Consider the following 72089-nt stretch of genomic DNA (forward strand, 5'->3'; position numbering starts at 1 on the left):
TGTTGTTGTTGAAGTTGTGATACAATTGAACTTTGACGCTGTGTAATGATACTATGACACTGTATAACAATGATTGAGAACTATTGTTTTCTTGTTGTTATAGATACGGATTTTCAACAACGATGATGCTAAACTTACAACCTTTGGGATCATTGGAGTACTTGGAAGTGACGAAGATTTCGAGTAATGTTGAAGATTAGGCATGTGGAATAGGAGCTACAAAAGTTAATTTATTTATTTTTTGTATTCCATATGTATTAATTGTTTTGTCACTAAAATTGACAAAGGGGGAGATTGTTAGAGCATTGCTCGGTCGCACTCGCATGTGTTGCTATCTCAAGCATGTTTGTCAATGTTAGTGATCAAAACTATAAGTCTTGATTTCTAGCCTATATAGCTAAAGGTCTCGGACTAGGATAGGAAGTATAGTTGAGATCAAGACTCCATGGCAATCATCATACAAGACGAAGGACTACTCAAGGAACTTGTGGATCTTCATCGACTAAAAGGTATGTGGAGACTTGAACTTATCTATCACTCAAAAGTATATTTACTCTATCTCCTATTCTTGAGTCAAAAGTCGTTTAGCTATATAGACTTTGATTATACACATTTGGTATTTCGGTCCGGGTTTATCTCGCCTATCTATTTCTCGAAATGTGTGTTGGTAAGCTTTCGCTTTAGCCAAATTCATCTTTGCCTAGTGACGAAAGTCATGTAATGTTTCAATCACTTTGGAAATTGCTTTGACGAAAAATGGTCTGTGAATAACGGCTATATAAGTTCTCTGAGAATGTTTCAAATGATTGAAATGAGAGTTTAGATTAATAACCATTGGTAGGATATAAGCATTGTTGTGGAAACACATATATGTATAAGTCCTTATTCCTTGAACCAAAGTTTGCGAATTTTGTTGATCAAGAGAAATGGAAGTGGCGTGAGCCAAGTCCGCCAACTCATTCCGCGAACTGGCGAAGTTCTCAAACCCAAGAATTTCTGCTTGAGTTTGTGTACTCCTTCCATGAGGTTAAGTCCGCGAACCCAGTCCGCGAACTTGAGCGGTTATATCTAAAACCAGTTGTTCTTGAACTCAAGTTTAAAATAAACTAAGGAATGATTTTGCAAACCGTGGATATAAAGTTCATGAACCTATTCGAGTGAATCAAACTTATTTTGCTTCGATTGTGTCTTGTGTAGTTACATAAGATTTCCTTGCAATTAAACAACTCTCTAACTAGTTCATTTGAGTCATTTGGACTAGTTATGGTGAAGAAGAATATGGTTGATATGAAAGTGATCATATGGCTAACCTTTGGTTAACTATTGTTGAATCAACAAATGTTAATGTTTGGGTACGGTTCATAAACCCAAAATTGGACATTTCATTTGTGTGTAACAAGCTAAGTTTTCGATCCAACGATTGAGAAATAGTAGCTTGAATCTAATCAGGTTTTATCTAACGGTGAATATTGAATGCTTTGTTACCAAGCTAACATTGATTGCAAACCCTGATTTGAAAGACTATATAAGGGAGAGCTCTAGAAACTGGGAAACCTAATCCCCACACCTTACGTGTGATACTAGTTGTGCTAAGCTAGAGTCGATTCTCCTTTAACCTTTGGTTTCTTCTTCTAAACCAGGTTAACGACTTAAAGAATTCATTGGGATTGTGAAGCCAGACCGATATTACTTTTATCGTAGTTTTGTGATCTGATCTTGCTGTTTCTATCGTTACGAGTACAATTGAAATAATTGGCTCGAGATTTATATCTCCGATAGGCAAGATAAAAAAGAAGTCACAAACATCTTCGTCTCATCGTTTGTGATTCCGCGATATTTTTTTTCGATGCGTCAATTAAGATTATTGTGAGGTGATCAATAATACTAGGTTGTTCTTCGGGAATATAAGTCCGGGTTATTGATTTGTTCATATTCACCTTGATTTATCAAAAGACGGAACAAAAACTCGTAGGTATATTCGTGGGAGACGAATTTATCTATTATCGTAGACTTTTCCGTGTGATACATATTTGTTTATTAAATTCTTCGACTTTGGGTCGTAGAAACTCTTAGTTGTGGGTGAGATTAGCTAACGGAATCAAGTACATAGCATCCTGCTGGGATCAGAGGCGTAGGAGCATAACTGTACCTTGGATAAGTGTGAGATTGATTGGGAAACTACAGTCTAGACCGAAGTAAGTTTGGAGTAGGTTAGTGTCTGTAGCGGCTTAATACATTGTCTGTTCAATCTGGACTAAGTCCCGGGGGTTTTCTGCATTTGCGGTTTCCTCGTTAACAAAATTATGGTATCTGTGTTATTTCTATTCCACATTATATTTGTTTATATAATTGAAATATCACAGGTTGTGCGTTGTTCAATCAATTAGAATATCCGACCTTTTGGTTGTTGATTTAAATTGATTGACACTTGGATATTGGTCTTTGGTACCATCCAAGTTATCTCTCTAGTATTTGATAAAGACTCGCAGATTTCTATTTGCTTGAATATATATCAAATCGAGAGATTGAGATATAAACTCTTTGATATAATTTTCTCTAGATTGAGTATGATTCTCTAGTTGATTCTCTAGAAAGTATATCAGAGTTCGTCCATACAGATTGCTAATCAAATTTTTGGGTGTGGTTGTTTTACCCCCGCTTTTTCAATCCCTAAGAAAAACTCTTTACAGGAAAAACCGTTCACGTACACAAACGGTTCTTGAATAAAAATTGAAGAGAAACAAACATAAACAGAGTCAGACAAGGTATTTAACAGAAATATACAACCCTCTTGAAGTTTATGATTCTTGTCTATGAGAGAAAGACAAGAATCATCTGAAAACAAAATTACAGATTGTAATCCTTCCAATCCCAAAAAGGACTGGGTGACTTCTTACGATGGGGCGACAAATTTGTTTTTCCTTGTTTCCGTTTTGCGTTCAAGAAAGAAGAGTTACTCACATCATTCTTTTTCCTTTTTAGCACAGTTTTGAATACCTTGTTTGTTGATTTTCGAAAACTATGAATAGCTTTGGAAATCCTTTTTGATACGAATGAAGACTTCATGGGAAATTTCCTTTTCACCTTCTGAAAACAAGGTTTAACAGAGGAGAAATATTCTTGATTTTTAGTGCATACAATATCTAGATGACCCTACTTTTCACACAAAGAGACCAAACTTTTTGGTAAGTCCTTATAGTTCTCCACATCATACTTTTCAGAAGGATTTGAGAATGACAAAGAATCAAGAGTAATTTGCTGGTCATACTTAACAGAATTAATCGAAGAAGTTCGATATTTCTTATTAGTATCACAATTATGAGTGATAGCAACTTCATGTCTTAAATTCAACAGTTGACATTCCAGATCTTCAATTCTTTTCCAGTTGAAACTCTTCTGGAGAAGTAAGAATGTGCATCATGGGATAATCAAGACTGTTAGGAGGACAAGTATGATTATCAGCAAAGAGGTAAAGAGAACTTTCACATATATCATCCTCAGGACAGTAGTCGAGAGTAGCCATCCATGCTTTAGTTAGCTCACTTAAATTTCCATCAGAAATTTTGGAAGTATCATGAATACTTCTATAGCACTTAGAGCAAGTTCCATGATCATTGTTTTTCTGAACTTTTCTGTTCCTTTTCCTGACTGACTTGGCCGTCTTTTGAGACTTTCTTTTATTCCGTGTAAGAGTTTTCTTAAGTTGTTGTATAACCAGTGACAGAGTTGAATTAAAGCAGTTCTCATCCCTTGTATCAATCAATTTAGGATGTCGAGACCTTTTATCAGATGTAGCAACATGGTTGCTTAACAAGTGACGTTTTTCTCTTTGACAGAGTTCACGATCCAAAATCTTAAGCTTTCCAACAAGAGTATTTCTGGAAAGTGTATCAAGCTTATTTCCCTCAACAATGGCATGATTCTTAGAATCGTATCTAGATTGCAGCGATCTGAGAATTTTCATCACAATGTCCTTTTCAGGAATATGTCTTACCCAATGTAAAGGATGCATTAACAATTTCAGACACTTTGTGATTAAACTCATCAAATGAATCTTCATCTGTCGTACGAAGGTTTACCCAATCGGAATTAAGGTTTTGAAGCCTACCTTCCTTTTCAATGGTATTCCCTTCGTATACGGTTTCTAAGATATCCCAAGTATCTTTAGACCAAGTGCACGTAGTCAAGCATCTGGGGTAATAGCATGTATGATGGCATTCATACCGTCGGAGTTTTGCTTTGCAGCAAGTATCTCAGCAGCGTCATATGCAGCAATATCCTTAGGAACTGTCGCATTCCCTACTGCCACAACAGGAGCATCATAGCCATTAACTACATAAACCCATGATTGAAATCACGCGCTTTAAGAAAGGCACGCATAGAAATTTTCCACCACAAGTAATTTGAGCCATTGAAGACTGGTGGTACGTTTATAAAGATAGCACCTCTGTCCATATCAGATCGCTACAGACACAGACTTATGAGGTATTTAATGTGTTTTCCTGCTCTGATACCAATTGAAAATGCGGGGGCCTAACAACCACACCCAACAATTCGTTTGGCGATCTGAGAGGACTTACTCCAATACACTTTCTAAAGAATCAACTAGAAAGTCAGATTGAATCTAGAGTAAAGTATATCAAAGATTTTAATATCTCTAACTCTTAATTCAACCCGCAATCAGCAAATAGAAATCTGCGAGCCCGATTTAAAATAAGAGGAGTTACTTGAGTGGTACCAAAGACCGATGTTCAAGTGTCAATCAATGTAAATCAACAACCAAAGGTTGTATATTCTAATTGATTGATCTTAACGTACAACCTGTGATATTTCAATTATATAACAAAATATAATGCGGAAAAGAAATAACACAGACACCATAATTTTATTAACGAGGAAAACGCAAATACAGATAAACCCTGGGACCTAGTCCAGATTGAACACCACACAGTATTAAGCCGCTACAGACTCTAGCCTACTACTACCAATTAACTTCGGACTGGACTGTAGTTGAACCCTAATCAATCTCACACTGATTCAAGGTACAGTTGCGTTTCTTATGTCTCTGATCCCAGCAGGATACTATGCACTTGATTCCCTTAGTTGATCTCACCCACAACCAAAAGTTGCTACGACCCAAAGTCGAAGACTTGATAAACAAATCTGTCTCACACAGAAAAGTCTACAGATTGAACAAATCTGTCTCCCACAGAAATACCCAAGAGTTTTTGTTCCGTCTTTTGACAAATCAAGGTGAAGATGAACCAATTGATAAACCGGACTTATATTCCCAAAGAGTAGCCTAGTATTATCAATCACCTCACAATAATCTTAATCGACTAGCGAAACAAGATATTGTGGAATCACAAACGATGAGACGAAGATGTCGTGATTATTTTTATCTTGCATATCGGAGAAATTAATCTTGAGTCAATTATTTCAATTGTACTCAATAGGATAAAATCGGGCAAGATCAGAACATGCAACTACAAAGAAAATAGTTGGGTCTGGCTTCACAATTCCAATGAAGTCTTTGAAGTCGTTAACCTACGGGGTCTCGAAGAAACCTAAGGTTAAAGGAGAATCGTCTCTAGTTATGCAACTAGTAACACACATGAGGTGTGGGGATTAGGTTTCCCAGTTGCTAGAGTTCTCCTTTATATAGTTTTCAAATCAGGGTTTGCAATCCAAGTTACCTTGGTAATAAAGCATTCAATATTCACCGTTAGATGAAAAACCTGATTCAACCAAGCTAATATCTTTCAAAAGTTAGATCGAACTTAGCTTGTTACACATAAATGAAATGTACCCTCATTTAGGTTTATGTAACCATATCCAAACGTGTACACCATGTTGGTTCACAAATAGTTAACCGAGGTTAGCCATATGATTACTCTCATATCAACCTTATTCATCTTAGCCATAACTAGTTCAAATGACTCAAATGAAACTAGTTAAAGAGTTGTTCAATAGCTATATTCTCATAGAATTATACAAGAACACAATTGAAGCAAAATCGGTTTGATTCACTCGAATCAATCATGAACATTATAGACACGGTTTGTAAAGATTGCATTCCTTATTATATAAATGCTTATGTTCATGTTTAAAACCGATTTTAGAACTTTAACCTTCAAGTATGAAAACGGGTACGCATACTTGAAATACCCGGACTAAGATTGAGTTATGCCAGTATGCAAACGGGTACGCGAACTTCAAATCCCATCATAAATTCTTGGAAATGAACTTGTACGCCAGTACGCAAACGGGTACATATACTTAGGTTCCCGGATTTTTCAAACCAACAGGTACGCAAACGGGTGCGCATACTATGGTTCCCGGACATGGATTACATATGTGCAAGAGTGCACAACATGACATATCCAATAATGGTTAAGTGTTCTAAACTCTTATTTCAATCATTGAAACTTTCTTAGAGGATGACAATAGCCGTTTTCACACATTATTAACATCAAAGCAATTTTCAAGTTATTGAAATAGTCATTACGAAACATTCCAAGATAACACCAAATAATTGTATCACACAATCCATATAAGATGTTACTCGGCAATTTTCACATGATATAAGATGAACTTGGTCGAAACGAAAGCTTGCCAACACATGTTTCGATAAATATGTAAGCGAGATAAACTCAGCTCGAAATCTCAAATGTGTATATAGAAAACTATATCGTAATACGACTTATGTCTCAATATAGGAGATAGAGTAGAAACAGACTTTCCAAGTGATAGATGAGTTTAAGTCTCCACATACCTTTTGTCGATGAAGTTCCACAAGCTCCCCTTAGTAGTTCTTCGTCTTCAAATGATGAACACCGTGAAAACTAAGCTCAACTACACAATTTATGTCCTAGTACGAGACATCTATAAATAGGCTATAAATCAAGACTTATAGTTTTGATCACTAACATTGACAAACATGCTTGAGATAGAAACGCATGCGAGTTCGACCGAGCAGTGCTCTAACAAACACAAAGTTCGGTTCTACCTTCAAGTGGCTACTAATGTCGGTTACACTAGTTTCCATAAAATGGCTAACTAAGTACCAGGATCGGTTACCATTATCTCATGGTATTACTTGTGATCGGTTGCACAAGTTATAGGATTGGTTACACCAATTACTAAAACTTGTTAACCTACTACAAGGATCGATTACACATCTTGTGATTAGACCCACCAAGTACTAGGATCGACTACCCAATGACTAGGAATGGACACACCAATTACAAATATCTATCATACCATCTCAGGTGATTACTTAAGATTGGTTTCATTAATAAAAGTCATATCGATACATAAGTAAGGCATTGTGAATAGTTTTACCGAGATCATAAACACATTATGAGCGATTATACTAAACACACATATTGGTAATCCAAATATTTGCAATGAATAACAATACCAATAAGCCTAGCGATTTCCCTTTCGTTGCACAAAACAAGTTTATGAATTGTACTTCCTTTAAACGAATGTAAAACATTGTTTCCTAGGACGAAATCTTCACTCATACCCATACATAAACACAATAGAATTCATAAGATTATGTCGATATCTTATATACGAAGTTCAAAAGATAGCCGTTATACTTCGTATTATAATTCCTTAATACTACGTCTAACTATTATACTACGTCAAAAGATAGTCATTCATAGCTTCGCAGTTATGTTTTCAATATAGCACGACTTGAAAGATACGCTAGAAATGAAACAGTTCAGTCAAAATATTACTAAGCTCAAGAGGAAGGATGATGTCGTCGATGTAGCTCTTTACTTCTTCGCATTCTTTAAGTCTTTGAGTAATACTTGTAAGTCTCATATCCTAATAACTTTCTAGCTAACCTATACGAAGTTGACTCTAATAAATAATCAGCCGAATCTTTAAATGAGTTTTGTTTCACTAAAATATGACAACCAAACTTGACATACCAACGCTTGGTGGGTTCAACCGAGCAGTGCTCTAACATGACCCTTCTCCACCTTGAATTTATGCAAAAACTCTCAAAACTCTCACAAACTTTCAACCTCTATTGTTGTAATAAAAAAAGAAGAAAAATGGCTTCCCGATACACTATCGAAGAAGATATTTTAATCGTAAGAGCGTCGCTCACGGTGAGAAAGCATGACGAAAATCAACGCATTAACTTGGGTGAAAGTGATGATTCTCAATCGCGTATTTATGGTCTTTGTTTCCATATATGGTAATGCAAATGGAAGATCCATGAACCAAATAAATGAAAGGTTCAAGGAGATCTACCTAGAAATGAAAGTTTTAAGGGTGCAAATGGAACGGGTGAAGGCGATGAGTCCCGAATGTCCTTTTTCTATAGAGTGAGTATGTGCAAAAAAAATTCATCAAGTAAGTTTTGAATAATATACTAACTTAATCTTGATTTTTTTTTAGGAAGCCTGGGTACTTTCCAGATACAAAGTTATTCGTCGCAAAGAATTTGAGCATGAGAAATGTTATTGGATCGCGAAAGAGTTTATTGAGATTTTCAACAAAGCTTGACTATTTAGTTGTAGTACTCTATCTTTTCCTTTTTCAATTTGGATATAACTATTGAATGTAAGGAGACCTGATTACGTAATGAATATTAAGAATTGATGAATGGAAAGTGAAATTTGACGGTATACAAAACTAACCAAAATTACGGTTAGGTAAACCAGCCATAATTATGGGAATCGCCACAAACGACCAAAATATTCTGCCGTTACCTGTTAAAATCCCAGTCGAAAAAACAATTTCCAAACTGATATTTAATTTACAGTTTGTAAACTATAAGAACCCAGCCGATATTAAGTTTACGGTTTGGTCGTGGTCCTTTATCCAAACCGTGAATCAGAATTTTTTCAGTTTTTCTAGTCAAAACGGCTAGGTCATTTGTGATTAAAAACCTGGCCGAAAATACTTAAAAATTTTAAAACTATTCGTTTTTTCTTTTAATAAATTGAACAAACATAAAACTCAATCAACCAAAATGGTTTTTCATTCATTGAATCAGAAAAGCATACATCTTTCATTATATTGATAGGATAAATCATAACATTTGAAATAAACCCTTATTCGTATCGGTCAAAATATAATATTTTCCAAGATGTGATAGCTATCATTTTGTTCAAACTATTTCCCATGAACTGCCTCATATTGGCGGTGAGCCCTCGACCACTATAGAAACAAATATGTTATGTTAGATAGTGTTATTCAAAACGATTTCTAATGAAACGACTTATTAAAAAACTTACTCTTATAGCACTCGACATAGTGGGATTGGATTCCTTTTGGGATTTTATTTCCTTTTTGAAAGCTTCGCATTCTTCAAGGACTTTCTCCAATTTTTCCTTAACGATTGTTAAAGTTCTTTCATTGCGATTTCCATTTAGTGTCACAAAACTATGAAAACACGGTTCCAAAAAAAAAGAGATGTTTGATCTACGTCAATGTCAAGATCTTCATCATGTTGTCTGACCATCGCCCATGCTCTAACAATCGCAGAATCTTCAAAATAAGGGTAGGGAGTCACCATAGCGTATTTTTTTTCTTTTTTTGGATGGGAAATAGATGAGAATGAAAATATGAGCTTTGTTTGTATCAAAAATTACTTTTAGGCACTAAAAACGATTGATTTGATGATGATTAAATAAATTAGGTTTTGAAAACGATAAATAAAGAAAGGAGACAAAAAATTTACGTGGTTCGGCGAGTCATCCACGAATGGAATGGAGAGATATTTTATTGATATATTTGATACAAGGGATTTTCTTCAGGGTTATCTAACCTAAAATTCCATATCCTCTTAGGGTTTATGATACATGTGTTTATATAGTTTATGTAACCGTAATTCTGATACAAACTTGATATGCAAGCAACTTGGGCAACAAGATTTCTGGAAACTTCTTGAATCTTCCTTCGCGGGCTTGATTTGCGGGTCTCCCGTCTATGAAATAGACGGTACATAAAATAGACGAACATCGTCCCCTCTTAAAGAAGTTTGTTTTTCCTTATGCTTACACCGTTGATGACGTAACTCGCCCCCAAGCGTTTGTAGAGATATTACAAAGATGCCCCCAACTGTGATAACCTGCAATGAAATTTCCTCACGTGCTAGGCGAGTCTTTTTGCCACGTGGTGGACTTGATGCTCGAGACCTAGTCGAGTCTTGAGAGAAATGTAGTGTGTGTGCTTGCGACTGTGGCAAGACTTTTTGCTTGCAACGTAACAAGGTTGTAGCGCTCGCTGCTCAGGCAGACTGGCTGTTGCTTGTGTTGAGTATGAGTCTTTGGACCAATATTGGGCGTTTGGCTCTTGGTCGAGACAAGACTTTATGCTTTCCAAGGTGCAAGTCTTTCATACTCGCGTGCAAGGTGAGATTTTATACTTGCGAAAAGAGCAAGACTTATGTGCTCACGTGCAAGGTGAGGATTTAGGTGCTTGCGATGTGATGCAAGACTAAATATTGAAGGGTCTAAGCAATCCTCATCTCGAACTCGATCATGTTGCTATCCACGTACCTCAAACTCGATCATGTTGCTTCCCCAACTGCATATCAAAGTTTCTCGAACACAAAACTTTTTGCTTCCATCCTGTGGGGAATTGAAAAACGATTCTAACGATCCAAAAATCACTCAATTCGAACTTAAAACGAAGAAGTTATTGATGAAACAAGTTTTTCAGGAAGCGCGCGTAGTGCTGCAGACGTGGCAGACAATGCTGACGTGGAAGATAACAATTGACGTGGTGTTGGTGATAGGACAAGAATTGTTGACGTGGAAGTCACTGATATGATAAGGGTGCTGAAGTGGTAACAAACGTGCTGACGTGATAAAGCGTCATATGCCGATTCCAAGTGATGACGTGGCAACGCCTATTGATATGGCAGTCATGTTGACTGGATCTTATCGATGACGTGGCAGTTCTTTCGCTGAGGTGTCAGATGCTAGTTACTTCTTCATACCTGATGTGGAACTGGTCAGAGCTGAACGTTCTGGACCGAGTTGGACTAGCAGTTGGATCGGTTAGACTAGAGTTGAACCAGATAGGTGAACTGGTTTGGATTAGTTGGCTTACAGAGGCTTGGCTCGGCTGGATCTGACGGACAAGATCGTCTGGATGAGGAGCCGTACATGAGGCTGGACCTATGTGTCTCCACAAGAGAGATGCTTAGGTAACGGTTTCTGCAACACCTTCCGTTGTTACTATTTCTGTAGATTTCACAACATCTTTGTAATTGTGTTTGCCACACTTTTTCCACTTGCAACACTGTTTCGTCTTTTTCTTCTAAACCCTTTTTTCTTTCTTTTTTTCTTCTTCTTACAGAATTTTGCATGAAATCCGTGAATGATTTTTGCTGGTTTTTGTACCACACTTTTCTCAATAGAAAGAACACGATTCTTTCACTCGAATCCCCTTAGTCGGCGCCAATGTTTGTACTCAAATTACTTTCAGGCACTAAACATGATTGATTTGATGATGATTAAATAAATTAGGGTTTGAAAATGATAAATAAAGAGAGGAGACATTGAATTTACGTGGTTCGACGAGTGATGCCTATATCCACGGATGGAATGGAGAGATATTTCATTGATGTATTTCATACAAGGGATTTTCTCCGGGTTAGCTAACCTAAAATTCCATATCCTCTTAGGATTTAGGATACAAGTATTTATATAGTTTATGTAACCCTAATTTTGATACAAACTTGATATGCAAGCAACTTGGGCAACAAGATTTTTGGAAACTTCTGGAATCTTTCTTCGCGTGCTTGATTTGCGGGCCTCCATTCTATAAAATAGACGGTACAAACAAGCTTATAACTAGAATTTGGGTGAGGAAGAGATGATAGAATGATCTCCTTTTATAGGGTTTAATGGCCTAACAGCTACTTTTTTTGGAAACTAGTCGTTAAGGTCACCAACCATATTGGTAAAAGCTAAAAATGCAATAAATGCATCGGTTGAGAGTGTTCAGACCATTTACAGCTGGGTTTGCAGCCGTGATTTTGGTAATTCTGGATAATTATTCTTCCAGGAGTTCATCTTAACCCATCTGTAAATATTGATTACGTCCAGGAGTTCTTAAATGTTGAATCGTAAATCCTTATAATGGCTTGGAAAAGATATTTTCCGGGTCGGTATTACGTATTACTAATGGGGCGACAACATTTTCCCAGCCGTAACCTGTAAAAAAACTCAGATTTTTTCCAGTTTCTAATGGATTTGAATCAACCAAAATTTCTAATGGGGTTGATTACAAGGTTAATTTTCTAGACTAGTTTCAGGATAAGTTTCATCAATTTTTGTTCGAAGTTTTCAAAAAAAAATCATCAAAATCATCCTTCTTCTTCTTCTAAATCAAAAACAAAGGAAAAAAAAGTTTTGATTCTCAAGAAATTAATCATTAGATTAGTCGAATCAATCGGCTAATCGAGAATAGTTTACTTAATATCATAATTATCACTAATCAAATCGAGGATACATTAGGTGTTATTGAAAATAATAGGATAACAGGTTATAAGAAGTACTGTTTAATGATCCATTAAGTCCCAAAAACCCCTAGACTGCTCAGCCCTAGTAATAGGATACTTAAATTAGAACCCTATTATTGGGGCTTAAAAAGGCTGATTTTTTGGGATTAATGGGGTCATGAAATAGTAACCCATAGAACTCCTTATCTATCCTTTTTTGTAATGCCTAACTTACCCTTAATTTGATTAGTGTTAATTAAATTGATTAAGCTAACTAATCAATATTGGTGAATGGATTAGACTAATCAAATCACTTAGGTTTTGCAAATCAAAACTTAATTTTTTTTTAGTTTTGAAGAAGGAAAAATGGTGATTTTGGTGAAATTTTTTTGAAAAAAATTCAAGAAAAATGATGAAACCCTTCATCACAAAACTCGGGATAACCTTATAATCAACTTATAATCAAAACTCGGGATAAACTTCGATTCAAATCCATCAAAAATCAGAGCAAACTCTGAAAATATTTGTTGTTACGGCTGGGAAAATATGTCGAGCCAGCCGTAAACACATCACCACGGTTGGGATATTACGAACACCCAGCTGTGAACAGATAAATCGGATAGGAAATGAAGAACTCCTAGCCGTTGTGTTTCCTAGAATAACCTGAGTCTGTATCACGGCTGGGTTAACATACTTTTCCCGTCTGTAACTTGATTTGAAAGTTGACAAATTTTTAGTTTCAATACTACGATTCAAAATTACTAATACTTTCATTAACTAGACCACAATAAAACTCATTACATGCATAATAAATCCTCATTACAAAGTTGGTTTTAATAACATCCCTTTCGATGTATCAAGAAGTCTTTGATGATGGCGAATTGAGCTTCGGAGTTGAAATTATAACCTTTCCATTTTTTCCATTCCTTCTTAGCTTGATCTACGACTTCTTCATCAGTCTCACCTCTAAATCGAAGTTGCTTGCACATACGAAGTAAAACCATATATTCTCCACTTTTTTGCGTATGTCTGAAGATCGAAGATACAATTCAATCTCATCGCAGTTGTTAGTGTTACCTATTTCACTACAAAATTTTTCAAAACTCTTACTCCAATAAGATTGACTTGGTAAACCACCATTCCTTCGTTCTTCTCCCTTCTTTGGATAGCATAGCACAAAATTTTGGCAAAGAGATAAGTCTTCATCCAAAGTAAAGTTGGGTTTATCCTTTGAGTACATTGCATTGAGTTTGTATGAGTTTTAGTGGAGATTATTAATGTAGAAGGTGTGATTTTCATTTGGAATGGGTGGCTATATGGAGATGGAGTTATTTCAAGTTTAAATAGGTGTTGGACAACTAGAACCTTCTATAGATTAGTCTTCAAACGGATCTATTTTTCAAAATCCAAAAAACTAGACAATTTGATGTGATATAAAAGAAAATTATAGGTATTTACGGCTAGGAAATCGCTAGTTCGACCAAGACGTAATTCTGTATAAACCTGATGGATTTTTGGTCTTTCAGATTTACGGCTGATATTTCTGGCTGTAATTACTTTTGTCAGAATTACAGCATGGATATGTAGCCGTAACCAGGAGCCATTTTTTTTCTGGGTTACCAGAGTAATATACGACTAGGAAGTTATCAACCGTAACAAATTTATGGATGGGGCTCCTAACCTTTTCGGAATTATGGTCAAGAACTAGAAAGGTCGACCAAGCCGTAAACAAAGGATGCAAAGTTATGTCAAATTTACGGTTTGGTGTCCTAACCGTAAGCATGATACACGACCTAGATATGTAGTCGTAAACAAGATACTTTCTTTTTTTTTGTTACTAGAGTAAAACACGGCTAGGTATTTCCTAACCGTAAAGAAATTACAGATGTTTTTCCCAACCGTTTCCTGTTTACGGTCGGGAGTTTCTAACCGTTTTGTTGTTTACGGATGTGTAAGTTTATTTGACAACAATTATAGGTACTTTAGGCTAGGTTATTGAAGCATCGACCTAGCCGAAAGTACACAAAAAATTCAATAATGTTGATTTTTTCCTCATTTTTCTTAGATTAGACAAATGGGAAGACTAACATTCATTCGTACATGAAAAGTTATAAAATTCATCCATCCAAATCCATAACCAAACAACGAAAATAGTAAATGGAAAAATTCTTAGAAATATAAAATCCATGAAGTAAAATCCTAAAAAGCGAGTAAATAGTCGTTCAATCACTTGATTCCTCCTCCTCCGAAGACGTGCGCAAAAAAGTATCCAAATCATCGTCCTCTTTCTCCTGTTCCACAACTTCTTCTACAACTCTAGCCTTTTTACCTCCTTTTCCCTTGCCAACTTGAATTGGAGTCTTTTTACCTCCACCACATCCACCTCGAGCACTTGTTCCAGCACGGACACCTTTTTCACCTCGACCACAACCACCTTTTTCACCTCCACTTCGACTGCCTCGACCACCTTTTCCTTGCTTTGATTGAGCTTGCTCACCGGAGGGAGTATCTGAGTCGTCGCTAGAAGAAGGAGACCTAGCCCTCTTACTTATCCTTGATCGGTCCTCTTCATAAGCATATAAACCTGCTTTCTCAGGGATTATTATGCCTTTAACTCGATTCCGGAGTAATCTTTGTTCAGGGACCGTTAACTTCTCACCCGAATTAATCATACGGTCATGTCCTTGACCACCCAATTAACTCGTTCAACCTATTTTTTCATATCAAATACACATACTGTAATTATTAATATATAATTAAAAAAATATATACAAACATAATTAGTAGTATATGTACCACCATCTTCTCCCAATCATCTTCTTTATTCATTGATTCCTTTGATTTTGAACTCTCTCTCTGCCTTCTTCAAATATCTTTGCGCCTCCGGAACCAAATTTCCCACATAAGGATGAGCCCACTCTTGATATCATTCCATGTAATTTCCATCCGCTTCGGAAGTCCCATGAGAAGCTTCAAGCGCTCTTCTACGCATTTGGTTTACTTCTTCAGAACAAGCATTCCAATGCTCGATCAACGGTGCTGGTTCATAGGTCAATTTGACATCTTTGTCCTTAAATTGGGAGTTGGATACGCTCAGTATAAAACAGGAGTCTTCAGGTACAATTTTATGGACAATACCAATTTGGCGGAGCATTCTACGAGGATCCAAAATGACGAACCCAGTTGAATGAAATAAAGGTCCCACATAGGTCGCCACATTAGAAAATTCTCTATCACCAACTTCTTCTTGTGATTCCTCATCAAGTTTCAAATATGGATCAAACACCACATCATCAATTGTCAAATCATCCAAATTTTTCCTCATTCGACCATTTCCGTCTCTTTAGCCTTGTGTTGGGTCCCTCGAAAGGGGCATCTTCCTCTTGTGGGTTTCTCTAGAGGCCATATTGTATCCCGAGAAGGCCTCAAGCTTTTAAAATGGTCGTAAGCCCATGCCTACGAAAAAAAATCAATTATAAATAAGATATTACACACAAACCAACATATAAAAGTAAAATAAATAAACATTTGTTAAATTAAAACGAAAAGATACCTGGATAAGAGCAACACATCCCGTAATTTGTGTTTAGTTCCACCCAGAAGCTTTGTAAAGACTTTCCATCACACTAGCAAAGAGGGCGGTGGCCCACGAGTACCTAGGTACCTCGTTTGTTTCCGGATCGATACTGAGAGTCTCCAACCACTGCAAATAACAAGCATTTACCTTATTTCCTGAGAAATCGGGAAAGAAGACGGTCCCAAGAGCGTGCAACAAGTAAGCTATAGCCGTATGTCTATCTCTTTATGCGTCCATCACGATCTTGCGGTTAGAATCCTCAAACTTCTCCTCGGACGAACAAGGTTAATCTTCCTTGACATATTAATTGTTTCACGACGTTCACCCGATAGACTAAATGGCCTTTTAGCTCTGGGAGTGGCTCCATACCTTATCTCAAACTCTTCTTCCTCTTCATCTTTGCCCCACCCAAGACAATCTTTATCCAAAGCTCATCAAAAGGAAGAAAATTTTTGAACCCTCAAACACAGCCTTTCCTTCCAAAACAAGACCGGTGATTTGCTGTGCATCATCCAGAGTCATAGTCGAACCGGAGTAGAAAAGTCATTGTTTCGGGATAATATCTTTCTCTAAAACCGCAAACTGTCACAACATCATACGTCTTCTGCAAAGTCTCGATTCCAGAAAATAACCCCGAAGCTTTTACCAAAGCTACCACATCTGGATGTTCTTTCTCCAACGGGATTTTTTTTTCTTATTGGTGCTTTAGTTTAGGGACCGCTTTATCGGGAAACTACAAATAATATAAAATTTTGGTTGTTACAATTAAATTTCCATAATAAAATAAAAATAACATATATTAAGTTTGATTTATTACCTTTGCGGCACAGACCCTAGCAGACCATGATAACTGGTAACTAATCAAGACGGAATGATCTCTTGGCGCACCCCAAGGTCTCCCATTCTTCTTGGGAGGTAAAAACACCATAGCATCAATGATTTGTCTTGCATTTTCTTTTGGTGGATACTTCTTCTTTCCTCCTTCTTTTCCTCCTCAACTACGGATTTACCTTTATCAATAGCATCACCACTATAAGTGCCATCTTCAGTTCCTCCACTAACAAGTACACATTCACTTCCTCCAGCAACTCCAACTTCAGTTCCTCCAGTAACAACAAGTACACCTTCACTTCCTCCAACACTTTCAGCTCCAACTCCATTTCCTCCACCTTCACTTTCTCCATCAGTCACAACTCCACTTGCATTCCTTGCATTTGCACCCAATGGTTTTGTATGACGAGGTTGCGGAGTCGGATCACTACAAGGTGTTACTTCGTGTAATTTTTTTTTTCTTCTTTTCTTTTGCTCTGTTCACAAACAAGACCAAAAACCAAAAGTAGATAAGTAAAAACGGCTGGGAAATACATACATAACCAAGCCGAGACAATGAATACGACTAGGAAATATGGACAGTCCTAGACGCAAACAAAATTACGGATGGGATATTTAGTAATCGACCTAGACGTAAAACAAATAACGTCTTGGAAACATAATTTGTGGCTTGGTTACTCATACTACGGATAGGAAAACCTAGCCGTTATATGAAATCGGCTAGATTACTAACCTATATGGTTAGGAAAATGAATTACGGGTAGGAAATACCTAGGCGTAAACACCACCGCTGAATAATAATTCGAACACATGGTAATATACGGCTAGGAATAATCCAGTCGTAAATAACTTGTTGCGGATATAATTTCTTAATCTCGTATGCATCGACTATTTTACGGCTGGGAGTTCTTATATATCCCAACTGTCACACTAACTTACGGCTGGGATTTCTTAGATATCTTAACCGTAAAACTTATACACGGCCGGGAAAGCAATAGAACCCAACCGTGAGACCTATTTACGGCTGGGAATACAAGAACTAACAGCCGTAAGCATTTTCAGAAACAGTTTTTTCAGACCTAAAATTTTCGAAACCAACTGAATAATCACTAAAATGCTTAAATAAAGAGTAGGGTTTTCAATTCATACCTTATTGATGTCATCATATCAGGAGTCTCGGCGGCTGGTGCATCTCCTTCATTCACTTCTTCTTGATCTTCACTTTCTACTTCATTTGATGAAGTTGGTTTCTCTGCTTCAGGAGGAGGTCGATTCGACGAAGATTGGTCTAGATTTTCCTTAGGTTTCATGGTTTTATAGAATGAATTTAATCGACGACGATTTTTGTTTAATCGACGATTAATCGTTGGAAAACGAAGAATGGAAGAAGAAAAGAAGAAGAAAGAAAACAGAAAGAAGAAGAATATGAGAAGAAGGAGTGGAAGAAAAATGTATAGGGGGTGCGACTTTTTTTTTTCACTTTTAATGATTTCTCTGTTTTTTTTTATTAGATTAGGTAGTTAATTAGAGGGTAGAAAAGGAATAAATTAAAATTATATAACGTATTTTTGAACTTTTATATAAATCTGATCTCCCTTATAACATTTAGCTTCCACTTAGAATTTTAAGCCTCAAATCCCATCCCCAATAATAGACTTCTTAAATTATTCCTCTCTTCCCCGTACCTTAAGAATGCGTAAACTTAAACTAGTTAGGCCAAGCATTATGGTGCTTGGCACCCCTTCCCTATCCCTCATATGTAGGGAAGGGATAACACAAGGAAGGCAACCTCATTATGGCGCCCTGTTTTTCCTTCCCTACACGATACAGCTACTTAGTAGCCGTATGAATAGTGCCAAACGGCTACTCAGTAGCATATTATTTTTCAAGTTTCTTTTCAATGGAAATATATTTGTCTAGGTAAAAAAAGATATTTTAGAGTAAAAAAAAAGATATATTATAAGTAAAAAGGAGATATAATAGGTAAAAAAAAAATTTTAGTAAAACAAAAGAGTGGAAAAGAAAAGTTTTAAGGTAAAACTTTAAAAACCAGAAACGGTTACTCAGTAGCCGTGTAAAATGCTACGGCAACTGAGTAGTTGTAAAGTGTAAATGAATATGGCAACTGAGTAGGCATGTGATTTCCCTTCCCTACAAGGGGATCAGATGTGATCCTCTTTGTAGGGAAAGTGGGGGATATCCCTACACATGTAGGGATATGGGAGACCATAGTGAATGGTTTTTTGTTTTTTCCCTACATATGAGGGATAGGGAAGAGATAAAAGGTACCATAGTGCTTGGTCTTATAGAGGGAGCATCATTTAGTTCTTACTCTCTACCAAATCAATGGGATAAAGCTGCTCTTGCTGAACTGTTTACCACTGAACAAATACAACAAATTCAGTTGACTCGAATCCCCTACTCTGGGGATGACTGTATTAGGTGGTCTCTTACCAGATTTGGTGCCTTTTCTACCAAATCTGTGTACAAAATGTTGTTAGGTACACAATGTTCAACTACTAGTTCACAACAAAAATACTGGCTCAGGTTATGGCACATGGTTAGATTGTTTCTTTGGAAGTGTCTACAAAATATTTTGCCTCTAAAAACGTATCTGTTTGGATTTAATATTGTGGAGAATGATCTGTGTCCTCTTTGTGGTTTATATTCAGAAAATTTTGATCACTTATTTCTGCATTGTGATTTTTCTAGAACCATATGGTTTCAGTTAAGTCCTCAAGTTTTTGCAATGGTTCATCAGTTTCAATCTCTCAACGATTGGATTTGGAGTTGGTTTGCTACTAATATTACTTCACATGCTCAGAAAACTCTTACTATTTACATTGTTATTATATGGAAAATATGGAAAGCTCATTGCAGTGCTAGTATGGAAAACAAGCGACAATGTCCTGTAGTCACTATCCGTCAAGTTAATACTCTCCTAGAGTCCTTAACTCAAAAATGTCCAAAAATGTCTTTGCTGCTGCAACACCATTTAATAAGTATCAGTTTAATGTTTCATTGTGGAATCAACACCCTAACACTTGTTTAATGTTTGTGGATGCTTCCTTGGGAAAATATCCATATTCAGCAGGTTGCGGCATTGTGTTCTATAGAGACGATGGTGGATTGCAGCAGCCAGATGTTGGCCAACAGTTGCAGAATCAATCTTAGAAGCTGAAGCTCAGGCACTCTTGATGACTATTAAATGGGCTCAAGACCTACATGTTCAAAACATCTTCTTCATTTCTGACAATCTTGACTCGTTACTGCTATCAGTATCCCTTGGACGATTTTTTTTTATGTCCAAGACTGTAAAAACGGATTTGCTCTGTTAGGTAGTCCAGTCTGTAAATATGTTCCACGTAAGTTCAATGGTGCAACAGATGGTTCGGCTAAGTTAGCTAGGAAATCCCGTGTCAATAGTGTTTGGGATAACACGTCTCATGTATGTATTTTGGATAAATTGTATGGTTGAATGTAATTTTCTGTACTCGTTTCTCTTTTGGGTTTAATTCAATGTTTCCTTAGAAGAAGAAGAAAAAAAAAAATCTGTGAAGATTTGTCTTTTTCTGTGTGCAAACAGTATAAAATAACTGTGACCAAATTCAAACAATAATTGTTTATTTATATTAAGCTTCTTGTCATCAATCAATAGTACCAGTACGACTTCGTAGTAAGAAAGAAGATCTTACAGTTAGGTAACAAACACTCTCCTCTAGGGCCTAGACCATGCCACCATGGCCCATGATTCAAACCATTCTTGAGACTTAATCTCCATCCCATCCCATCCCATCCCATCCCATGATTCAAACCATTCTTGAGACTTAATCCAAATCATATTCCCAATCCCATTCTTGAAATAGTCCAGTGTCTTCATGACCCATGTTACCAGTAAGTTAAAAAAAGTGCCATTCTTTTGAAATTGGATACACATCCATTACCTTTAATACTACCTCGAGAACAACAGAAAAACTGAAGACACTGGTGAGTGGTAAATCAACCCACCGCACCACCACTAAACTAAAAGTACCAAGAGCCAAAAACCCACCTACGGAGAGAGGGAGAGGTTACGAGTTACCACTCACAATATGTTCCTGCAATTTCTCGTTGCAGACAACAGAGAAGAAAAAAAAATGGGGTTTATTTTTCTAGTTGTTGTACTAGTATTGTTCCAGGGGTTTCTTATTTCTCCGATTTCTTGTCTCCTCAACTCCGATGGTTTGTCACTTCTTGCCTTAAAAGCATCTATCTCGACTGACCCATATCATACTCTAAAATCCTGGTTAGAATCTGATGAAACTCCATGTAAGTGGTATGGTATAACTTGTAATATCCAAAACAGAGTTACACAAGTTTACCTTCCTAACAAAGGTTTTAATGGTTACATACCTTCTGAACTAGGAGCTTTAACATCTCTACAAAACCTATCTCTCTCTACTAATAACTTCACTAACATAATCCCTCCTCGTTTATTCAGTGCAACTTCACTTGTTTCTCTAGATCTCTCTCACAACTCATTTTCTGGAACTATTAATCCAAATGATATCAAAAACTTAACATTACTTTCTCATCTTGATCTTTCCTCAAATCTACTAAATGGGTCACTCCCTAACACGCTTACCCTGCTTCCACAAATCTCAGGAACCTTAAATCTATCTTACAATCGCTTCTCAGGTGAAGTTCCGCCGTCGTATGGGGAGTTCCCTGTGACGGTGAGTTTGGATCTCAGACATAATAATCTCAGTGGAAAAATCCCTCAAGTTGGATCACTATTGAATCAGGGTCCCACAGCTTTCTCTGGAAACCCTAATCTCTGTGGGTTTCCGTTATCTATTCAATGTCCTGAAGCTGCTGGAGAAGATCCTAGAGTCCCATTAAGCCCTGATCAAAACCCAAACCCTAATTATTCTTCAACTGGATCAAATATCTCGGGAAAGCCTAGAGGGATTTCAGCAACAGTTCCTATAATTTCTGCAATTTCTGTTCTTCTCGGAGTGTTCTCAATTTCAGTATGGCTGTTGAGGAAAAAATGTGTCAAAGTGGAGGGCAAAATGGGGAAAGAGAAATGTGATAAAGAGGAGGAGGAAGAAGAAGATGAAGAAGGTCAAAAGGGAAAATTCGTAGTGATCGATGAAGGGTTTAGTTTGGAATTAGAAGATTTGTTGAGGGCCTCAGCTTATGTAGTAGGAAAAAGTAGGAGCGGAATTGTGTATAAAGTGGTGGCTGGGAGGTTTTCTGGTGTTACAGGAGTCGTTGTTGCAGTGAGACGCTTGAGTGAAGGTGGTGGATTTTGGAGGTTTAAGGAGTTCATATCAGAGGTTGAGATGATTGGAAAGATTAAACACCCTAATATCGTACGGCTGAGAGCTTATTATTTTGCTAGTGATGAGAAATTATTGGTCTCTGATTTCATCTCGAATGGTAGCTTGTACTCAGCATTGCATGGTAACATTTTCTTCTCTTTATTTATTTATTCTTTCGAATAACCATTTTCTGTGAGTCTACTCTAAATCAACGTACAAGAATGGCACTTTAATGAACGAACTAATTATTCAAATGTTATAACTGTCAGATTGGGAGAGAAATATGGATATCATAAACATGATGATGAATATATATTTTGAATTCTCCACGCATAATAAATTTAGATCTGAGCAACCTGATAAATAATAAGTGCGGGATTTGGTTACCAATTATTGGCATTATACTGTACAGCTTACGAAATGCTTGTCTCAAATGGAAGCTGCAAACTGAGGGTTTGCAAAATGGCCTCCTAGACAATGCTGAAAATATATACTACACCCATAATTCACCTGCATAAGTAAAAAAGTTGGCTTCATGGGTGATTTTAAGTATAATATTATAGTCCTATTGGGGGTTGTAGTGCATATCTTACTTTCTTTTTTGTACTTAGCTGTAAGCCTGTAGTCATGGATTGGAACCTTAGATTGAATTCATATATGTTACAAAAATGATTCCTTGCTGACTCATTTTTTGTCTTTGTATATCCATGTGTATCTGTGTGGTGGTGATGGGTCTTATCTTATATGAAAATGTTGTTGGTTGATGCTACTTAAAGCTTTGTAACTTTTGTGCTTTGTTGGTTTATTTGCTGCAACTCATTTGTGAGGTTTTTGCTTGTATGTATTGAATCCATTTACTTGCATTTTGGTCCCCTACAGGGCCTGCACTACTTCCTTATCTTATAACAACATTAAAATTCAGCTTTGCTTTTTCACACGTTTGCTTGTGATAAAACTTTCGAGTTACTTCAGCAAGGAACTCGTAGCTTCCTTTGTCTTGCTTCATGAGTTGTGTTTATTTTTGTCATTAGCATCATAAGCGTAATTAGATTCGTAAGATCAATGGAATGAGTCTTGATAATATTTTTTGCAGGAGGACCTTCAAGTTCCTTGCCGCCGTTATCATGGTCTGCACGTTTGAAGATCATCCAAGGTTCTGCTCGTGGTCTTGCATACATTCATGAGTGCAGCCCTCGAAAGTACGTCCACGGGAACATTAAATCATCAAAAATCCTTCTTGATGAAGATCTCCATCCATACATTTCTGGTTTTGGACTCACCCGGCTCATTTCAAGCACCAACAAAACCGCAGACCTCAATGCCGAGAAGAAAAACTTGGCCCAGAAAGTAGTCATCTCAGGATTTGGCTCAAAATCTCTGTCATCTCCAACATCAGTATACTTGGCTCCTGAAGCTCAGGTTTCCAGCAGCAAAATGTCTCAGAAATGTGATGTTTACTCTTTCGGGGTTGCGGTTTTGGAAACACTAACCGGTCGCCTTCCGGATGTTGGTCCCGAAAATGATGAGAAGGGATTGGAAAGTTTTGTGAGGAGAGCATTCCAAGAGGAACGCCCATTATCGGAGATTATAGATCCGGCACTCATTCACGAAGTTTATGCAAAGAAACAAGTACTTGCAGCATTTCATATTGCTCTCAGTTGCACAGAATTGGATCCGGAGATCCGACCAAGGATGAGATCTGTTTCAGAGAGTCTTGATAGAATTGGATCTCCTCATTGAAACCTTAGTTGGAGAAGTAATATGTTGCTCATTTTGTTCCAGTAATGTACAAACTGACTTGGTAGATTGTTACTATATTTATTCAAATTTTCGATATTTACGCCTCGACTCTACTGTGCCTGTAATCACTAAGTTGTTGTATATTTTGGTCGAAAAAAATATCATTTAAAAATTAATCTGCTGGTGTTTCATGACATTCTCAGACCATCGTCATGCTCTTGATAAATGAGTCGTGAAACTATTGTGACCAGTATCCAGCATCCGTGTTTCAGGGAGTACGCTGTATGAAATATGCCTCTTATTTTGGATCCAGTTAAAGGCTTGTCTAAAAAGGAAAAAGAAAACAAAGAAATAGTTAAAAGGCTTGTCCACTTCCGGAACTCCTAATCATTCTCTTGAAGCTCATCCTCTTTATGATAAATGATACGCTTGTCCTGAAATGACCTGGCCCAATAGGGAAATCCCAATTCATTGGACCTTTCGGTACAATCAAATAGATTGCCACAAGGGCGCCATATTCTAGGAGCCCAAACTATGTTATTGAATACTACAAGCGTCAGCCTCAAGAGTCGAGGATAGACATGTCAACCATCTATCTTCATCACGATGGGTGCAAGCAGACCTTGCAAGATCATGGGAGCATCTATTTGCCTCCTGAACTGCGCGAGTGAACTCAATGAGATAAGAGTTCTCTAGAGAAATGAAGGCAGTCGCTTTCTTTTAGTGCAGTTGGATAAGGAGAGGACAGATGCCCGCTTGATAGTTACCAGACACGCCTGGGTTTCTGCAATCCAAGGATTAGACTGCTGTAGAATAATTGTTTTACTGCCGAAATGTTCCCCCAAGTCACCGCTGCGCTAGCCGAGATGAAAGAATCTAGAGCTCCATCAATGTTGATCTTTACCATGGGTGGATCAAGAGGAATCCAAGCCACTTGGTCAATGTTCAGAGAGTGGTTTCAGTAAGGGCTTTTTTACCCGAGTCAAAATGTTGCATAGATGAGTCGACTCCGATTCTCCCGCTCCCCTGATCCGAATTCCCCCTCCCAGGACATTGAACGAAGCCGCAGTTAAAACGCTTTGAATTTTAAAACTTCTGATTTTTACTGTGAAATAAAAACTGGTGTAAGATTTTGCTTATAACATTATTATATTCCTCGAGATCTTCTGTGTGATTCTTCAAATACATCAATGTTATCGTTTTGATACTTCAGTTCAGCTCAGCTCATCTCATCTCAGTTACTCAAATTCTACCAGGAAACCACCATGAACACATTATTGAATCCAAACCCTAATTTATCATCCCCAAATTTTTCAATCCGAGCAAAAAAGCTCAGACTTTTAACAAATTCTGGCCAGCAAATCTCACTTGTCGCACCAGCAAACAAAACTCATACTTCAATTCGTTCTAAGAGAGCAGATTCAATTGTAAGATGTGTGCTAGATTCATCAATTATTGATCAACTAGGGCTGTCTGAATCTGGCCTTCATAATCCTTCGATATCTACTTCATATCGTAGTCTGGATATCCCTAATCCTAATCAAACTTTATTGGATGCTCAAGCAAGGGTTTGTACTGGTCCTACACAGACTAAACCCCTGACTGAAGAACAAACTTTGAAAGTCTTGGATACCATTTTGAGATCAGGTAATTTACCCCTCTCATTGAAATTTGTTATTTTTATGGTAAAACCCGAATTTTGTTGTCATTTTTTTATGTTAATATATCATGTTTTTTATTGATATTGTTTGTGCTACAGCGAGTGGAAAATTGGGAGTTGGTGAGGAAGAGGTTTCAAGAGCACAACTTGGGGCATTTTTTGCTGGAATGACAATTCGAGCGAATTGTTTTTCAGAAGCTACTCAATGGAGTGAAGGAGAAACACGTGCAATGAACGTGTTGTGGCCACGACTAATTCGAGAACTACCAGCTGATATCATTTTTATTGCTGATCCTGAAGGTTCAATTATGGGAGTTGGTACTTCAATTGGACCTCAGTTTGTTGGGAATGGTCCTAATGAGATGAGACTTGTTGGTGCTCTGAGAGAAGTTTTGGCAGGTGGGCATCTTGGATTTGAAGAAGTTCAAGGTGTATTACGAGATGTTCTTCCTTTAGAGACTGGGATGCAAGGAAATGTGAGTGAGTCGTTGTTTTCGGCGTTCTTGATAGGTCAAAGGATGAATCGAGAAACTGATCGCGAGCTTAAAGCCTACTGTCTTGCCTTCGATCAAGAACATGGTAAGTATTATTAGCATTAGATATGTTTTCCACTTCGTTCGGCATAAAAAAATTCTGATGTGACATATTTGATACTAGTGGTGTTTGTATGGGTTACTGTTTTACCAGGTCCTCCACCAGTTGCCGATGTTAAGTCACTGACCCATTACGGTGAACCCTATGATGGAAATACCCGTTTCTTCAGAAGCACATTGTTTGTCGCTGCTGTAAGAGCATGCTACGGGGAAGCAAGTTTGCTTCATGGTGTGGAATATATGTCACCTAAGGTCAGCATTCTGTACACACGCATACAAAATGCTTCTGAGAAACCCTTATTTTTTTAATTGTCTAAAACTCTTTTTACAGAGATGCATCCTTATCATGAACCCTACTGTTATACCATTTGTGCTTGCCAGATTAGTTTTTTATGGAATTTCCTCTGAAATGTTGAGTTGTTAAGGTTTCCAGGGGGGAATAACAGAAGAACAAATGCTGAAGTTCATCGGAGCGAACACTCATTTATCCCCTCTTCAGACAAAAGGACTTCTTGAGGTGCAATAATAATCATCAGAAATATCTTGGCCACAGCCACCTCCATCCGTATATCCTTCTTTCTTCTTTCGTTTCTAATTAAAAAAATTATGGATATGTTATGTTTTGTTTCAGGATGAGGACGTCGGTTTCGGATATTTAAGTCAACGTGAAGCTCGTCCATCTCTGTATGCTCCTCTCTATTCTCTTTATTTTTTTAGCTCCTTGATGAAGTGAATTGGCATTGCTTCTGTTAGTGAATAGTTTCTAACCATTTATTTCCAACTGATACTTACTTCATATCTGCAAGTTATATGCATTCCGTGGAAGTAAATTTTAAATAAGAATCCAACAGAATTCACAGCTGTAAATGTGGTATCCTATATATAGCTTTCAGTGTGGTGAAGTGGTACATACTATTCATATCATACTGATAGGAGAATGAAAACCAATAGCTTCCCAATGATTATAAGTTAGCTGACGTCAATATATCCAGTATTCTGTAGTGCCATTTATGTACAGTCGTAGGCTTATACTGTATAGTTGTATTATGAGGGTAAATCAAAACTGGGATTACCACTAACATCAGATGTTGCTTTTGTAGATACTCGTTACGTGGACTGAGGGAGCACATAAAAAAACGTCCACCTATTGCAACTTCTGAGAAAGTCCAGCAGTTTGTGAGGGTAAGTGCTATAGTGTCGTCTAGCTAAAGTTTAAAAATTGATACAGACTCTTAGGTCATAAAATATATGCATCTACTGCTAAGGCCGCAGTCCGCAAGGATCTAGATGTCTTGTGGGCAGCTAAAGTTGTATTTGACATTATTTATTGGTCCTCTTTCATATGGTATATGATATATAGGTAACAAAGTTGAAGTGTGTAGCATGCATGCATTTACATTGTGCATCATGCCCAAGAAGTTTATGTGCTGCTTATTGGATGCAAAAGTGTGGACAACTATGTCTCTGTATCTCTTTTTTTTTTTTTGCATTTGCATTTGCATTTGCACAGATTAGATGGACATCATTTGTGTCTGTTTTACACAATGACTTGAATGTGTAAAACAGGAGGACTACATAGTTGACTTTAGAGTGCTTTGGTTTTCTTAACAGGCACGTGGAAAGGAAGCTATTGTTGCTGGGTTCTATCATGAAGGCTATGAGGATCCGTTGCTAATGCTTATGAGAAGAAGAGGTGTCCATTCTGGTTTGGTTGTGAAGGTATGCAAATTGATGTATACATTCCTGATCCTAATTGCATGCAGGCATTGAATAAGTGCCTTGATGAAGGTTGCCTTTTATTGTTATATTGTTCTATTTCTCTTTCAAATTGTGTGATTCTTCTAAATCGTAACAACCGGGGTTTAAAAAAATACGTTGAAGCAACGCGATGCTTTTTCCTTTAGCGAGGTGATGCGCAGCTTTGATGCTTTGCCTCACATTGCAAAAGGGAAATGCTAGAAAAATAAGTAAATGATAAACATAACTCATGTGAAATTTATAATTCATTATAGTCATCAACCTATTATGCGTATATAAAACCTTATAGATACCATGTTACAATCTGCATGCTACAGCCTCCACCTTTTCTTTTTAAAGTTCGATACTTGTCTTCTTTAAGTGGTATTTATTCCTAGGGCTTTAAGAAGAAGAAAAAAGAAAGAAAAAAACGCCTCAAGGCCCATGTTTTGGCCTTTTTATGCTCAAAAGGTGTATGCCTCGAACCAAATGCACAAGCATCAGTATGAAAAAAAAATGAAGCACAGGAAGGCAAGCCTTGGAATGTTTTTTTGAAACAGTGTTAATAACAATTAGCTACCTAAGTTGTAGCCTACGAAAAACTTCGATGGTTTGACCTTTTCTTTTATCATTCATGGTTGGTGTAGGGAGAAGAAGGAGCGCTTTCAATGACAACAAGAGTACGATCTGCACAGGCAACAAAAGGCCCCCCAGTAAACTACTGTGCAGGTTTTCGGTCATTGAGCTATCCATTTGTATCTGAATTGGATGGTAAGAAACTTTTCTTGTGCTTGGTATCTTAGTATTTCTTCAAGTCATCAGTTTATAAGAGCTTGGTACGACTATCATACTTCATCTTGAACGCCCCTTCTTTTCCAGGATCGTAAGAACTTATCTTTGAGGTTCAATTTTGAATACAGGAGTCTCACGTGAGAGTTTCAGTGTTGAGGTTAATGCTAAAGATTATGGTTTTGAACCCACAGATACTCCCAGAACTGATAGATCGGTATGTCTCCTCTTTCTCTTTATGATGGTTAGTATAAATGCAATCTGGCTCGACCAGACAGCAATCATATTACACCAGCACCACCCTCCCTCTCTTTGTCGTTGACAATTCCGTCTTCTCTTATGTTATTAGGTTTTGAGGAACATAGAACTGGGTCTAGCAGCACTAAGTGGTGAAAAGGGGCCAGCTTATGATAGGATAGTGTTGAATGCTGGAATGGTAGACCATTTGCTTGGTTGTGATGGTGCAGAAGACGTTTCCGCAGCATTAGATAGAGCAAGAGAGGCCATCGATAGTGGTAAAGCATTAAGCAGATTGTTGAATTACGTAAAGGCATCCCACAGAATTTAAGTTAATGAGCTTCTAGTCGCTCTCATTTGTTTGTTTTTTCTTTTGTTTATTCAGTTAAATGTAACTTGATGCTCAATAAAGGAGGTTGCTGAGTGAAAGCAAAACACCAAGTAATCTCGAATTTTGGTTTTGTTCTATAATGCATTTTTTTCGTTTATTAGTGGACAATTTGTCACACGCTTCCTGTACAAAAAATCACCGACGGTTTATGTTCCATGTGATCAGCACACCAATTTCCATGCATCTTAGCGGGAGTTTGGTAAAAATTTGGACATGGAAAATATTTTGGTTTCTTATTTAGGTAAAGAGTATTACATAGACTAGTTGGAAGACTAACAAGCTAAACACCAACAACGTACTACGGGGATGACCGGCCTGTTTTTGTGTCTTATTTAGGTTAACCAGTAAATTATAATTATACGTCGTTCTATAGTAAATTGTATCGATTTAATTTTATGTTCATGTTTGAGATGTATTTTTTGAAACAAACATCTAGTTTCAAACCTAGTTAGCAAGGGATGCGTCAAAATTTTGGACCGACAAAAATGCATTAATCGGGTAAGTAAAATATGCGGTCAAACATGCATAATAAGGGAAAAGTTCGGAACTTGTCAATTCACATTTAATACGTTTCACATATAAAGTGCTTGACGTAAAAAAATTAGGACAAGTAGAGATGGAATATAGAAAAAGACAGACATGAAAGAAAAAGGAAGATTTATTCACTAGATATGAAATACATATTTCATATGTTTAAACCTCTCTCTATATATAGCTACTAGGTATTACCGGGATCTTACGGTTCCCGGCTCAACCTCTGATGAGTATCATGTGTCACATAATTACAATGCACTATGTACATTGTGGAGATTTTGATTTTCGACTTTCTCTATTATTATTATATCTACATTGTAAAATTTATACGAATTATTTCGACCTTTTCACAATTATACACAAATGTTTATATTCTTTCTAGGACCACAACTTTTCAGGATCCAACACATGTCAGTATCTTTGCCTCAATTTTGTTGCATGCAACTCTCTCAGTGAGACCATGGCAAATATATTGGATTTTATGAGATTTGAAAGTCTATTACCTTCGTAGCCATCTAGTTGAATGTATGGTATATAAAGTTAAGTAAAATATTCATCTATCACCAAGACTAAATCTTATGGGTTAGATTGAGCTGCTAGATTAGTTACACCATAGAATTTAGAAAGTTGTCCTTGCTGACGTGGATTAATTTAGTTGCTAGATTAGCACACCATAAGACTTAACCTAAGTAAATTGATAGTGAAATGAAATGACATCCACAGACAACCAATGTTAGTCAATATGCAACGAAAATTAGTGGTAGTAAATAACCCGTCAAAGTGTAGTGACCAACGCCTTTAGGAGGGACCGGTACAACAACAGTAGGATTTTTGACAACTTCAATACGTGCTTTCTTTACTCCGGGGTAGACTTTTCTGCCATGGCACACTTCACCTTCCTTTCCATTCACTATATACCCTGTGACGATTATGATTCTTTCTCTATCTAGTAAATTTACATTTTCTTTTGAGGAGTCCATGTTTTCATTGGAGCTTGGATGATTAATTAGGATATGAGCAATCAATTAACAAAGTGATTTATTTACGGAATTTTTTTGACACACTTGATCATAAACTATCAGATATGTAGATTGGATTTTTTTCCTTTGATGATTGGAATTACACCATTGATGTCTCTTTTTTTAGACGTTCCCTGCAAAACCGATAAATTTATCTTTCTTGTCAATGTAAAATCTACGATGTGTACCTCATATTTACTAAATAAAATAGATAAACTGTAATAATGCATACTGTTGATACATGAAAATAATTACCCTCTAATAGGACTTGGGAGCCCCCGAAGAGAGGGCATCCCATTAGGAAAATGGTGATTTGGGAACTAAAGCCCTAGTCCAATAAGATATATCCATGAAGTAGCAAGGATAAGGAGGGAATTAATGAGGAACTAGAGGTCATAGTAAGGGGAATGACAACAATAGTAAATAAAATGGTTCCAATGACATGAGAGATGTTATGAGAAGAAGGGATTTTGTGAAAAGTCTATAAAAGAAGGACATAGTACAATGGAAAGTAAGCTCTCTCTCATACTATTATAGGAAAAGGTGTAGTCATTGTTGTGACCAGGACGTGCAAGACTTATATCATCTTTACCTCTCAATATTTGGCGACCACAACCAGAGGCTCGTCTCTCGTCCACCATGACACACCAGCAGACACCAGCGCAAGCGCATCAGAAAATCAGTTAACCGATCGAACGATCAATCTTGAAGAAGTAATAATAGGAGATGAGCACGAAGAGAGCGAGGAAGAAACACTAACGCGAGGCCTAGTCACAAACCCCATGACACAAAAGGCCCAGGTAGAAAAGACGAAAGGGGCACAAGAAAAAGACAAACGGCGGACAACCGACGACACGCGCTCAATGCCACTGACTTTATGAGATATGCACAAAGAGTTGGAGACCCATATCCGAAGAAAACAAGAGAAGAAAAATTTAATAGAACATGTAACGGTAGGGGAGCACGATATTATCGAAGAAGCGGCAGAAAACGATGGGAGTAGGGAAAATGCACTCGCGACTATGTCGCAGGAAACGATAGCAGAGTACCTAGAGACAAACTAACGCGTAATAAAATAAGATAATTACGACTTCATGAATAGCCCATATGTCCCTGAAGTCGCCGAGTATCAGTACCCGGAGGATTACACATCACCCAAGTTCAAAATATATGGCAGACAGGGGAATGCGCGTGAACACCTTAGCCGGTTCCTGACAACTATGAGCGATCATGCCTCTGATGGAAGGTTATGTTTAAGAGAGTTACCCAAATCACTCACGGGTATGGTATTCACTTGGTACGATAATCTGAAACCGGGAAGCATCGACTCATAAGCATTCATGTCCATTCTTTTCCTTAGAAAATTTTATTCATCCAAGAGGAGGATTATATCGAAAGATCTGAGCAGACCAAGCAGCGGATATCAGAAGAAATAGGAGGGTACATCACTCGTTTCTGTCATTTCGCGCTGGGTTACCACGAGGATATCAAGGAAGGAGCACTGGTGGAGATCTGCATACGCGGAATGACGCCCGCTTTCAGGAGAAGTTTAGTTAATTTCAGGCTCCAAAAGTTCGTCGAGTTTGAAGAAGAAACCGAAAGGATCTCCAACCACGTTGGTGATTCAAATATACCATGCTTGGTACTACAAGGTTAATACGACATGAATGGCTCCGAGAAACATGTGCCCAAATAACAATTCGAATGGGTGGAATGCGCCTGCATTTCAAAATCCTAAAGGAAACCAAGGGGGCACCAGAGGACCAAGGCGAGACTTCGACCAGCCACCCCCTTTGTCATGCAGTCGGGAACAAATTGTCGGATTATTGGAGCAGTGGATAGCAAATAAGGAGATCGAGTTACCGCGGAGGGTAGTAGACATCAACAAGATGAGCAAAAACACTGCCAATATCATCCATGTTTAGGCCGCCCAACAAATTCTAAGGTCAATCTTTGGAAGAAGAAAAGGAAGGAGAAACTATTACTCTATCAGACTTGGAAGCATTGAAGATTACAAAATCATTAGATAAGGGGGAACTAAAGGGATATTTAATAAACTAATAGTCTTAACAGAAGTTCCCCTGGGTCCTGATTACATAGATGAAGAAAATTTCTACTCTGTGATGATATGGGTACTAGTCAAAAGGGTACCTAGACATATCATCCCAATTATCAACAACATTCTCAGAGTATCTGGTATATTTCAAGAGGCAAAAAGGGCTTATGGCAGAGATGAAGATGAGAAGAATCTGAAGGTCCTTCTAAACATTGATATCATCAGATCTCTCAAATTTGGCATAGATGCTTATGAAACTCTAACAATCTCTCACTGGCTAGAGTTTCCTTATGCTCTGAATGACATTGTCTTCTGCAAAGTCTGCAGAATTATGGATCACCCAAGCCCTCTCTGTGAGTAAAAAGAAGATACTAATACTCATATCAACAATCAATATCAATCTAGCACTCCCACAAGTATAAACTCATCCCCCAAAGTCAATACCTCAATAATCAAAAAAAAGTAATGCTGCTAATGAGAGGGTACCGTTTTGCTTGGGGGTGTACCAAATTGCATATAAGACAATATATTTTGGTAAGGGATTGGTACACCCCCAAGCAAAATGGTACCCCCTATTAGCAGCCATGAAAAAAAGATCTTACTCTGATAAGGATGCAGCTGAGGAATTTTCCATCAAAATGAGAATAGCCCAAAGACAAATTGTCATCATGAACAGTATTGAAGAACTGGATGGACCTCCAGAACTTATAATTTTCAAAGATGGTCTTCAAGATCCCATCACTGAGCAGATACCAACTGAAAATCCAGATACTCTTGCTTGTCAGAAAAAACATAGAAGAATATTAGAGAACTACAAAAACAAAGACTCTCACCAGAAGAAGAGAAACAACAATATCAAAGCTGCTGCAAGAATGCAAAACCAACATGCAGATTATAGAAATGACCACATCATAAATCCTATCAACATCTTTCCAAAAGTTACCCCCAACATTCCAAACCCCTATCAACCCATACCTTCTCTATCTGATATCCAAGACTAAATTAATGAAGAATTTAACACACAAAAGAAACTGCTATGGGAGACAAGAAAGGATGAGTCTAAGCTTAAAACTGTGACTGAACACAACCCTCCTACTCCTTCAGAACAAATGGTTAATATCTGGGATCATTTACCACCAACTAAAAGGAGTAGCTGCCAAGACAGGACAGTGGATTTGGAGCTCTTAACAAACATGACAACTTTCCCTTTGGTGGGAGCCAATCTTTTCTGCAATACTGAGATACTAACTCAAATCTTATATTTGCAAGTTAAAGTTTTTAGTATCCTTTACATCCAAATTCATGCCAATGCTTATAACTTTATCACACAGCCCCACCTATCCGCTATGATTATCATCTGTATGCAGAATCACATAGCTTATTTTATTCTCATCTTTGTTTATTCTAGTGTCTCATAATTCTGGCAATTATTTACAGTCTTGACTTGGAATTGTCAAGGTATATCAAAGCATAATACCAGTAGGCAATTAAATACTATGTTAAAAAACACAACCCAGACATTTTTTCCTATCTGAAACTAAACAATAGTCTAAGAACCTTAAGCAAATCCTTATCCATATAGGAGTTACAAATTTTTGGTTTGTTGAACCAAAAGGTAAAGTCAATACTGCTGGGTGGGTTGGCCCTGGCTTGGAAAACTAATTTAAACATTACTATACATGACTTTTCCAATAATCATATTAGTGCCATTTTTCACCCTAATATAGGAAGTCCTTGGATTTTCACAGGGTACTATGGTAGCCCTTATACTACCTCTGATAAACTTCATTCCTGGAAAATGATTGAAAACACTAGCAAGAGTAACACTCTACCCTGAATAATAATGGGAGACTTAAATTTTGTGTTATTTGATTATGAAAATTTTTGTCAACATCCCATAAATTCTTCTGAAGCTGATATCTTTTTGAAAAAAAATAGAAGAAGCTAATCTAACTGATTTAGGATACACTGAATGTCCCTTCACTTGGACCAATAGAAGACTAGGAACACTTATCATTGAACAAAGACTTGATAGAGGTTTAGCCACTAATAATTGGTTAGACTTATTCCCCAACTCTACCATTTCTAATCTCCCAGCCATAGAATCTGACCATAATCTTATCCTCCTCAATACCAATCCTAACTGGAAACAAGGACATATACCCTTTAAATTCTTGTGGAAATTGAATAAATAACCCTTATTCTCATGGGCTCCAAAAATATCCTTATCCATCAATAATAATACTAGGAATTACCAATAGGTACTATTATGGTAGTCTTAGTTAATGGCAGGTCCACCCACTAAAGCCCAGTAAGCATAGGTCCATAATTAAAAGAAAACATGAAACTGGACCTAATTTTTTAAGCCTAGGTCTTGTACACGTGCGGGACACATGTGACGTATTATCATAATTCCCAAAACACCCCGCAAGTTTTTTAAGCTAAGAAACACGTTCGTTTCTTTTTCATTCTCTCAATTTATGTTTTCAGAGAAGAGCTCAGCAAGTGAAGATTATTTGAGGTCCTTGTTCGATTCATGAGTTAGAGCTCTGCAAGTGTAATCGGTAGGTGGATTTTTTGTTCTTACGATATTAATCATCACAACGATTTTTTGTTCGAGCTCTGCAAGTTTTATTCGAAGTTTTTCCAGTTTTTTTTGTTCGATCCATGGTCTAATCGTTGTGGTGTTTGATTAAGATTTTGATCTCCATGTTTGATTTCTTGATTATTTACTAGATCTAGATGAATAATCACGTTTTTGGTTTATTTCGTTATTAGATTTGATCTAACTAGTTCCATGTTTGATTTCTTGATTATTTACTAGATCTAGATGAATAATCACGTTTTTGGTTCATTTCGTTATTAGATTTGATCTAACTAGTTCCATTTTGTTGTTTTTAGATTTGTTTTTTTGTATGAAACAACAGTACGTATATCCTGTATTGACAGAAACCTAGCTTATTTTGAATGAAGAAGAAGAAGAAGATGCATCGTTATGACTTACGACAAGAAGATTTGTTGTGTTTCCATGTATGTTTTCTTATCATCTTCTTTGATTATTTTTTTCGTTTTTCTTCTATTGATTGTATTATGAAGATGAAATCGATTTTCCTGACGTTTTTATGTTTTCATGTTTTTTACAGTTTGTTTTTGTGTATGAATTGACAATACATATTTGGTGTACTAATATAAAATTCTTATGATTTACAAGGAGAATATTTGTTTTCTGTTTCCAGGTATGCTTTCTAATCATCTTGTTTGATTATTTTGTTCGGTTTTCTTCTTTTGATTTGTTTTTTTGATTGTATTCTGATAATCAAATCGATTTGATTGACGCTTTTATGGTTTTTAGGTTTGTTACAGTTGTTTTTCGTGTATGAATTGACAGTACATATATGGCGTACTGATACAAAACTCTTCTAATTTTGTTTTATTTGAAGTTTTTATAATTTTTTTGGTTCGATCCATGAGTATGTATGTGTAATACTGATAGGAAGTGCTATTTGATGTGTTTTTGCTCCTTTTTTAGTCTTACCCTTCAGTACTTATGTGAAATACTGTAATATGTCTTTCGATTCTCTTATTTTTCATAGATCTGTGACCTGTTGTTGTCATACTGTTGATTTGTAGTTCATGAATCTTCAGTACATATATCGCATACTGATAGGAAGTGCTCCTTGTTATGTTTAAGGAGAAGTGAAGAAGATGCAGGCATACAGTGGAGCTGCAATAATGGGTGCTGCTGTACAACAACCCAATCTTTTTACTAAAGGTTCTTCAACTTTTTTTCCCAAGTTGGGTACTACTACTGCGGATAGATTACCTTCTCAAGTTAGACAGACCCTGAAGTACGTTCAATAATTGATAGTGAGAAGAATCGTCAGTTTAACAGCTTGGAGCTCATTGCTTCAGAGAATTTTACATCTCGCGCAGTGATGGAAGCTGTGGGTTCTTGTCTCACAAACAAGTATTCAGAAGGGCTTCATGGTAAAAGGTAAAGATGGTGCTTAATGTTGTATTTTTTCCCTGTATTTGTATTGAAATGCATTTGATCATTTCATTCTGCAATGTAGGTACTATGGTGGCAATGAGTACATTGATGAGCTAGAGACACTTTGTCAACAAAGGGCTTTGGCTGCATTTCACTTAGACCCAAAGAAATGGGGAGTTAATGTCCAACCTCTGTCTGGTTCTCCTGCTAACTTTGAAGCTTACACTGCACTTCTCAACCCACATGACCGTATTATGGTAAGTTGAGGCCTCTTTCTCTTTCTCTCCAATTTTTTGAAATCAGTTTTGAACCCCTAAGGGATGTAATCAACTCTCCTTTCAAAATATGGGGCTGTATTAATTTGTTCATGTAACTGGCACAGGGTCTGGATCTTCCTCATGGAGGTCACTTGTCACATGGATTTATGACTCCTAAAAGACGGGTATCTGGGACTTCGATTTATTTTGAATCGATGCCCTGCCGTCTTGATGAATCAACAGGTGCTGCTCTGCATTCTTATATTGCGTAATGACTATGTGGTCTATTGTTGTTCATTTATAATTCGTTGATAATTTGCATTCATTACCAAATTCACTTGCAGGCCTTATGGATTATGATATGCTTGAGAAAACTTCCACCCTCTTTCGACCAAAACTCATCATTGTTGGTGCTAGTGCTTATCCTCGTGATTTCGATTATCCTCTAATGAGAAAGGTATACACATATCTTTTGATTGTCAACAGTTGTGATTCTTAGTGATCAGAGAATCAGACTAGTTAACCCATTATGCACACCTAATTCCCTTTCCTGCTATGTTTCTTGAAGATTGCAGATTCTGTTGGGGCTTTTCTCATGATGGATATGGCTCACGTAAGTGGTCTCGCTGCTGCATATGTACTTGCCGACCCATTTGAATACTGTGATGTTGTAACAACCACCACTCACAAGGTACACCTAGTCCCATTCATGAAGTCTGCAAGACTGCAACTACTGACACCAACACAAGCATCATTTGTTTTTATTGGTTTAGGTTCAAGGGTCATGTTGTTTACTATGTCTTCTGTTTCAATTTGCAGTCATTACGAGCTCCCAGAGGTGGCATGATTTTCTTCAAGAAAGATCCTGTTCTATGGGTTGATATGGAATCTGCGATTAACAATGTTGTTTTCCCAGGGTTACAGGTAACTAAAACTGTAGCGGTTATTTGTGATTTATCATTGGTTCAACATTATAACATTTTTTAGGTTTGTTACAGTTGTTTTTCGTGTATGAATTGACAGTACGTGTATGGCGTACTGATACAAAACTCTTCTAATTTTGTTTTATTTGAAGTTTTTCCAATTTTTTTGGTTCGATCCATGAGTATGTATGTATAATACTGATAGGAAGTGCTATTTGCTGTGTTTTTGCTCCTTTTTTAGTCTTACCCTTCAGTACTTATGTGAAATACTGTAATATGTCTTTCGATTCTCTTATTTTTCATAGATCTGTGACCTGTTGTTGTCATACTGTTGATTTGTAGTTCATGAATCTTCAGTACATATATCACATACTCATAGGAAGTGCTCCTTGTTATGTTTGATTCAGTACGTATATGAAATACTGAAATAGATGCTCTTTGTTACGTTTGATTCAGTACTGGAATTGGATATGGAGATGATCTGGAGCTGCAGTTCAGAACTTATTGCAAGAAATGACAGATTTTTAATGATAGGAACATGAGTTGTTGTTGGTTCAGATTTGCAAGCTTGTGAAATCGGTGGTGGTCTTGATGAAGTTACAAATTGGTTGTGACGTGTGTTTGAAAGAAGGTGTGCTGCAAATGGATTTGGAGGAACATAAAAGGTTGGGTTTCTACATTGTATGATCCTACAATGTATGTGATGTAATACGTTTTCTAATTTATTTATCATTGATTCTTACAGATTTGTACTCTACCTGGAAGCAGTGCAGCAAATATGTACTCGAATTTGTAAGCATTCAGATATATAATCGGATTTGTAAGCAGTACGACAGATATGTACTCAGACAGATATGTACTCAAATTTGTAAGCAGTGTAGCAACTATGTACTCGAATTTTTAAGCAGTGTACCAGATATGTACTCAAATTTGTAAGCAGTATAGACACACACGTTTGGTAGTAATGGGCATTATGGCATTTCCATGTTTTAATTAATTTTGGACCTCTGGATAAAAAATAATTCCGGTTGGACCCTACTATAAATAACTATATGGGCCTAGGACCAAACAAAAAATTTTCCATAATAATACCCCTATACTTGAAAAATGTGAAATCCCGAAATTAAAGATTACCCAAATACCCTCCCTTGAATAACATAACATACATTCGCGAATCAATTTAGACATTTCATTTCATGTTTTTCTTTCTCTCTCTTCGCAACGACTCCATCCGAAATAGCAACCAGATCCAGAAAAACTAAATGAAATCATGCAAAATCAAACCTAAAATGGAATTTCTAATTGTGCAAGAACATGAACGAGATCAATTTACCAGAGAAATCAAAAAGAAAATTATCAAAAACCTGAAAAATTAGGATTTATAAATCGAATTTTAACGAGTTTACTCTCTTCTTCAACAACAAAAGTTTGAAGATTTAAAATCAAAGGTAAACAACGATATATACGAGTATAAATTTATTTGTTTGATTTATATTTTTTTATGATTTGTTAATGATTTCATCATTTTTTTCCGGTAGACAAGAAACTTTGATTGGAGGAGGTGAAGGTGGTGGTTGGATAGAAGGAAAAGATGATGGATATGGTGGAATTCACAAATTCAGATGAGGTGATTGGTATTTACTAGTGTATTGATCTGTTTCTAAATCATTTAATGTAAATTGTTATCTAGTTTAGATTTTTTTGGCAGGAAGTGATGGTGAATGGCTAATTGTTAATGAATGTTTTATGTTTGTGTTAATTCCTAAAATAAAAGCTAACTGATCAATTAAGCTTATATTTTCTTAACCATTTATAAGTGACTGATTCTTATATGAACCGATTATCCCTTCGGCGCTTTAAATTAGTTTCTTATAGCTTGTAAAATCAGATTGTTATGTTTCATTCGCAACTACATTTGGTTATCATAAAATGGGTTAACTCCTGCTACTCATATCGACACAATGCTTGCATAAATATAAGCCAACTGCGAGTGCATTGGTAATTCTATAGTTGTTTTTTGATAGGATAAATGAGAGAAATGCTTTGATTTTTATGGTCGATTAGTTATGGTGTTTTACACAGGTTGAGTAGCACAAAACTTTTAATTTTGGTTGTTAGGGTGACGGTAGAGAATATTCAACTAGTTAAATGTGTATTTCAGTTGTTCCTCAACAATGTTCTTTGCTGAATAATTTTGATTCATGAAGCTACAGTAAGAAATGCAAGCAGGCTTAGAATTTCCATCGGCCCGCCACAGCGCGTTCATCTAGTTTAATGTAAGTTGTTATGAATTTAGGTTTCTAATTACCGTGAAACTGTTTTAGCAGGGGGAAAAGGTGGTGGAGGAGATCATGGTAGTGGACGTCGGCGGTGAAAGTGGCAGGGATATGGTGGTTGGATGTGCCTTAATTCAAGGTATGTTGATTTGTCGTGATGGTTGGGTTTTAAGCTCTGGTGGTGCAAGGTTCTTGTTTGGTGAAACATGGTTAAATCACGCAAAAAATTCGGTTTACATTTTGCTGTGTTCATCAGTTAGTGATGGAAGGATATAAATGGATGTTTAACATCCAGAAATATGGTTCGCTCCAAATTTTGTTCCAGGTTTGTATTTTTTTGTTTTGTCCATCTATGCTCTGTTATTGGAAGAAATACATTTATATGGGTGCTCTTAATGGGTGCTTTGATTGTATCCAGCTACTACTGGATATTACTAGAAACACATTCTACAGATATCGCATTAGAGGTACAAAATTAGAAACATTATATTAGTTAATTAAGACGAAACTGATTCCATTTTGAACATGTATCTCAAATTATGTCAAGTTTATAGTTTTTAGTTCTGTCTTTTTCATGGCGTTAGTTGTTGTTATGCTCTTACACTGAATTTGTGGTGCAATGGTAGCACGACTGACTTCACGTCAGATGATGCGTGTTCGAATCACGCCAATCTCACTCGTTCGTGCATATCAAAATGTTTTTTTTGGCTTGTTATGTTTTTAATGAAATATACAATTCATTTTGTTTATGATTTTTATATTCATATTTCTGATAAATATGTCAATTTGCAAGCTCCAGGTTATTGATTTTTACAAGAACCAAACCATTGTAAATGGTGTCGACTTTGGTTGTTAACAGCAGGTTTCGGGATCAACTTCTGTTATCGACGCGAAATATTGGTGTCAACTTTTGTTGTTGACACGATACCAGAGTAACAAGATATTCCTAGATTCCAAATTTGGGGTCAACTTCGGTTGTCGACATCAATTCGTAGGATCAACTTCCATTGTTGACAAGAATTTTTGGTGTCAACTTTTGTTGTTGACATCAGGTTTCCGGATCAACTTTTGTTGTTGACACAAGTTATTGGCATCAACTTTGGTTGTTGACACGATTCCAAAGTGACAACATATTCCTGGATTCCAAATTTGAGGTAAACTTCGATTGTTGACATCAATTTGTAGGATGAACTTCCATTGTTAACACGAATTATTGCTCTTTGGTTGTTGATGCCAGTTTCTCATGTCAATTTTGGTTGTTGACATCAGGTTATTGGGATCAACTTTTGTTGTTGACACGATACCAAAGTGACAACAAATTTGAGGTAAACTTCGATTGTTGACATCAATTTGTAGGATGAACTTCCATTGTTAACACGAATTATTGTTCTTTGGTTGTTGATGCCAGTTTCTCGTGTCAACTTTGGTTGTTGACATTAATTTTTATTCTGTGGGTTTATCAGTATTTTAAGTCATCTCTGTAACTATACATACCTGAAATCTTCTATAATTCATGCATTCATGCTAGAAAATAGTAAAAAAAATAAGTAACAACATCAGTCGTTTAATTCTGTAACTTCTTCATACATGCGTTAAGATGTTTAATCCCATTACACAAAAAAAGGTAGTTTTTAGAACTATACATTATAAGATGTTAAATACCACTACAATACCTAATTAACATGTTTAAGACCTACATTAGACTGTCTTCAACTGAGTCGGTCGAGGTCGAGGAAATATCTCTTGAACATCTATCTTGTTGGTCTAGGTGCTCCTCCTGCTGTTGCTGGTGGTTATACTCTAGCTTTTATGCACCATATTCTGTCATAATGCAAAGTAGCATCTTGACTCTCCTTGTTTGCATCTTCTTAGTTAAGTCAACTATCCACATATACAATTTAATTAGTTTTACCTTTTAGAACTTCTGGGGTACCTCCTCTTCTTGCATTTTCTTCTTCGTCTTTGCTTTTGGTGTTTTACCTTTCTTAACTTCTGGTGATTCTTTCTCTTCTTGCATTTTCTTCTTCAAATGTACATTTGGTGGTTTCCGCATTTTTTTTTCTTCAATATGCTATCAAACAACAAAAATAGTTAACATTCCCAGTTATATAGAGCATATAATCTTCAATTACAAAATATAGTTTTACTTTCAAATGGACTTTGGTATCAACTTCAGTTGTTGATTCCAGTAATTGTTGTCAACTTTGGTTGTTGACACCAGTTCCTAGAAGAACATGTCCTTGGATTCCTTTTCTTTGGCATCAACTTCGGTTGTTGATCCCAGTTATTGGTGTCAACTTTGGTTGTTGACACCAATTCCTAGAAGGAAATGTCTCTGGATTCCAGTTTTTTAGTATCAACTTCCGTTGTTGATCCCAGTTATTAGTATCAACTTTGGTTGATGACACCAATTTTTCTGGTAAAATTTCGCATGATTTCTATTTGCCATTCATCCATTCGTTCACATACTAAAAATGTTTCTGTTGTTTATCAAAAAAAAAAATAAGGAAGAAAAAACAATGTTTTTGGAATTATTTTTCATTCATTTATTCATAAGTTTTCATTCATGCTAGAAAATAGTTACAATATGTCAATCATTGAATTCTTTTCCACAGATAGACGCCTAACCTTGTGCCTCAAACACTAAGAAACTAAATAGAAAGAAGCTTGACCACAAAGAACCGTTCACAGAATGTGTACGATCACTAGCTTCTTGTATTTTGCGCTAATAAACAACTTTTTGATGACAAATACCAAGTTGGTAGTATCTTTGAGAACATGAGGGCTCACATATTATATACACACCATGCTCAAGTGACGAACTATAATGTCTGGTTGTTCTTAAAATCTACTCGAAGATACGGATCATATCCGTTACTACTATGTACCAATAATGTTTCACATAACCTCATAGTTATCACAACTTCAACTCAGAATAAACAAATTAAACAAAATTCAAAGAATAAATCTATGAGGGAAAACAAAAAATAGTAAAAGTACACATTACCGGTCAACCACTCATCTTTGTAACTATTTAAGAACACCTTGATTAAGAAACTGAAGAAGAATTCTGCAAAAATAAATAAAACAGAAACGTGACTGTTTTCGGATCCATTAAATCTAACCCAAAACCCAAAAAAATAATATTTGATTCATCACTTAATCAATCTACTACAGCTACAGCGACACCACCATCATTGTTACTAATCAAAAACCTTTCTCATCCAATTTACATGATATGTGGTTCAAATATTGATGTTGGTAAAACACTAGTTTCAACAGGTTAAGCCCTTTGAATCTCTTCATCATGTTCCGTTATAGCCTCTTATTTACAATAATTTTATTTCACTCTTATTAAACAAGCACTCCAAAGGATTCGAAAAAAAAAATCATTAGCAAAATCAAAAAATAAAATCGATTTCAAAATAAAAAGCAACACTAACGAATTAAACAAATTTAACGAGATCAACAAAATTAGTAGCAAATCTAACCAAATTAAACATGCATCCGTATTAGTTACAACATATCAGTTCAAGATATTAACATGCTTCAATATCCCCTGAAGAACGAAGAACTAATAATAACTAATTCAAAATCAAAATTATTTCAAACTCTAAGAAATCAAAATCTAACTTATCTAAAACACATTCACCACTAAATCTGTGCATACCTTTGTTTGAATCTTCAAATCGAAGTTGACGACGACGGTAAATTGATTATTGAAAAATTATTTTACCCTAACTTTTTTCTTCTTTCTTGATGGTTTCTGTCTTGATTTTGATCTTCTTAAGCCTCAAATGATATCGTAACTTGCATTTGATGAATTATAATTCGATTTTTCTATCGGTTGATTTCAGTTCTTTTGATATTTATGATCGGGGTTTATGTTCCGTTATGAGAGAGAGAAGAGAAACGCCGGAATGAAACTGGAGGAAAAACATGGGCTATAACTGCTATTATCGTAATATATAGAAGGATATTTCGGTAATATGACATTTCGGGCTCCAACTTCTAAATGTAGGAGGGGTATAATTATTCTGTGATAAGGGTATATTTGAAGGGTGTCAAAAGTAGGGATATTTAATCAATGTACCCTAAATTCTTTGGGCCTTGGTTGAACCACCAAGACTGTAAAGACATCACAGCTGAATGCTGGAAAACAAACCATAAAGGATCTTATGCGGAATTGCCAGAAAGCTTAAGGATGTCAAGGTTAAGGTCAAACTATGGAACAAGGAAATTTATGGTAATATTAAAACTAATCTAGAAGAAAGCCTTCAACAATTGGATTGGATCACCAAGAATCAGTTCAACATTCACAGAGGAAGAGACATAAAAAAAGTCTAAGAAGACTATTAAACATTGGCAGAATATCCAAGAAAGTTTTTGGAAAACTAAAAACATAGATCAATTCATCAAGTTAGGAGATATAAACACCAAGTTCTTTCATGATGCTACAAAGAAGAGATATATAAGAAATAAGATTGTTTCCATTCAAAGAGACGATGGCATTTGGTTGCATAACAGTGAAGAAATTTCCAACAGCTTTACTAACCACTTTTCTGCTATGGCTTCAGCTGAACCTATCACTATCAATCAATCCATTATAAATCTTATTCCTGGACCAAATGGCTTTCCTCCAAACTTCTTTCAAGCCAACTCGGGTACTGTTAGAGAAGATATCACAACAATGGTGCAAAATTTCTTTACTTTTGGCTACCTCCCAAAAGAAATGAACTCTACATTTATATCCCTCATTCCAAAAATTGATAACCCAACCTCTCCCTCCCATTTCAGATCTATTTCTCTATGTAATACCACTTACAAAATTATATTTAAACTCATGGCCCATATACTCAAACCTATTCTACCTAAAATCATATCTCCCTTTCATTATGCTTTTATTCACGGTAGGCAAATTTCTGATAAGCCATTGCTCATGAACTAATATATCATATGAATACCAGAAAAGGAAAAGAAGGTATCAGAGGCACAATGGATATCACAATTGACATGGCAAAAGCTTTTGACAGAGTTAGTTGGGATTTTCTAAAAAAAATCATGCTACAAATTGGATTCAGTTCCCAGTGGTGTAACCTCATCCTCCAATGTATATCTACTACTAATCTTGGTGTGTTAGTAAATGGTTCTCCTGGCAAATTCTTCAAGCCTACCAAAGGCCTCAGATAGGGAGACCCTCTCTCACCTTATCTTTTCCTTTTCTGTATGGAGGCTCTATATAGATATCTTACTCATGTTGAATCTCAAAGCCTTATCCATGGTATAAAGCTAAGTCTTGAGGCTCCCACCATCAGTCACCATCTCTTTGTTGATGATTGCATGATTTTCTGCAATGCCAACATGGAGGAATGCACCAGTCTTATCAACATTCTACAATAATTCATCCACTCCTCAGGTCAAATGATTAATTTTGACAAGTCTGGTATCTTCTTTAGCATAAATACTGATCCAGAGCTTGCTGACAGAATAAGCATCACTATGGGAGTCCAAAAAATAGACATAAAGGATAAGTATTTAGATCTCCTCTCTTCACCAACAAAAGTAAAATATAAGCTTTCAAACCTTGCATTGATAAACTAAAATTCAGGTTAGTTGGGTGGAAAGATACTCTATATGTTGCTGGAAAAGTCATTATGATCTGTTACCTCCACTTTTAGTATCTATCAAATGAACTGCTTCAAGCTCCCAAAAGCCACCTGCAAGGAGATTAATGCTATCCAAAGAGACTTCTTATGGAACAAAGATCAGGACAAATCTAAAGGTCTTTACTACATAGCTTGGGATGCTGCCAATAAGCCTAAGGATCTGGGAGGCTTAGGCTTCAAGAACATGGAGTTTTTCAACAATGCAATGATCACTAAAATTTCATAGAGACTAATCACTAAACCAAATTCCCTCTGGATTTGTTCCATGAAGGATGCTCACTTCCCAAACCATGAGGTTATAAGAATGGATACCACACCAAAACAAACTGATTCTTGGATTTGGAAACGAATTCTTGAAGGTATTGCTAATATTCAAAAATATTATAGTTGGAAAATTGGGAAATGCAATAGCATTCACATCTGGGAAGATAGATGGTTCAAAGGACAAGCTGAGATCTTAGTAAAACCCCCCAATTACCCAATAACTCTTATCTTTGTCAACCATCTTTTCAACTCTGCTGGTGACTGGGACACAAAAATCCTGGCTCTTTGGTTCAATTTGGACACTCAACAACATATTCTTCTTACTCCACGTAATCCTGATGTTGAAGACACTATAATTTGGAACCTGACGAGCAAAGGAGTGTTTTCTGTCAAATCTCTTTATGATAAGCAGATTACTGATAAATATGCTAATGATGTAATTGTTTCTCCTTGGAAAAGGATCTGGAATCTTAATACTTCTCCAGCCATCCATTTATTCATTTGGAAGTATGCTCATGGCATTCTACCTACCAATGCCAGGAATGCTAGTGTACTTATTTATATTGATCATGTCTGCAACATTTGCAAAGATGTTAAGGAAGATATAAATCAAGTTCTCATCACCTGTCCTGCTGCTTCTGATGTTTAGAGCAAATTATTTGGTTCAATAGTTGGTTTATTGATCAGAATCTTAATGACAGCTGGAATGATACTTATGCTACTGTCTGTTGGTTCATTTGGAAAGCCAGATGTGACCTGGTATTCAAAAATATAATTCCTTCAGCTGCAGGCACTGCTTTAAAAATAACCCAGCATGTATGCTCCTTCAACAGAGTTATTCATAACCCGAGGCATATTTTCAACAATTTGCATTATCAGGACAATAGGCTGCAGGAGTCTAGGAACACCAGACTCATACAAACTCATAAAAGGAATTTTGGAATCACTATTAGCATTTGTATTATGGAAGTCAATAATAAAAATACTACTGGTGATCTTATACCTTATACTAACTTCTCTCTTATTGCTATGTTCTTTACAGGCCAATGCGTGGGAGAAAGAAACTATAAGGACACAACAAATGGTCTCAGCAGAACTACTAGAGCAGCCAGAGGAGCTCATCTAGCCATTGGATGGGGAAAAGAGATGCAGAAATCCCACATTGACTTTGCTGATGAGGATCATGTAACTCTACAAGCCATTCAGAGAGAGTACCAGATAGAAGTTCAAGAAAGGTTCCAACCAAGTTTCAGTCAGACTCATGACTCAACAATTAAAACTATTGATTTTGTGTTAGGAGATCTATTTCTTCTAGCTCCAAACTGTTAGATCAGTGCTCGGTCGAACTCGCAAGCGTTGCTATCTCAAGCTTGTTTGTCAATGTTAGTGATCAAAACTATAAGTGATACACACATTTTTGTGTCGGAATTGTCCTCATTGTCTCTATTGTTAGTGCTTGATTTTCTACTTATTATGGTGTTTTTATGTTTGTGTAGGTGTTTTTGGAGAAATACACTTGTGTGGAAAAAGTTGCTCAAAAAGTGCTATTTGGACCCCCGGAGAAAAGTACTAAAGGCACCCTCATTTTGGATAAGGGCACCCCAGGCACCCCCAGTTGTTAAAGGCGCCCGTGTTTTGGATCATGACACATCTTCTTCTTCATTTCAAATTTCAAAATTGGCTGGAGATAGTGCAGATGCAGGCAGAATTAAGGTTGAAGTTTTGGTCGCGTTCTAGGGAGATTCAAGGGCTGAAACTCATTGGGTTTGTCTATTTTGATCCAATAGAGATAGTAATGGTCGTCGTTTACACTAGAATTGGCTAGAACGGTGGATATAAGGGTTGAACATTTTCTCGGGTTTTTTTCCTGCGGAAACTCTGTTAAGATTTTGGTCACGTTGGAATGAGACTCGAGCACTGGATTTGGTTTCTTTGGGCCTGTTTGGACCAAACAGGGATGGTATGGTCGATGGTTTCAGTTAGAGTTGGCTGCATCGTGGGATTAAAGCAAACAGAGCAACACATTCTTGGGAGAGTTTTTCATGGGATTTGTTATGAATTTCGTGTGCTTCTGGGACTCTAATTCGTGTGTTGCTCATGTTTGGAAAGTGCTTGGTCGCTGCAGAGACGTGAAGGAGTTAAGTAAGGAAGTTTCAGCACTGTTTGACAGCGTGAGAGAGAATAAAGGGAAGAAAATATTCCCAAGGAGATATTCTTTACTGCCGAGTAAATGGAGAATTATATAGAGTTATGACGGGATATTTCGGTGTTGTGAGGCTATATAAACTGTTGAGGAGCAATAGAAGAGATTATGGAGAGTTAGGGGACGAAATTGGGGGAGAAATCAGAGTTGCAGAGATGAACCAGTTCTGCCGGTGAAGAAGAACCCGAAGAACATAAGACCATAAAAGACAGTCGTATTGCTACAGTACCTGCGACACTTCATTTCTATCATTCTCTGTAACAGTTCGGTTTGTAACAAATATAACTGTTACAAACCCTGTTTTAATTGTTTTTCTCCCATTTCATTATTGTGAACACCTTCTGAGTAATGAAATCATACTTTGAGCGTGTTTCCAACATGATGAGCTAAGCCCCAACACTGGGATGACGTGGGAAGACGAATTTCATACATGGTTAAAATTATTTAATTCTTTTTAAGACTTTTACATTAATTTTAATTGAAGTATGATTTGAATTAATTGGTTATCATTTAATTTGATGAGGTATGCTTAGCTTAAATGTTTTGATACATCATGCTTAGGATTTACAACTAATCTTTTGAGAATCTACCTTGGAAAAATCAGAGTCAATTTTAATTTTATTTATTGAGCTTTAATTGTTGAGAATAAATAAATTGAACCCTATGTTATGAATTCGACGAAATCCTAGTCCCGGTAACTCTCTTCATCCTGTGATAATATTTTATATATATTTTTCTTTTATTTTAGTTTATTAATTCTTAAAATCAATTCATCAAGTCCGAGTGAATGACAACTCTATTTACCACTATCTAAAATTCGATCAATAAGTCTTGATTTCTAGTCTACTTATAGTGATGTCTCGGACTATGATAAATTGTGTACTTGAGCATTAGACTTCACGACGTTCATCAATTGAAGACGAAGAACTACTAAGGAGAGCTTGTGGAACTTCATCAACAAAAGGTATGTGGAGACTAAAACTCATCTATCACTCGGAAATTCTATTTATACTCTATCTTCTATATTGAGACATAATTCGTATTACTATATGGTTTTCGATTATGCACATTTGAGATTTCGAGCTGAGTTTAACTCGCTTACATATTTGTCGAAATATGTGTTGGTAAGTTTTCGCTTCAACCAAGTTCATCTTAGATTCTTGATGAAAGTCAAAAGATGATCATGTGAAAATCGCCGAGTAACTTCTTACATGGTTTGTGTGATACAATTATTTGGTATAGACTTGGAATGCTTCCTTTGATTATTTCAATAACTTGAAAATTTCTTTGATGCTAATAGTGTGTGAAAACGTCTATTGTCATCCTCTAAGAAAGTTTCAATGATTGAAATAGAGTTTAGAACACTTAACCAACATTGGATTATAAACATTTTATGCACTTTTGCATATATGTGATCCATGTCCGGGAACCATAGTATGCATACCCGTATGTGTACCTGTTGGTTTTAGAAGTCCGGGAACCTAAGTACGCGTACCCGTACGCATACTAGCGTAAGGTTCATGTCCGGAAAATTATGCTGGGTTTGGAGGTATGTGTACCCGTTCGCGTACTGGCGAAAACAAAACTTGGTCCGACTATTCAAGTATGCGTACCCGTTTGCAAACTTGAGTGGTTAAAGTTCTAAAATCAGTTGTGACATGAACAAATCATTTATATAATAAGGAATGCATTCTTTGCAAACCGTAGCTATAATGTTCATGAATTGATTCGAGTGAATCAAACCAATTTTGCTTCAATTGTGTTCTTGTATACTTCTATGAGAATACAAGAATTGAACAACTCTTTAACTAGTTTCATTTGAGTCATTTGAACTAGTTATGGTTAAGATGAATAAGGTTGATATGAGAGTGTTCATATAGATAACATCGGCTAACTACTATTGAGCCAACATGGTGTACACGTTTAGGTACGGTTACTTAAACCTAAATTAAGGTACATTTCATTTGTGTATAACAAGCTAAGTTCGATTTAACGGTTTAAAGATATTAGCTTGAATCTAATCAGGTTTTTATCTAACGGTGAATATTGAATGCTTTGTTACCAAGGTAACTTAGATTGCAAACCCTGATTTGAAAATTATATAAAGGAGAACTCTAGGAACTGGGAAACCTAATCCCCACATCTTCTGTGTGATACCAGTTGTGACTAGAGTCAATTCTCCATTAACCTTAGGTTTTCACGAATCCCTGTAGGTTAACGACTTGAAGACTTCATTGGGATTGTGAAGCCAGACTCAACTATTTTCTCAGTAGTTGCGTGTTCTAATCTTACTTTCACTATCGTGATTGAGTATTATCTTTGCTAAGATGTGCATGAGATTTATCTCCGATAGGTAAGATTAAAAGTAGTCACAAATATCTTCGTCTCATCGTTTGTGATTCCATAATATCTTTTTTCGCTACCATATGATTAAGATTATTGTGAGGTGGTTGATAACACTAGGTCGTTCTTCAGGAATATAAGTCTGGTTTATCAATTGGTTCATGTGCACCTTGATTTATCAAAAGAAGGGACAAAAATCGTAGGTATTTCTGTGGGAGACAGATTTATCTATTCCAATATAATTTTCCGTGTGAGACATATTTGTTTATCAAGTCTTCGACTTTGGGTCGTAGAAACTCTTGGTTGTGGGTGAGATCAGTTAAGGGAATCAAGTGCGTGGAATCCTGCTGGTATTCAGAGACGTAAGCAGCGCAACTATACCTTGATCAGTGTGAGATTGATTAGGGCTCAACTACATTCCAGTGCGAAGTTCATTGGTAGTAGGCTAGTGTCTGTAGCGGCTTAATCCAGTGTGGTGTTCAAAGCTGGACTAGGTCCCGGGGTTTTTCTATATTTGCGGTTTCCTCGTTAACAAAACTTCTGGTGTTTGTGTTATTTCTTTTCCGCATTATATTTTGTTTTATAATTGAAATATCACAGGTTGTGCGTTGAATCGATTAATTGGTAAATCCAACCTTTGGTTGTTGATTGATCCTTGAACATTGGTCTTTGGTACCGTTCAAGTTATTTCTCTTATATTCAATCAGGCTCACAAATTCCTATTTGTTGATTGCAGATTGAATTGAGAAATTGAGATATAAAACTCTTTGATATACTTTTCTCTAGATTGAGTCTGATTGTCTAGTTGATTCTCTTGAAAGTATATTGGAGTTTGTCTATTCAGATTTCCGAACGAAATATTGGGTGTGGTTGTCAGACCCCCGCTTTTTCACAAACCAGAACTTATTATCTATTAGATTAGCTACTATCTCTCCTCAGTCTAAATCACTTCAAAATTTAAATTGGAAGGGCCCTAAACTCCAACAGCTTTTTGAATTTTTACAGTCAGGTCAAGTCAAGAATGGTGAGACAATATGTAATGATCCTGATCAAACTCTGGTGTTGCAACTTGGTGCTATGCATAGCTCAGTTAAACACACTTTGTATGCTGGAGTTGTTGCTCTTTACTTGAGTACACACTATATTTTCTTATAAAAAAAAAGGAAAATGTGCAGGCGAAGAAAAGGACGGAGGGGTTAATCTATCATTTAACTGTAAATGGGAGAAAACTCTTGGACAAGAGAAAATCCAATCTTTTTATGAAATGAAATATTTTTGTTAGATTTCATTTGACAAAAATACGGTCCCCAGTCAATCGGCCCAATTAAAGAAATCTAGATGTTTCCTTGAAAAAGAAAAAGATAAATATGAACAGCAAAAAAGAAATCACAAGTAGGCTAAGTCTCACACCAGGCTCAGTTCATAATCCTGTTTTCAAGAAACAAAAATTTGCGCAAGATTCCCCAGGTTCGAGGAAGCGAGAGGAAAGCTAAGTTACGCGTCACCAGGTTTGTACCCTTTGCTTTCAAGAAAAAATAAAGTTCCTACCCTAATTTTTTTTTTTTTGTTTGATGACTACTAGAAAATTTTAGAAACAAGAGCCTATGGCCAGCTCATTGCAGCTTGTCAGGTGCGAGCGAAATTCATACTGGAGGTAGGCTATTAACTGCGCTGTATTTTATAGCCAGATAAGACTCGTATAGCTATATACGAACATAGCTCAGTGGTATCCCATCAACTCCAGTAAGGAGGAAGTCAGGGATTGTATCCCCACCGTAGAAGTTTTTGTTTAATTTAGTTGTATAGAGGGATTTGGTGAGGTTGGATCTAGCAGTGGGACTAGTCCAACTGGCTGGATTTGGGTAGGGACCTTGGTCCGGCTTTAACCTATGAAAGAAAAAAAAATACGAACATATTTTGGCTTTAAGGAAGCCGTTACACAAGCATCCTTATATGCTAGGGAGGATTATTTAAATACCTGTTTTGGGAAAATAAAATTCACATTCATTTTCTTTTTCCAACCCTAACCTCTTTAACTAGTAAGCAAATGACATGACATAAATTTTGATAGACATCCTCTTGGTCAACCTCTTGTTTCAGAGGTTCACCAAGAGGATTTGGTACCATCCTAGTCAGCTTTTTTTGAATTAAAAATAGATTTAATATATTATAAATGATTCATAATTTCGCATAGAATTTTACTGAATCAAAATCTAAAAATTTCCCCTCAGTAATTTTTCTTTCGCTGTTCTTTCTTTTTGTTTTTCTTCTATAGAGAGCCATTAAATCTTCCTCTCCAAATATCAATCATATACTCATCGATACATCATTTTCGATTGGGTGACTTATTTTTCCTTCTATCAGCTTCCATTGACAGACTAAGTTAACATCGTAATGTAAACGTATGGTGGGATCAGGAGTAGTTAATAAGTTTTTATTTGGGTTCATGGGTTTGTAATTTTACAAACTATCTATTATCACTTCCCATTGCTGCACTTTTGATCTCACTTTATCGAGTCCTTATTGATTAATTTTGAACACTTAATTCTTATCGGTGGGTGTAGAAGAACGCATGAATTAATTGTTATGGGTATTGTTCATTGATTCCGTACGATCACGATGAACAGTAGTTTGAATCTTGACTTTCACTTAAACAACGAAGATTTCAGTACTCTTTTTCTTTGATGCATCAGTCGCAGTACTTTATTCAAGTTGTTTGCTTCTCGCAATTTTTCCTCTCAATCTATTTCAAAGATGACAATTTCTATTTTTCTTTTTATCAAATAAAATCTTTAATCAATACGTAAATGAGATTACAGCTAGGCCAAGAAAAGGTGAAAATGCAAGAGTTGGAGAAGAATTTCTTTTATTCCTCGTGTTTAGGAAAATTGGTTACAAAATAGAATAAAAGATATCTTCTCATATTGCCACGTATGAAGCTAACCAAGTGACCACCAGAGAAGCTCCAGGATGGGTTTCAAAAAGCTAGGTAACAATCGAATATTAGGATGCACCGTTACAGGATGCACTGTTTGGACACCAGATGGGCTTGATAGGGTCACACAAATTTCGCACCCACGATTTAACCGGAGCGAAGACACTTTGACGGCAGATTTTGTATCAGGGTTGACTTTGAGGTAGACCGTTAACCGTTTTACTACTTAGATTTCACTTGTTTATAATTTATTATCACTAACCAAGTTTAATAAAGCAATATATATATTTTTAATTAGTGAAATTATATCTAACCTTTTTGCTGCCAAGTGTTAGTCCCGTATTGTTATAGGTGTTAGTTTTGGTAACTTAAAAATAGATGTATGTTTATTGATTTTAGTCTTCTGCTAGGTGTATACTTGAAAGGAAGTTTCCTTCTTGTGGTGACAGCTCTATCTATGTCAAGTTAGATATAGTGAAATGGGAGGAGGAAATGAAAGAAGTAAGAATAGATGGATAGAAAGAGAGTAAACTGAAGTGAGCCTGGGAGAGAGTTAATTAGGAAACTTAAAGAGAAAGAGAGAGTACCGTAGACATAGAAGAACTTGGAAACAGCTTGTTCGATGGGAAACAGATGTAGATAGTGATCTTTTTAGCCTGGTCTCTTATAAATTAAGGTATGACTATTTGAATTCTCATATGTTTTAGAGTTTAAATTAGGAAGTTAGACTTTATGTACTTTTCTTCGAGTAATGAAATGGAACGAAATAGAATTGTATATTTAGCTGTATACATCAAGATTCTTTAGAGAGTCTAACATATGGGTGATATATATGTACTGAATTAATTAGTAATTTGGTTGTATAAGATGAAGTAGGCTCATTTTAATCATGTTTGTTGACGTATGGAGTACTCGCGAGGGTTTGCTCGTTACATAGTAAATTGGACGAAAATAAAATGGTATTTGGAAAGTTGTAGCCAATTTTTAGCTGTCTGTTGGAAAATAGGAGGAACAATATTGCTAGTTCAGATTTAGTACAGGACCCAGTAGTAATTAAGATAGTATATGTGGATGCTTTGTGTTTAATTGTTTTGTAATTTCTTAGTGTGTGTTATAATCAGTAGGTAGTTCAATACGGGTGTCGACCCCTAGCGAGAAATGAGATTACGAGGAAGGAATCCATAACGAACTTTTTTGTGTTCATTACTGTTTTTCATGGTCATTCGTTTGTATGTTGATGGTTCCTCATATTACGGGTATACCAACCCGATATATAGGCCCTATATGTTTTGGGGACTTCCCCATATTTACCGGTATGGAATGGTGCCGAGGTCCGGGTTTTCTTGGTAGTATTTATTACTTTTATTATCTAGAGGAATCTTTAACATGCGAGATGAATGCGTTTTGTTTTCATCCGACATGCATTATAGTTTTTGATGAATGTTTGAAAGTTTGTTATATATTTCTGCTGAGCACCCCTTTGGGGATGATGTGCTCATTCATTTCCCACTTCAGTTTCAGATAACGGGTTCGATAATGTTCACGAAGATGATCAAGATTGGTTGATTCTGTTTTATTTGTTTTTATGTATATTTATAGTTTGAAAACCATTACACTATTGTATATATATCACTGGAAAGGAGTTTGGTATCTATGTATCTTGGAGAGGGTTTTAGATTTGTGTTAATTTTTATTTTAGAATTTATTTCTATCACTTAAATCGACGTTTTAGATCCTTGATGTCTCTGAAAATAGAAAGTTAACGTAGATTCCTAAATAGGCAAATTTAGGGGTGTCACATAGCGAGCTCAACAGAGTTATGGTTTCGCTGAGTTCCTAATGGTGTTCACGATGGTTGGCTTTATAAATGGATTGGAGGAATTTTCTGTTTTTCAGTTTTAAAAAATTTGATCTGAGGCAAGTGATTTTTGCTCTATTGAAAAACGCGATTTTCATCAATTGGTGAGTCTGTCTAATTGAACTTGATGCATGGTTTAAATAAACACTTAACTGAAATTTTTTCTTTTAAAATTGAATTGTCGTAAACACGGGGAAATTGGGGCTCATTTCTACCTGGGTTTTCATAAAAATGATTGATTAAGCTTCTATGCAAAGAATAAGAAATCTGTAAGACAAGTGGGTACCCGTTTTCCTTTGGCTTTGTAGAATTTCATTATGATTTTCATGAAACTGCTTATGTGCTGATTTATATTATGTATATATGTTTTAGTCTTATGTGGATGCCTATAAATTTTAATGAAATGCTCTGATTTCATCTATTGAAATTCCTGAATTTGTCATTGAGATTATGATTCATAATATGTTTGTTAAAATATTTCAAAGAAATTTAGTTTGGAGCTAAAGTTTTAGTCCATGAATTGTTTGATTTTCTTAAATGAATGGGGTTCCACTTTCTCCTCTTCTCCGTCTCTGTGATTCTGGAGATCTTCTCCTAAATTTAACCCCAAAAATTTCAGATGACAATGAAACTGATAAGAACTAGGAGATCAATTGATAAGGGAATTGAAATGAATCCTTTTTGTTGTTTGAAATGTGTTAGAGCATGTCTCGATTGAACCCACCAAACATTGGTATGTCAAGTTTGGTTGTCATATTTTAGTGAATCAAAACTCATGTTAAGAGTCGCTTGATTATGTACTAGAGTTAAAATTCGTATAGGTTAGCTTGAAAGTATTAGGATATGAGACATTACAAGTATTGCGAAGACTTGAAGATGTGAAGAAGCAAGGAGCTACAACGACAACAATCATCCTTCCACTTGAGGCTGGTGATATTTGACTTGAACTGTTTCATTCCCTAACGTATCTTTCAAGTCGTGCATATTGAAAACATAACTGCGAAGCATATTTGAACTCTAGATAAACATAGTATTAAGGAACACAATACGAGGTTTATTGCTTAACCATTAAACTTTGTAGATAAGACATCGCCATAATCATTTGAATGCTATTGTGATTATGTATGGGTATAAGGTGGGGATTTCATCATAGGGAACAATGTTATATGTGTTCTAAAGAAGTAAATTCATGAACTTGGTTTGTGAATCGAAAAGGAAATCACCAGGTGTTATTGGTATTTTTATTCATTGCATATCTTTTAAACAACCAATATGTGTGATTAGTATAACCGTTCATAACTTGTTTGTGTTCTTGGTAAAACTATTCACAAAGGCCTGACTTATGTATTGATATGACTTTTATTAGTGAAACCGATCTTAAGTAATCACCTGAGATGGTATGATCGAGTTTGTGATTTTATGTCTAACCAAATCTGGGAAAAGGGGAACCGATCCTAGTAAGAGGTGCAGTACATCACAAAGGGGAATCGATCATGTATGAGGTGCAACAAGTTTATAGCAGAAAGGGGAACCTATCCTATGGACATGTGCAACACGTTTTTAGGCAAAGGGGAACCGATCCTATGGACATGTGCAACACATTCAAGTTAGATACCATATATATGTGGGGAACCGATCTTCGTACCTAGTCAACTGAATTTTGGAAAGTTAGTGTGACTATGCACAGTACTCACGTGGAGGTAGAATCGAAACTTGTTTTGGTAGAACCTTTACACCCATGATTTTGATTGAATGTTATTTGATCAATCACATAGTTCTTCAAAGTCATATGAACCAATTCTAAACTTGTTTAGAAGTGTGGAAAATCGGTTTTAAGGTTGTAAGTATGAAAGAGGACTTACAAAGTAAGGATGTCGACATACTTTGAACACGTGATGTGAATGTTTATATTTAATTGTTCAAAGTTATTCCTTAATAGCTAAGGGAAGAGAATCCCAGGATCGAAACATAAATAAGTTAAGAATATTTTAATTAATTGCGTATCTTATGAACAACCAAAAAGGAAATTGCCATGTGTTATTGGTTTTGTTATTCATTGCGTATCTTATGAACAACCAATATGTGAGGAACCGATCCTAGTACCTAGTCAACCGAACTTTTGGGAAGCTAGTGTGACTATGCACAGTACTTACATGGAGGTAGAACCGAAACTTGTTTTGGTAGAACTGTAAACCCATGGTTGTGATTGAATGTTGGTTTGATCAATCACATAGTTCTTGAAAGTCAGATTAACCAATTCTAAACTTGTTTGAAATGTGGCAAATCAGTTTCAAGGTTGTAAGTGTGAAAGAGAAATTACAAAGTAAAGATGTCGACAAACTTTGAACACGTGCTGTGAATGTTTATTTCTATAATTGTTCAAAGATATTCCTTAACGTCTAAGGGAAGATAATCCCAGGATCGAAACATAAATAAGTTAAGAATCTTTTAATTAAGGTTATTAATTTCTTTTTGTAGGGAAATTCCAGAATTAGTAATGTGCATTTACTAGTTATATTTTCCGAGAGATTTCGATCATTATTTTTGGACATATCATTTCCTGGAATTATGGAAACCGAATTTATGCTTTAATGAATATCTTGAGAATATTTTCGATTTTGGAAATTCCTTGGTGTCCAAACTTCCTTGTCTACAAATACATGAAGTTTGCCTTTCTAGCAAACTAACCCTTCGTAAGAACAGACTTCCTCTTTTGTCTTTGTTACTGGTGTAGCCGCTTATCGAAGAGGAGAGTAATCTAATTAGATGAAATCTCTTACGGCCGCTCGTTTTGAAGTCTTCTTTGGGATTGAGAAGCTCTAGCGCGACCCGTTGGTGGGAAACTAGATAATTGCGGTTTATCTTTGTTTACGATTGATTTGATTGACTAACGGTGGTTGAAATCTGATTGCACCTAGTTTGTTTATTCTTGAGAATATTTTCTTCTGATATAAGATTCACTCAAACTAGTTCAGAGTTTCGACATGGATCTTTAGACTGTTGTTAGTTCTAATGACAATCTTTTGATAATCCATTGTTAACAGGCTCTGTTCTGTGCGTGATTGATCACAAGAGATTCAAGTGATTGTGTGCAGGTTTTTATTGAAGATTTAAGAAGATTTGAAGACAAAGAAGATATTGAAGATCTGACTTGGGTTTATAGTCTTTGGTGTGCACAATACTTGTTTCGGTAAAAGAGGATCCAATTAATAATCGGTTTATCCTTGTGGCAGATTGGATTGATTAATTGAGTAGATCGACATCAACACGGTTCTTCGGATTAAAGGTGTTGTTGGCTTAATCTTAAAAAATTACCTTAGGGTGATTGAGCATAAGATAGATCTAAGGACCTGAAAGGAGTTTATGTTAAGATAAACAGAACAGCCTTTGTCCAACTCATATCACTTGGTTGAATAAAGTTGATACCAAACAGATTTGTTGTTCCTTTACTGTTTAGAATATGAACCAAATGAATTGTTCCAAGTACGTGACTTGTTCATAAGTCGCAGGCGTGGGAATACAGACGGAACTAAGTGAACTATAGGGTTAGTTACTTGGTCTCAACTATACGAAGTTAGGTGTAATTTTGTGTAGCGGCTTAATCCTGAGAGTATTCAATTCTGGACTAGGTCCCGGGGTTTTTCTGCATTTGCGGTTTCCTCGTTAAAAAAATCTTGCTGTGCCATTTACTTTAATTTTCCGCATTACAATTGTTTTATTATAATTAAAGTAAATCACACAAACGTTAATTCTTATTTACTTGATAAGCAATCCTATTGTGTTTGGTTATGTCCGAACCTTTTTATCAAGTAAACATACTTCGTTGTTGTATTGTTTCGATATCGTATCCATAGACAATCACAAGAAGTGTGAACCAATTAGTTATATTATCTCGACTCAGTCCATAGACAATCACTTTCGTAGAAAGGACTTATAGGTAGGAATTTTTTTAGCTTGAGGTATATTTGGGTACCCTCGCCTTTTTAATTGGTATCAGAGCAGGCAAACACGAAAAGATCTAACAATCTGTGTTTGGTGCGATCCAACCTATAAGAATTGAATCTAATGTCTGATTCAGTTAACGTTATTTAAGAGTATGAATACTCAAATGTTGAAGATGTTACCACTTCGTTAACTCATGATCCAGGTGTTACGAAAGTATCTATGTCTATCTCTGATGAAAGAGAAGAAGCTGATAAAGAGTTGGTAAAACTCCTAAAGCCTATACAATCTCTGTCTTCTAAAGTGCTCATTTTAAAGACAGTCAAATCTTCTTAAACAGAAGATCAGAGAAAAAGACATTCAACTGAACTGTCTAGCCAAAGAGAAAATAGATCTCGTTGTCAAAATAGAAGCTCTTGGTAAATCTCTTACAGATAAAGAGACACGTCCCATGATTCTGACTAATGATGCTGTTGTGATTTCTTCTGATGAGGAAACTAAAAGTCCTTGCTCGACTTTTACAGATTGTGAAAAAAACGGGTTGATCACATCTGAAACAGATCAAAATGATGGTAGTTTTCCTAACTACATCAAGTTGGAAGAGGATGAGAAACCAGCTTCTAGATCTACTGATGATAAAACGAAATCTTGTCCAAAGGAAACCTTGAACCGATTCCGTGATGACTCTAAGGAATACAACCTTCAGTCACTTGACAGGAAACTTATACTTCTTCAACATACGGTGGTAAAATTTTTGAAAGAAGTTTCTTGTCTTAAAAAACTGAAAGATTATTCCTCAGTAGAAAGACAGATTATACTACATCCCTATAAGATCAACTCAAAGGAGTCAGATGAAAGAGTTGATAATTGCTTCTGGAAAAAGGTTCCTCCGCACCCATATCGAAACAGTTCTGGTTTTGATGAGGAACGACTTCAGAAGGAAGGGAAGGGCGAATCTCTGCCAAAAGAAACAATTAGGATTTTCCGATAGTCGTTTCAGATGATCACACTAATGTGAATAATAAAGAAGTCCTTAGAATGATAAAATCATATGAAAATCTCACTGAAATAATTAAGAGAGATCTAGCTATCTCCGAGAATTCTCACATTAGTACATCTTCTCCATATGATCATATCTCTAGAGTTAGAAAAGATCATCATTTTGGGAGAAAATATTTTGGGTAGAAATTCCCTAAAAGAGACATGAACTATGTTTCTGATATTCACTGTAAGCTGGAAAAAGCTTACTCTGATGCAACTTAGTTGTATCGAAATCGTGCACTCTCATCCCATACTGTGCTCTTAATATTGGATGAGAAAAGCACATATAAACAAGGAGCACATGATAAAGAAAGTTTTTTTTTTTTTGGTAAAAAGGAGATATTTTTGGAATATCTTTTGATTCTATTCTTTAAGAAGAAGAGAAGTTCGAATACATATTTGTATATATTTTCGAAAACCCTGGTTCATAAAGATCATCTCTTAAGATTATTGTCTTTTCTTGATAAAGATGTCTCCTATAACTCGCAGTGTACAAGGAGTGATAGAAGGGAAGCACGAAAAGTAAGAAACTGTCTAGGGTTTTTCCCATATCGAAGAATCAGGAAGATTGTCTCAAGAAGCGTGTCTGATAATAATTCTGATAGATCTCAAAAATAAATTAGTCTCTTTGCGATCGATGATTCAGAATCTACCAAGTGGATCTCCACTGATGGAATGCATGAAGCTATGCATGGATTTGATGAACTCATAAGAAGTCATTTCTCCTTGATGCAAGAACGAGATGGACTAAAAGAAAGTTTAGATGAGGCAAAAAGTGATCTTTCTAACTTGAAGCTTCGGTTGGAAGATCTTATAAAATATAAAGTGGTTGCGAACAAGTCTATTGAGACATGCTTTAAGAGTTTGAGCACTGAAGAGACCTCAGTGAACAACAGGTGCACCACTAGAGATTAAGTTATTTGTTGTATTACTTAATCTAGTTTAATAGACATCAATTTTTGATTTCTTTCATTGATTGTATTGGTCTATTATGAATAAATCTGTTATGAATAAAATTATTTGATTAATACTTTTTCTTGTGATAGTTTTCGGTTTACATAGCATGTTCTTAATTTCTTTTACCTTATTGCTATGTATGTTTATGGGATGTCTGATTTCGGTTTTACTACCTTAATATTCGATCTCATATATTGTGGACCCTCATGGTTTGGGTGACTTTTTGATTTAGCGGGATTAAGTTCTAGCCCTAGTAGTAGGCTTTATCAAAGGATTATGAGGGTTTCTTGTAGAAACAGTATGTGAAAAAGTCACAATATGTTGAATCGGTTTTGGTTTAGCATAAAATCATATGTGTTTCGACCGTTTTCAACTTTTGCTTGCATTTGTTAAAACCGGGTTTCAGCCTTTCTCTGGTAAAGGTTGAGGTGTGTTGTTATTCTTTTGTTCACGCGTAAGGATGACAACGTGGTGATATTTCTATATCAATTCTCCATGGACGAAGATGCAATCATATTGGAGAAGTGGATAAGAAATTTGAGGTAACAATCTTGTTAGTTAATTGTTTTCCTGTTTAAGAAAATCCTGAGTTTATATTATTATATTTGTTGCTTTTGCTTAACAAAATTTCGGTTCAATTGATATTTATTCCATGATGTGTGTGTGGATGTGTGTTTCAATTGGTTCCGGTTAAGAAAAACTATTGTTATCTTGCTTTATTGTGTGGTATCAATTGTTTAGGCTTACAAAATTTCGGTACAATTGATGTGTGTGTGATTCAATTGGTTCCGGTTAAGAAAAACTATTGTTATCTTGCTTTTGTATGGTATCAATTGTTTAGGCTTACAAAATTATGGTGCAATTGCGGTGCTTATAATGTCTATGTTGTTTCAATTGCTTCCGCTTGAGGTGAATAATTTTGCAAGTTGAATTTATTTTGGTTTGTATGAATTATTTATGGCTTAACGAAATAATGTGTACGAGATGAGTTGTTGATGATATTCTTCAATGATGTTGTAGTAAGATGGTTCGTTCAAAACTTGTGAAAGCATATTTTTTTAGACTTAAATTTTATAAATGATAATAATAAACTCAAATAAAAAGGTGATGTGAATAATGTGGAGAGACTGGGGCTAGGATTCCACCATAGGTCGATATTAGTGATTTAATAAAACAATAATTTCGCAACTCAACATTCAAATTGATTCTAATAGTATTGCCTAGACATGTAGATTTTTAAAAGAATAGATGTTAATCCAAGCATAGAATATCAAAACTCTAAAGCAAGTATATTCTATCAAGAGAAAATACACCTAACTAATCAAAATCATATAATCCATTTTTAGTTCAATGCAAAAATCATAATAGAATTGCTATAATTAATTTAAAATAAAGATATATCACTTTTACCAAAACAACAGCTTCCTCCATCACCCCAAGGATTGGGTTTAGCTCTTCATCATGGAAACACGCTCAAAAGTTGATTTCATTTATGCTCAAAGATGGTTTACAAATGATGAAAGTGTGAGAATGATTAAAATTACAGAGAACGATATATGTTGATTGTCGCTGTTACTATAACAAATAAGACTGTCTTGCAACAGTCGTTGAGACTGTAGCTTCTAAGACCCACGGCTGTGTGTCGTTATCACTGTTGATAAACGACTGTCTTGGTTGGTCTGTTCTTCGTGTTCTTCAGCTATGCAACAGCAGAAATGGCGTTTCCTGCAACTTTGATTTCTCGACTCTCTGTTCGTTCTAACTTCTCCCCAAACTCTTTGTGCCACTCTACTCCTTAGAAAAAACTTATATAGCCTTATGGTACCGAAAATAATCTCTAATAAATCCAAATATTCCCCATTGAATGCGATTATTCTTCACGGCCAGATTAGGGAATAATTTCCATTTTTGGTTTCTCCACGCGGTATTCTGAAGACAACACACTCCAATCATGCTCAAAAGACGTCTCAGAAGAATATCTCCATGCTCTGACTCGTGCAAATCTTCCAAAAATAGAAAAGTCCCGAGAATATTCTCACGGAAAATATACCAGTCCTGAGTTCTTCGATTGGTGATTATCTAGCCAAATTGGATTGAATCCAACACCCATACCATTCCTGTGTTGACAATTAGAACAAACCCGGGTGATTTCAGCCATTGAATCTCCCTAGAACTTCTTCAAAATCCCAACCCTAATTCTGTTCCAGTTTTCCCGCCATATTTCGAAATTCAAATGAAGAGGATGAAGTCCCCTTAACCAGACTGGGGGTGCGAATAGCAGATGCCCAACTGAGGTGCCCCTTATCCAAAACTGGGGTCCGTTTAGCAGTTGTCCTTCGGGGGTGTTCCACATAATTTTTTGAGCCGATTTTTCCAAAAATGTTTATTTTCCAAAAATACCTACAAACACACAAAAAACCAAAATAAGCACAAATCCGAGTACCAACAATACAGAAAATTGAGGACAACTTAGACACAAAAATGTGTCTATCGAATACCCCCAAACTTATTATTTGCTAGTCCTCGAGCAAAATTGATCTAGAAAATAAAATCCTAACTCACTAGGTGTCCCTAGTGACCGAGTTAATACCGAGAGGGTTTACCAGAGGTTTACCCACAAAACCTTTACTCCAGACCCTAGCTATCTTACGCAGAACCTTGGAAGGCACTAAAGAATCTCCTTGGTTGGTATACTCTCATTGACTACAGGAGGAAGTACCCTGATGCGAAATTCCAATTACTGTACACGAGTTTGCACTCAAGCATACTAAAATTCATATATAAGTGACAGAGCTCTACTCAGATAGTTTCTGGACATCATAACCGGAGTCAACCAATCACATGGAAAGATTAAGAAGATGGATGTAGAGAAAAACGTAGATGGTTTTGAAGTTGACTAAGGTGAACCTATCCTAATGGACTGATATACCGGTCTGACTAATACCAACACAGCTGGCATATACAAGGGAACCAGCGGGTGATAATCCTAACTCTAGGTCAACATAACTGGCATATACAAGGGCACCGGTGGTCGACTTTATTGAATTTATTCCGGTTGGTCTGCTGGTCTGGATATTTTTTTTGGTATTTCAATCACTCTATTTCACCCAATTACTTATAAGAAAAGAAAAATAAAAACAGAAGGATTAGGATTCAACGAGATATGGCGAAACTACCATGTTTTTTTTTAATTCTAACACCTGAGCTCTGTGCTTTTATGAATAGACTCTTTAGATGTTTCCATCTAATCAGATTGGTTCCTCAACTCCTACAACCAAGATGTTCCCATCCACTTATATTGGTTAGTGCCAACCTTAATAAGCATAAATTTCTAGGCTCTGGAGTTTACTTATTGCAGCTAAGAGCTAACAAAAAGTTTCTTCCCCACCCCTAAACTTAAATCTAACATTTTTTTCAATGTTCTAAAGATGAAATTAAAATCATGAACAAGAAGAAACTGTTACCACTTGATGGATGGAAAAATAAATAAGGAAGGATATTACCGTAAGCATGAGTGATGTGATTTCAAGTTGTTGTAGTAGTAATAGGTTCGTTGAGACTTGTGAAAGCAAAGATTTTAGACTTATAAAACTTAAAAATAGAAAACTTATTGCAAAATTGATTTCAAGATATGAAAAGTAACCAAGACACTAGATTCCACTATTACACATGAATGAACGATACCAAATATGTTTCAAAACTCTAACTATCCTTTATTTCTTAATTCACACATAATCAGACATATTCCCAGATATTAATTGTATTCCCTAAGAATAGACTATCAATCGATTAAACAAAGTATAATCTATCAAATTGAATCACAAGTAATTAAGAAAATTATGTGAACATTTAGAACTCTGCAAAAGCGGTGATTGAATGAATTATAAATTGTAAATTAGAGAAAATAAAATTATTACCAATCATTCATGCATAGATAGCTTCATCCATTGCCTTGGTTGCGCGAGAATTAGCTCATCATCATGGAAACACGCTCAATATTCATTTTTATTGCTCAAAGGGTGTTTACAAAGATGAAATGGGAGAAACAATGATAAAAACGGGTTTGTAACAGTTATATTTTTTACAAACTGAAAAGAACGATAGAACAGTACTGTCGCTGATTCTGTAGCTCTCGACCCACGCCTGTGTGTCCTTTCCACTATTGAGAAACGACTGCTGTTGCGCGTCTTATGTTCTTGGTGTTCTTCACAGCAGCAGAAATTGTGATTCTTCTGCAACTCGACTTTCACAGCTCTGTAATCTCCCAAACTCTCCGTAAACCATCTAAGCTGCCAGAACACGCTTTATATATACAACAGCTTCAAAATATCTCGTAATAATGTCTCCAAATTCTCTCACAGCAAAGCCATTACTCGGAAATATATTATATCCAATTTTTTTGTTTTTATATCCTTTTTTACGTCCTTCACGCGTCTATTGCAACTCAGAGTTCTCCATACATGTGTAGTACACGAACTAGAGTCCCAGCAGCACAGGAAATTCATAGCAAGTCCCGTGAAAACTCTCCCACGAACGTGTTGCTCTGTTTGCTTCAAACCCATGATGCAGCCAATTCTAACTGAAACCATCGACCATACCATCCCTGTTTGGTCCAAACAGGCCCAAAGAAACCAAATCCAGTGCTCGAATATCATTTCAACGTGTCCAAAATATTAACAGAGTTTCCGCAGGAAGAAAAATCCGGGAATATGCTCAACTCTTATGTCTACCGTTCTAGCCAATTCTGGTATGAACAACGACCATTAACGGCTCTATTGGATCAAAATAGACAAACCCAATGAGTTTCAGCCCTTGAATCTCCCTGGAACACGATCAAAACCTCAACCCTAATTCTGCCTGCGTCTGCACTATCTTCCCGCCAATTTTGAAATTTGAAATGAAGAAGAAGAAGTGCCCTGATCCAAAACGCAGGCGCCTTTAACAACAGGGGTGCATGGGGTGCCCTTATCCAAAATTAGGGTGCCTTTAGTACTTTTCTCCGAGGGTGCCCTGAGCAACTTTTCGAGCCGAATTTTCCAAAAATGTTTATTTCCCAAAAATACCTACAGATACAAAAAACACCATAATAAGTACGAAATCGAGTACCAACAATACAAAAAATTGAGGACAATATAGACACATAAATGCATCTATCAAATACCCCCAAACTTATTATTTTCTAGTCCTCGAGCAAAACTAATCTAGAAAATAAAATGACTACACTTAGCACGTGCAGCAAGCCGTTAAACCGCTAGGTGGCCCTAGCGGCGGAGTGTTGTCTCCGGAGGGTTTACCAGAGGTGTACCCACAAAACCTTTACTCCAGACCCTAGCTATCTACACAGAACCTTGGAAGGCACTAAAGAGTCTCCTTGGTTGGCATACAATCATTGACTATAGGATGAAGTACCCTGATGTGAAATTCCAATTGTTGTACACGAGTTTGCAGTCAACATACTAAAATTCATATATATGTGACAGAGCTCTACTCAGATAGTTTCTAGACATCGTAACCGGAGTCAACCAATCACATGGAAAGATTAAGAAGATGGATAAAGAGAAAAATAGATGGTTTAAAGTGAACGATGTTTCCCATATCTGTCTGAAGGCCTCTGCCAAGATGAACCTATCCTAATGGACTGAGATATCGGTCTGACTAATATCAACACAACTGGGATATACAAGGGGACCAGTGGTCGATAAACTTAACTCTAGGTCAACATAACTGGCATATACAAGGGCACCAGTGGTCGACTTTATTGAATTTATTCCGGTTGGTCTGATGCTCTGGTCTCAATTTATTTTTTTTTGGTATCTTAATCACTCTAATTCACCCTAGCAAAGGTAACAACTTGAATCGTGTGCCCCACCAAGTCACTTAAAAAAATAAAAACAGAAGGATTAGGATTCAACGAGATATGGCGAAACTACCATTTTTTTTTTAATTCTAACACATGAGCTCTGTGCTTTTATGAATAGACTCTTTAGATGTTTCCATCTAATCAGATTGGTTCCTCAACTCCTACAACCAAGATGTTTCCATCCACTTAGATTGGTTAGTGCCAACCTTAATAAGAATAAATTTCTAAGCTCTGGAGTTTATTTATTGCAACTAAAAGCTAACAAAAAGTTTCTTCCCCACCCCCAAACTTAAATCTAATATTGTCCTCAATGTTTCTAATGAAAGAGCAATACCAAAAAGTAAAGTAACATAAGGAATCAGTAAAGAGAGAAGTCGGAAAGATAGTACCTGTGTGAAGAGAGAAATCAAAAACTAATATACAACATAAAATCACCTCGATGGTCGATCAAGGGTAAACAGGGTTCTCCAGAGGGACCTCCTCAACATCACCTGTAGGAAAGGGCTCTAAAAAGGGTTTCAATCTCTGACCGTTACCTTCGAAGAACTACTACCATATGGTGTCTCGATCTCAATAACTCCATGAGGAAAGACAGTGCGAACAATAAAAGGACCCGTCCACCGAGAACGTAACTTCCCAGGGAAAATATGCAAGCGGGTATCATACAGAAGAACTTTTTGACCTGGAGAAAATGACTTTCTTAAAATATTCTTATCATGCACAAGTTTCATTTTGTTCTTATACTCCTTCGCACTATCGTAAGCATCTATACGAATCTCTTCCAACTCATTGAGCTGGAGTTTCCTATGGGCTCCTGCCCTGTCAAGTGAAAAATTTAGCTGCTTAACAGCCCAATAAGCTCTATGTTCTAACTCAACAGGTAAATGACATGCCTTGCCATACACAAGTCGATAAGGCGACATTCCAATGGGGGTCTTAAACGCAGTACGGTAAGCCCATAAGGCATCAGTAAGCCTAGACGACCAGTCTTTCCGATTAGGATTAACTGTTTTCTTTAATATACGCTTTATCTCCCTATTGGAAACCTCTACCTGACCACTAGTCTGTGGATGATATGGGGTAGCTACCTTATGTGTAATACCATATTTCTTCATCAAAAGCCTAAAAGGTCCATTATAAAAGTGCGACCCTCCATCACTAATTATAGCTCGCGGTGTACCAAAACGTGTAAGTATATTATTTTTCAAGAACTCAATCCAACCCCATGGTCATTGGTTTTACACGCAACCACCTCAATCCACTTAGTTACATAGTCTACAACGACAAGGATGTAAAGGTTACCAAAATAATTAGGAAACGAACCATAAAGTCAATACCCCACACATCAAAGACCTCAACAACTAAAATAGGGTTCAAGGGAATCATGTTCCTACAGGAAATGGTTCCTAATTACTGGCAACACTCACAAGTAACACAGTAACTATGGGAGTCTTTAAACAACGAAGACCAATAGAATCCACACTGCAATATCTTAGCAGCAGTTTTCTTAGCAGGAAAGTGACCCCCACAAGCATGATCATGACAAAAGGAAATAATACTGGACTGGTCACTCTCAGGTATACATCTCCTAACAAATAAGGATCATCCCAAAAGAAATGCTTCACCTCGGCTAAAAACCTAGAACGATCTTGTTTACCCCAATGTTGGGGCATTCGACCAGTAACAAGATAATTCACTATATTCGCGTACCAAGGTGCTTGGGTAACAAAGAACAATTGTTCATCAGGAAAACTATCCCTAACAGGAGGAGAATCATTAAGGGTATCCACAACAAGCCTAGACAAGTGGTCTGCTACTACATTTTCTGCACCTTTTTTTATCTCTAATGTCTAAGGAAAATTCCTGCAACAATCGGATCCATCAAATCAATCTACGTTTAGTATCCTTCTTGGAAAGAAGATAATTCAAAGCAGCATGATCAGTAAAGATTATGACTTTAGAACCTAAGAGGTAGGATCTAAACTTGTCTAAGGAAAAAACAATAGCTAATAGTTCCCTCTCCGTAGTGGTGTAGTTCAACTGGGCATCATTCAGAGTTTTGCTAGCATAGTAAATCACATGAAGTAACTTATTTTCTCGCTGACCTAGCACAACACCAATAGCATAATCTGAAGCATCACACATGATCTCAAAGGGTAGGTTCCAGTTGGGTGCCTGGACTATGGGGGCGGTAGTGAGTAAAGTCTTTAGCTTCTCAAAAGCCTCTAAACAAGCATCATCCAAGACAAACTTAACATCTTTTGCAAGCAAATTGCAAAGAGGTCTAAAAATCAATCTAAAATCCTTAATGAATCGGCGATAAAAACCTGCATGCCCTAAGAATGACCTAATGTCTTTTACGTTTTTTGGGACCTGTAAAGTTTTAATAAGGTCAACTTTGGCTCTATCTACTTCTATACCCTTCGAAGATACGATATGCCCTAGAACAATTCCTGAACGAACCATGAAGTGACATTTCTCCCAATTAAGCACTAAATTCTTTTCCTTACACCTAGTCAAAACTAATGACAAATGATGCAAGCACTCATCGAAAGACAAACCAAACACTGAAAAATCATCCATAAAGACCTCTAAGAACCGTTCTACCATGTCAGAAAATATGCTCAACATACAACGCTGAAAGGTCGCAGGGGCATTACATAGACCGAAAGGCATGCGTATATACGCAAAGGTACCAAAGGGTCAGGTAAAAGTGGTTTTATCTTGGTCTTCTGGGGCAATAACAACCTTATTATAACCGCAGTATCCATCCAAAAATCAATAATGGCTACGTCCAACTAATCTCTCTAGCATTTGGTCGATGAAGGGAAGGGGAAAGTGGTCCTTCCTAGTGACATTGTTCAATTTTCTATAGTCAATACAGACACGCCAACCCGTGGTCACCCGGGATGGGATTAACTTATTATTCTCATTATGGACTACAGTAATACCGGATTTCTTGGGAACAACCTGAACGGTGCTGACCCACTTACTGTCTGAAATGGGGTAGATAATGCCTGCATCTAACATCTTAAGAACCTCGGTTCGAACTACTTCTTTCATATTAGGGTTCAGTCGACGTTGCATCTCCCTAGAAGGTTTGGTGTCACTCTCTAAATAGATATGATGCATACAATCAGTAGGACTTATACCCTTAATGTATGCTATGGTCCACCCTAAATCTTCCTTGTTATTTTGAAGGACGGTCACTAGCCTACTTTCCTGATCACTATCCAAGTCGGATGCTATAATCACAGGTAAAGTTTCAGATGGGCCTAAAAACACATATTTCAGAGAATCTGGTAATTGTTTAAGGTCCAACTTAGGAGGCTTTTCTAACGAAGGAACTAGGGTGGATTTAGAAACGGGTAGAGGTTCGAACTTAGGTTTCCAGCCATTACTAGTGTCTATCAAAGGGGTTGAATCTAACAAAGCATTCACCTCATTAATCACATCGTCATCATCAAAATCAATCCCAAAGTGGGCTAGGCATTTCTCTAATGGATCTTCTAACAAAGTGTTTGGTAATGACTCCTCGACTAATGTTCCTATCATGTTCACCTCTTCTATACTCGATTCATCTAGTTCAGAGGGTATCTTACTAATATTAAAAATGTTCAGCTCAATAGTCATTACCAAAAGACAAATTCATAATACCATTTCGACAGCTAATGATCGCATTGGATGTAGATAAAAACGGGCAACCTAAAATCACTGGTATTTGGTTCTTTGGGTCAGGGACAGGTTGGGTATCTAGGATAACAAAATCCACTGGATAAATAAACTTGTCAACCTCAATAAAAACGTCATCGATCACACCACGAAGAATTTTAACGGACCTATCAGCTAACTGAAGTGTCATCTGGGTAGGTTTCATCTCACCAAGTCCTAGCTTAAGGTACACATGGTGTGGGAGTAAGTTCACACTGGCTCCTAAGTCAAGCAAAGCTTTCTCGACACGGTATTCACCTATTGTGCAAGAAATAGTAGGGGACCCTGGGTCTTTATACTTAGGAGTAGTGGTATTCTGAATAATAGAACTCACATGACTAGCTAGGAAGGCTTTCTTCTGGATACTAAGTTTTCTCTTTCGCGTACACATATCCTTAAGAAACTTGGCATAAGCGGGAATCTGCTTAATCGCATCTAACAATGGGAGGTTGATAGTAACCTGCTTAAAAACCTCCAACATATCATTAAAGTTGGACTCCCTCTTAGTTGGAACTAGCATCCGGGGGAACGGGGCTCTGGGAAAAAAGCCGGGCTCAACAGGACCCTCATTGGTCTCTTTGGAGACTCTATCAGTCTCCTCATTTTGTGGCTCAGAAGGGTGAACTATAACATGTTCACTATCAGGCATGGCAACCTTATTGTCAACTTTCTTTCCACTCCTAAGGGTTGTAATATAATTCACATGATTGTATGATTTCTCTCCTTTAGGGTTAGGATCAGTTTGACTAGGGAACCTTCCATATTCTCTTTCACTAAGAAACTTAGCTATTTGGCCGACTTGAAGTTCTAAGTTAGCAAGAGACTAGGAATTATTCTTAAAATTCTATCTGGTTTCTTCTTGAAAACCATAGTGGTTCTTTGATAACATCTCATGGTTCTTTGCTAACATA

The 72089-nt window shown here is 36.5% G+C and overlaps 2 protein-coding genes and 2 long non-coding RNA genes across 5 annotated transcripts; 3 read left to right on the forward strand and 1 right to left on the reverse strand.

The window, feature by feature from the left end:
• Nucleotides 1–20773: 20773 nt before the first annotated feature.
• On the forward strand, nt 20774–24040 carry LOC113276195 (receptor protein kinase-like protein ZAR1). Its single transcript, XM_026525767.1, has 2 exons — nt 20774–22337; nt 23289–24040. Exons 1-2 carry the CDS (start codon nt 20981–20983, stop codon nt 23933–23935), a joined length of 2004 nt encoding a protein of 667 aa, XP_026381552.1. The 5' UTR covers nt 20774–20980; the 3' UTR covers nt 23936–24040.
• A 1056-nt stretch (nt 24041–25096) lies between these two features.
• LOC113276196 (anthranilate phosphoribosyltransferase-like) lies at nt 25097–29457 on the forward strand. The gene is made up of 10 exons (XM_026525768.1): nt 25097–25582; nt 25695–26174; nt 26283–26440; nt 26622–26705; nt 26820–26872; nt 27289–27370; nt 27800–27907; nt 28573–28696; nt 28846–28931; nt 29064–29457. The coding sequence occupies exons 1-10, from the start codon at nt 25201–25203 to the stop codon at nt 29280–29282; spliced, it is 1776 nt and encodes a 591-aa protein (XP_026381553.1). The 5' UTR covers nt 25097–25200; the 3' UTR covers nt 29283–29457.
• A 9857-nt stretch (nt 29458–39314) lies between these two features.
• Nucleotides 39315–41957, forward strand: LOC113276197. 2 transcript variants are annotated; one of them, XR_003324143.1, is made up of 4 exons: nt 39315–39570; nt 39661–39749; nt 40447–41552; nt 41668–41957. It is a non-coding gene; the product is annotated as an uncharacterized LOC113276197 (long non-coding RNA). The 2 variants fall into 2 exon arrangements; XR_003324142.1 differs by having other exon boundaries at nt 40450–41552.
• LOC113276198 lies at nt 41935–44546 on the reverse strand. The gene is made up of 3 exons (XR_003324144.1): nt 44069–44546; nt 43406–43468; nt 41935–42469 (listed from the first exon to the last, which is right to left on the reverse strand). It is a non-coding gene; the product is annotated as an uncharacterized LOC113276198 (long non-coding RNA).
• Nucleotides 44547–72089: the final 27543 nt, after the last annotated feature.

The sequence above is a fragment of the Papaver somniferum genome, chromosome 4 (assembly GCF_003573695.1).
Source record: "Papaver somniferum cultivar HN1 chromosome 4, ASM357369v1, whole genome shotgun sequence".
NCBI classification, from domain to species: domain Eukaryota; kingdom Viridiplantae; phylum Streptophyta; class Magnoliopsida; order Ranunculales; family Papaveraceae; genus Papaver; species Papaver somniferum.

Coding starts and splice junctions, on each gene's coding strand:
- LOC113276195 (XM_026525767.1), top strand. CDS start 20,981: ATGTTCCTGCAATTTCTCGTTGCAGACAACAGAGAAGAAAAAAAAATG. Junction 22,338..23,288: donor CTTGTACTCAGCATTGCATG/GTAACATTTTCT, acceptor TATTTTTTGCAG/GAGGACCTTCAAGTTCCTTG.
- LOC113276196 (XM_026525768.1), top strand. CDS start 25,201: ATGAACACATTATTGAATCCAAACCCTAATTTATCATCCCCAAATTTT. Junction 27,908..28,572: donor ATTCTGGTTTGGTTGTGAAG/GTATGCAAATTG, acceptor TGGTTGGTGTAG/GGAGAAGAAGGAGCGCTTTC. Junction 28,932..29,063: donor CTCCCAGAACTGATAGATCG/GTATGTCTCCTC, acceptor TTATGTTATTAG/GTTTTGAGGAACATAGAACT.